We start from the raw sequence: 69,171 nt of genomic DNA on the forward strand, positions 1-69,171 counted from the left end.
TTGGTTACATTTCGGAAACACACGGTTTTTGGATAATGATTGAAGAGAAATGACAAGTAAAGAATGAGTTATCACTGCGTTAAACCCTGCATAGGAAATTAAGAGTTATGGAAATTTCACAGAATTTCGTGAAAATAAAAAGAAAATAATGAGTATGTATGTTGCGATAAAAGCAGCGGCTTATTTGCACCATCAAGGTGAACATAATATGTGTTTCGAAACTCTAATTTTTTGGTATACTTTTCCAATATACCTCAACGGTACGTGTGAGCATGGTAGACACAAAACGAGACGAACTTCTAGATATTCACGATATTAAAGGAAAAAGGTTCAAAACAAAGTGGCGATAATTTATAAAAGTTATGAATATGATACTCAATGAGTAAAGATATTTCTCGAGTCTAGTTTTCTCAAAGCGATCAAAGGGACACTTTTGTAGAATGTAAAGTCAAAGTATTAAGCGCGACAAGGAGGAAAAAGAGAAATTGAGCGTAAAATATCCACCTCGAACCACCAGGACACTCACTAAAATAACGAGGCGTATACATACGTGACTAAACCTTAAAGTCTGAAGCAAAGAACTGTTTATTTTGTTGGAATAGAAAGAATACATGAAGCCGACACAAAAAAAAAAGAAGGCAATTCTAAAAGTATTTATCCCGCTGATAAATGGCGAATTCCATTATATCGCTTCTCTGATGATTTCTATTGATTTAGCATTAAAGACAAGGTACTTCAATTAAACATGGAATGTGTATATATATTTTAGTTATTAATAGAGTATTGACATGACACCCCTCTCACTACTCAAATCAAGAAATTATAATGAATATGCAATCAGATATTCATTTAATAGCAAAAAGAGAGTTAAACAAAAAGCGCCTAACCCCCCCCCCATTCCCGCGCGCCAGCCAGCCATAAGAAAATTTAATTTATTTTATTAAAATTCTCAACGAAACCCCAATGCTAACGTAACTTTTAATTCAAATCAATTCCGTGATTGGAAGCCTTTTAGCATAATTTAATAGAATCACTTCGATTTCAATAAACCATATCACTCAAATCTATTTTAAAATTCGAACAACTCACGATCCTTTATCTTTTTTTTCATTTAATAAATTAAAAGATATTAAATTTTCATAAAAAAAAAAATATTAATTATTCAATCATTTTGCAATTTTCATAGTTTGATAATTTTTGGAAGACTGGACTTTATTAACGTTTGGAAGTCACTTGGCAAATCTAGTCCTGTGTTTTTGCATGGCCAGCAAAACACAGATCTTAGCCTGAGGATTTCTGACTGCTAATATAGGCAGAAGGCAAATAAATATTACTAACATCTCATAAGTATTTCAACTTACTGCAACGCGTGAGCAGCCAAGTTAGTAATAATTATGACTGATTGTTGGTCTTATTCTTTAGCCGAGTTGAATAATAGTCCAGTGAACCGCAGTTAAAGAAAAATTAATTTCATTGGAAACATAATTAGAGAAAAAGATAGTAATTAGCAAAGCAGATTTTGTAATCTTGAGATTTTTGAGCATAGCATGACATAAGTGACAGAGACAGAGAAAAAGAAATAGACACGCGGCGGCGGCGGTGGCGTTGGTTATTTAACATAATAGAAAATTGTTCCCGGTCAGGCATGCAACAGCATTGTACGCAGAGTGTAGCAAACATAAAACATTTTCGTGACATTATACAAAAATTTCACCACACATTTCTAATAAACTTCAAGAGTACAAAATATTTTTTTTCTCAGAAAAAAAGGGTATCAACTTTGTCAATACTTGTAAATATAAACATTAGTCTCGACAATTACTACAAGAAAAAGGCGTGCATCTCCCCTCCGCCCTGTTCAGTTCTAATTATTTTTCTTTTCAGTTTAATTTCGTATTCTTTTCAGATTTTTGAAATGCTCATGTTAAAGCAATAAGGTAGAGAATTAATTTTGAATAGACTTGAGTTTAAAGAGTTTTGAGAGTTGAATTGATTTAAGAAATAAATTAAAAAGCTAGATTATTGTAAATAAGATAACAAGTTGAATTAATAATTTCGAAATACTGAGCATTTCCAACGATAATTTAAATTTTACCTAAGAGTATAACAATGGCACAGATATTAAAGTTATTTATCTTTTGAAAAAAAACAGATGTTTAATATTTAAAATATAATATCAAATTGATTAATTTCCATTAATGAGTTATTTTTATTAATTACAAAATAGAAGATTTGATTAAATTTTGAGTAAATACCAGCAATGAAATTGAACAAAACTAATATACTTTGTAAAATTTACAGCAGCCCAACGATGTTTCCAGTAATTGTATATTGACTACATTAGACTTGCTTCCCATCAAGAAAAAAAAATCAGATCACGGTTAACGGCAGCTTATAATTCGAGCTCAACAAATTTGAGTCTCTCAAACAGATATCTACCTTTTTTGCTCTTTTCTACGAATGTTGTTTCAAAGTATATCCAAAAACAATTAAATTCAACAACTAGGTGAGCGTAAATAAAAACCAATTCAGACTGTAAAAAATGGATTCTAAATTTTTTTTGGCATAATTGAATATATTATCCCATATCATACTGATCATACACAATCAAATTAAGTTGGCAACATTAAGTTTAATTGGAATGATTTCGTTTGCATTTTCATTATACCACATTTTAAGAATAACATCATTTTTCACATTGTGCAATAAACCTATTGAATTCAGCCATTATAGCAATCCCGCCGGTACGACAAATAATAGACTCAACATAATAGAAACACTCAAAAAGAAGACATTTCCACAAACATAATACACCACAGTTGTGCCTGAAACGTAAATACAACACACTGACACAAAAAAAACCAACACGTGAGAAAACCGACATATTAATATGAAATTAAATTCACACACACTTGAGCAATAATACAAAAAATCACCACTAAAATCACAAATAAATTTCGTTCTTTTTTTTAATTCACGGAGGTCAAAGAATTAATACACCTTCATAATTAAATAAATTGCGTATCAACAAATTCTCACTTAATATCTTTCAACAAAACCAAATATTACGGTATTTTTAATAACAAAATAAATTCATGAGCCCACCACTTATATGTTACACTGTTCAATTGGACGGAATGATCATTTCAAAACAGTACACACACACTCTCATTGCTTAACATCTATGCCACATTTTTTCTCCGAATTCAGCAATTCTACTCGAGAACACATTAGAACACCCTCGTCAACACAAAAATACTAATCTAGCCAAAAAGCAGCAAAACAAGAAATAAGAGAGAAAAATGGAATTAATGGATTTAGCAGTAAATTAATGTATTTTTCAACATTTTCAAGAATATTCATATATGCTATATATAGCTGCTCAAATTAAGTTACAAAGTTTATGGATATAAAGAATATAAACGCTTAGAAAAAGAGTATATCGTTGAGCTTTATAAAATAATAATTCATATTCAAGACAAATTATTTAGTTTGGATACAACAGTAAAATTTGATAGACATTGATTTTGCACTATAATCATTTTATGCAAGCATTTAATTTTTTTTCCTTTTGTTTTATTTTCCGATTTGTTTATAATATAATTTTTCATCTTATTCTCACGATGGAATTGAAATTTTGAATTTTAAGGCACCAGCAGTAAGAAGTTTTTTTTTAAGTTCACAGACAAACAAAGTAACGTACATTTAGTGCCATTTCCTGTAAATACTTTCCACTGTACCTATATATTCCACTTATGGGCACATAACCCGAAGAAGCAGTCACAGAGAGTAACTCCTAAACGACACTCTGAAATTGACCATAAGTGTGTGGCACACGAAAAAGCAGACCCCTGGAAAATCAAAGAAGCCACAACTTTAACAAGCGCGCCCGGTCCGTTTTGAAGTGGTACCTGAAACAGATGACCCCTGGAAAATCAAGAAGCCTTCCAGCCAAAGACTATTGTGACTCTGCCATTCCACAACAAATGGACCCAGACAGTACGACATTTTCGAAAAGATGACAAACAAGTGTTGTGCAGTGCTATAACCAAAACAATGACATTTACTCATAGTGCAACGGACGCGAGTGTTATATTATTATGTTCGGTATATTTCACTAATTTAACGACGAAGAATTGTATTCATTTTCATTCTATCTCAGCAAACGGTTGTCCAAATTAGATATAAGCAATTTTTTTTTCACTTTCCAAGGTAACAAAACGGACAGCCTTTCAAACGTGTTCAAGAAGTTTTCTTTGTTTTGTTCAGATTAGGCAATCAAGGGACACAACGCGAATATCGTTTCCTTATTAATTTTACTTAAATTTAAGATAGATATTCATTTGCCAGATCTTAGCATACTTTAATTTATTAAGTTACATTATATCACATTAAGCGTTAAATTTATTCCACATTAACATTTTGCTATCGGAGTATTTTCTTTTCTTCTTTATTTCAAATCGCGATTCATTAACAAGAAAAAAAAAGAAACCATCCAACCAATTCATTACTTTAAACATTTATAGTGGTAATTTGATTTGTGAAGAATTGCTCTCTATTTGACTCAGAACGAGGAAGTTTGGGTAAAATCCTGGAAAAAACTTCGTCAACTGATTACAGCAGCGTGTGTGATTACACACATGGAACATCACACCAATCATCATTCATTCCTCAGGGCTTGGAAGATCCGGCCGCCGTTATAATATATCACTCACGACCACAGAATCATCTAGCATCGCCCCAAGATTTGCTTGCAACCAACAACTATGCTCCTACATGCAGCTGTCTTAAACGTTCAAGACCGATAATTCCCACTTACCTCACTTGGTTGAGAGCAAATAATTTACCTGTCACTTTTCCTCTAGAATTTTTTCATCTTTTCATGCGCTCCACATTTTATTTAAATTGTTTTGTAAATTTCGAACTCTAATTTGCCAATTTTTTTCTTTGCTGGTTGGAGGTGTAGAAGGTGTTCTACCATTTAATTACAATTAACGTTTAATATAAATCTCCGAAAGTGAAAGTTAGACACCTAAGACACACACATACACACATCTACACATTGATACATACTTAGTTAAGATTTGAAAGAAAAATTAGATTAAACTGAAGTAATGAGGGCACACAAACAACACAAACACATGAATACACAATTATGTCCGAAATAAAAATGTAAACACGGGAAATAAATCAAATGTTAGAATTAAGAAAAAAAGAAAACAAAAAACCAAACCCCAATGAGATGTCAGGGTTTTACCTGACGATATTACGATCGCATTAATAATTGTTCAGCACCGATATGCATTTACGTTAACTTTCGGGCACCCACAAGGGAGAGCGGAGGGAGAGACTCAGGTATCAATAAAGGCAACGCAAGAACCTCCCCCTCACGAGCACACGACCCGCTCGCACCAACGCACTCGCTCTCCTGACGGCACACGAGCAAGAGGGTAACTCTCTCGCTCCCCCGCTCGTCCCTCTGGGTAGCCACGCTGTGTACTGTCGCTGCTATCTACAATAAACTGGTATGGTATAGTAACTGGGCATTTTCCCTTCTTATCCACCCTGCACCCTTTAAAGTCTACTTTGGCCACAGAAGAAAAGACTCTGACCTCGTGATAGGGAGAAGGCGCGCCGGCAGGGCCGACTGCGCCCATTCGGCGGCCCTGCCCCGCGTCGCTGACAGAAACGCACATTTCACTCTCTGTGCTCTCCCCACCCTTATAGAAGGATTAATATTCACTGAAATGCCACGAAATTAAGAAAAATTCCAAACCATGATGGTCCTGTCCCTGTCCTGAGTGTTGAATTCGCACTCCATCACCAGATTATCAGAAGCTACCTGTATCCTCCGCTTTGGGTCCAGATATAAAATTCCCTGGTTTTCGCTCTGATAACCAAACTCCTGAAAAAAATGACAAAAATGAAACAGCTAATCGTTTAACAATTTATTAGTTGCCTACTATCGCAATCGGAGTCAATTCATCCGCCTCCTGAAGATGCCGCAGGACAACCTTTTTTAAAGCGGAATGCCCGTAAAGAAGCACAGAAACCAGTGTGATTGCTTTGCCCTGAGCTGGCTGTAAAAACTTAAATTTAAATTTAATGATTTAAAAGAGCAGTGAAAATTAAAAAAATCTACTTTTTGTAAGCATTGTTGGAAGCACCAGCCGCGCACGATGGTGGACGGCTGCCGAGGGGGCAGAACTAGGAGTGCGTCAGGGTCCAATCCGACCTGCAAAATCGACGCCTGGTGTTTAGGCTTTTTGCTCGACAGCAAAACCCGCAAGCCAGAACTGTCGACAACCACCTCTGAACAAACAGAGAGACTGTTATTGAAAGAAAATGATACAAAATGACTTTGAAATTACCAGACGAGTCGGTCAGAGCAAAAAACACCTGCAGAAGATAGTAATCTGTTCCGCCAGCATTGAGTCCAACAGGGATGCCCACGTCCCTCGGAAACATGATGACTGCTCAGAATTCAAGCAGTAAATATGAGAGTAAATCTTTCGTGCCTTTTATTCATTACTAAATTGATGCAAAAAGGATTATTTTTTCTTAAAATTTATTTAAAACAAAATCTGTGTAGTTTTGATTAGCTCCAACCCGCATAGCATCGCTTATAAAATAAAAATGTTTTCAAAATATTTTTGGCGATTCCATTTTGGTAATAATTAGGTGTTAGTCTAAAAAACAGCTTTTAATTGTCATTTTTCCTACCTTCATTGCCAGGGGTCCAGACCAAAGCTACAGTCTTGCACACATTTGGAACAGCCTCCTTGGAATTGCAGGGTCGACCTGCCTGTCCAGGTGCGAGCTGTCCTGGTTCTGCAGTTTCACTTCTGCACTCGAGCAAAATTATTTTCTTCACCTTCTCGGGATGGTTCACCTCTGGTTTTGCCTTTCAGTGAATATTTTATTTATTTTTAACTCCAATTAGAAACATTTAAAGAGTATGTTGGTGACGAAAAAGTATAATTTGATATGTTCAGCAAATAATCAGGAATTTTTGGAATCGTTCTCTGCGTTAGCAAACAAGTGCTGGACAAAGAGAGTGGCCATATTATGACGTCTTCACATCCTAGGGTGGCAAAGTGTTAATTTTCACTGCGATTGTAAGATCTTCCTTTGTTTCCCAAGCTTTTTAAACCTAACAATCAGCAGGGAACAACAATCAGGGCGCGTCCTGAACATCAACGGCCCTGACACTGATGACGTTACTATAATGGCCGCTCTTTTTTCCAATGATTGACAGCCAACGCGGCTGTCGATTCCTAAAATTCCAACGGCACTCTGATTTCCGGAATTTTTAGCTTCACACGTAAAATTGAAATTTTTGACACCCAATTATCCTTTAAATAAAATTTACTCCAACTATCCAATGCTTGTCTTTGGTTTCCGGCGCGTGGAACATGGTGCACCAACGCAGATAGCTCGAGTTGCTCGACACGTGGACCTATTAATGCGCTTAAGTGAGTTAGTTTCGTCGATTTGTATGCACATTATTTACAGACTTTGGGAAGCATGACGGGCCACACTCGCAAACCCGAGGTGGGAGGCAGCGGCGGAGGCGGCGCTTTGAAAATAACGACCTGCGAACCGTGTCTCTCGCCTTCCTCCAACCTTGCGAATTCCTCCAGATTCTCCGGCGCCCTCGGAAAGATCGCCCAACTCACCAAAACGCTGCCCGCCTAAATCAGAACAGAGGAAAGTGAGAAAAAATAAGTTTCACACACGAATTTTACATTTCTCAAAAAAGGGCGGACAGTAACAATAAATAATAATAATAATAAGTGAGAATGTCCTGCTTTTTGCCAGAAATTTACGGAAATATTATTAGCATGGCTTTTTTAAGCAATCAACTACAATAAACAGTGGTTTTCAGATGTAAATTTTTCAACCAGTGCTTTCCAGCTAAAGTATTTTTGATGCACAATTAAAGTCCTTTTAAATATGCCATTTAAATTAATCTTAAAACGTCCCACATTACATTTTAACCATCAAATCATTTTTCAGTGACTCAAACGAGTCATTTCCGTGTCTGGAAAAGGAATAAATATTAATTTTGTGGAAACTTGGTTAACCTACAATTTTCTGCTAAATTTTAATATTTAATTTATTGATTTATTTATATTTTTATTTGAAAATCGGAGGGAGAAATATGCGAACCCTATGATATTTATTCTTACTCGTACAGAGATAAATTTTGATGAGCTTATATGCTATTCTTACAGGCACAAGATTAATTGTGACCATTTTTCAATCAATGTTCTCTCTGGAAAGTGTCATAATTCTTTTGCTCCTCCGCAAACGTTGAGTGTAACAATGGATGAGCGCGCTGTTGGAGATTTGCATAGCAGGAGTGTAAATAAAATTACACAATCGCCTCCTGTAAATCATGTCTGGAAATTAAAAGCTAATCTTCTTACACGGATCTGAATAATTATGCACTCTAGGGAGTGAATATGAATAATATGACTCCGCGCGGTTGCGAATTTTCGTTGTTTTTCTTTGCGTGAGTCACCCACGTCGATAAAATTATTGATGGTGCGTACCATGCACGGCTGTTTATGATCCAATATGCAAATATGTATTCTTTCCAGCTTGCCTCAAAATTTTAGCTTGAATTTGTATATAATTACACTCCAGCAGGCAAAATCTGCTTTGTTGATTTATTCCAAGGAAGCACTCTAGCTGATTAAATTTTGACTTGTTTTGTTATAGGCGACACAAAACGTGTTATGCGCGCTCAGCACCCAACTGTGAGCCTCAAATTGGGGCAATAAAATGTGCTAGCTGGCTACATTGTTTGAATTATAAAGCTGTGCCAAGTACGCAAGTTCGAATAATATACCGTGTTACACTCACACGGAACAGCAGACACACAGAAACAAAGATAATTACGTAAATTAAATTCTATTGTAGCTTGATTTTTGTAGAAATAATCTAAGTCAGCGTGTGAAAGAGGCCAGACACGACGACAGATCTGTTTATACTAGGAGATTACACGAAAAAAACGATATGAAGTTTAAAAATAGATTTTCTGCTCCACACCGTAACATTCAAATGACTGAAAATGAGAAAATGTTTTAAGGACAATTTTTAAAAGTTGTCAGGATATAGAGATGATACCTTGACAAAGCACAAAATTTTATTCATTTTGAAATTATCGAATGGCTCATCTCTATGCAAAATAATGCAGGAGTTAATTTTTTTATGGAAAAAACAGTAAATTAGTACGAAATTGTGTTACTGAATTTTTCATTTCAAATTTTAAATAATAGCTATCCATCCTGAATTAATCCACGCAGAGCTGAGCCTAGCTTGAAAAGTTTTGGTGAAACAAGGACAAAATTTGATAAAAAAATTAATTGACAACTATACGCTGGTATTAATTTGTAGTGCATTATAGTTATATGTATATAAAAAAGATTTGTTAAAATGAAGCTAAAAATCCATTTTGAATTGGAATTGATGAAATGAAAACTATAATATCACAATTTAAATTGTTAATTTAAAGGATACCTTTTTAGATGGAATTAGAAATTTTCAAATATTGCAAGGTCATTATTGAAAAACAAATGTGTTTAATAATTTACTAGAAAACGATCCATTTCATAAAATAAGGACAAAAATATTTTACAGTGCCTAAGAGTGGAGATTTTTAAATATTTATATGTTTAAATGCATTTTGTAAAGCAAATGAAGAATTAAAGTACATATCAAAGTTTTGAATTTCTAAGTAGCATATCCACCGTACATTTACAAACAAAAAATGTTTTAGAAGAACATTTTTAAAACAACGACGTTAATGTTCTAGTTTTTACTCAAAATACATGTTAAATATTTTTCTCGTCAAAAAACATCCTGCAAAAAAATGAGCAGCAAAATAGGAAGGTTCAGGTTGTTTGAGACTTAATTATTTTACCGAAACAGTTGGGGAGTCAAAGTGAACGTTATCAACGCGTGTGCACTGTTGCAGTAAATTGCACCTGTCGCATGCATTTTATATTTTTTTCCTTTATTCAAACGAGAAGAGCTCACCCCCAGAGGCATGTCCTCGAGTTGGTCGCAGGTGCTCCACCGGCGCTGCACGGTCACGCTCAAAAAGTCAGACTCGTTTCTCGCGCCTTCCAACAGCTCGTAGTCGTTGGTTTTGTCCGCGATGAGAGAGCCGTCTCGCCGCACCACCGCGTCCTGAGGATTAAATTTATTATTATCCCAAGCTCATTTGCATTCGAGGTTTTTGCGCACGAAAACGGCAGATGCAGCCCGAAAATTGTTTGGTTTACAACGCAAGCGGAGAGGGCCATATGGGAAGTGCGCGCAGGGCCAGCGAAAGGGGTCAGAAAATGAGCTCTCACGCTCTTTTCTCGCGCCGGAATAATAAATGTTATTAACAGAAACACGTCGGAAAGAACGGCCCAACGACATCTGCTGCATTTTGTCTGATTAGCGGCGGCTACGTTTTATGCTAATCAATCGTGCACAAAAGTTCATGAAAAATAAATTTCTGTTGATTATTGAAATTTTGAATGGAAAATTGATTGCAGTAGCAAAATATTTTTACTTCAAATGCCCAGGTGAATTGATTAATTCACTGAAAACTATCTCATTTTGTTAAGATGAGAAAATTCTGAGAAAAATCATTTAATGGAACTGTATTATAAGGTATCTCAAAAATTAATTGTATAATATAGGGGTGTGCATTCAGTTGTTTTCCTCTAATTTTCTTTTACATGCCCCTAAGAAATTGATTTTGCGATGAGCACGACTCATTGAATTTCAGGCAATTTAAGCTTATGTCAAAATCATTTCATCTGCTCAAAACCAACAAAACTTCTCTAAAATCAAATAAAATTAAAAAAGTATTTTTTGACTATATAATTAACCTGTTTTTTTTTAATTTATCGCATTTTTACCAACATCATGCATTTAGGAAGGCAAAACTGATGTGGGCCCAGACCAGTAAAATGCAAAATCTGTCCCAAATTGTCAGAATTAATGTTATTTAGTTTTCACATATCTGGATAAATTTTTTCAATGCATTGGAAAATTTGTAAAAACAGCAATAATTGCGTTTTAAAATACCACGCAAGTTTTCACCTTAAAATAATGTCATTCTCTAAGTAAATTAAAAAAAACAGGAAATTCAAACAAAAATTTAATCTGTATTTCCTTATTTATTCACAATATAACAATTGATTAGATGATTGATTAAGTACTCATTTATATTTTATGTAATTGTTGTAAGGTATTTATAATAGCGTGTGTGAAAAATCATTCATATATGAGGTTGCATTTAGTTGTCAGAGTTTATATTATGAAAAATAGAACACTACTTAAACAACCTGAAGTAGAACTTCCGAGTCATCAGTCCATGCGAGCAGTGCGTCCTGGGTGTCGTTGGGGTCGCCGTGCACGCTGCCGAAGGTGAGGGCGAAGTAGCCCTGCGTCCTCACCTCCACCCTGAGCATGAGATACTCCTGACCCGGCGTCCACAGCAGTTGCAGGTGTCCAGGACTGAGAACTATCCTTCGGGGAAATGCCATGTCTGCCAGGACCACTTTAAAAAGCGCCAAGGCGATCAGGAGCATTTTTATCCCCGTCATTTCGAAAGCACGTTTGCTGCTCTTTTGTCCGCTCGCCGCACTATTAATCGCGTTTATATGTATATATTTCTCTCAGTGCGTACCAGTCGCAGTCAAGAGCTAAACAGAGCCATGACAACCGCGTCTTTTTGCCCTAAAACGCGTGATCGTGAACCAGATTCACAGACGCGTTTGTATTTTCATATAATCTATTGAATTTTGGGTGTTTTTTTATACCTGCGCTTGCCTCATAAAAATTTTATGACTCCTTCCACAGGTTTTACTGTCGCATGTTGTGTGTTTGTGTAAAGCGGTGACTTTGTGTAATTTGGAAATGTGTATTTGTTTCTAATAGCTTTATTGCTTTAATTAAGTGATAGCCCAGGGCTGTGAACTTAAGACGTTTTTGTTTGAAAAATTGCCGGCTATTTATATGTATATAGATGGTTAATTGGAATCAAACAGTCGGTTCCTGTGTTTATTTTTTGTATAATTTTGTCTGGATGAGGAATTAAAAATAAAAATTGTTTTTCCCTGTACCAAATCACCAAAATAGGCATGTCCTCGCGAGACATCTTTCATTAAAAAAGTCAGCTAATTTTGTTAAACTATTTCAAATAAATTTTGGATCTTAATAATGGTTTATACTTTCTATAATATTTAAAAACGGCTGGATTTGTTTTCAACAAGAAATGAATGTTATAATAAATTGTACTCGGTTTTCATTGCTGAATAATTGTATCCGATTGTATCAATGAATTAAATGCCTAACTATTATATGCATTAAGATTGAATTTTATTGATTTTATCGCTGTAAATATAAAGTTTTGACCAGTGCAGACTGAAAATACTTTTTCGTTTGGAAAGTCTCAACTTTAATGCTGCAGTGACCTGATTTCGGTCAACAAACCAAAAGTGCCGGGATTAGGACGATTTGATGTATAGTCCTACAACGATATGAAGTTTAGAATAATTTAACAGTCTAAATTGATAGCTAAAAATAATTAGAAAAAATGGTCCTGCTGTTTGTTCATATGTCGGTAAAATAAAATCACCTCGTCATGAATTTGTCTGAATGACCAAATAAACGAAAAGGCCGGTCTGCTTCAGGGTGGCTCCCAGTTCGTGTTTGGTAGATACGATCTCCTCACCCACGACCGCATAATTATGCTGTCCACATGTCTAATTTAATTATTTCAAGACGAGCGGAGACCCTCCTTCCCGCATGTATGGAGATAATAATCGCTCAAGGATCATGGGAACCTCATTCCCGAATATTCTTAATTAAAATTAGGAAGACCAAATAATGAGACTACTTCCGCCGTAATTGCGTTAGAAATGGACTCGTCACCAGACGCATTGGAACCTTGTCGAAATTCCTATTTCACCATCTGATGTGGGACAAACAACCCTCATTCATGTGTCGCCCCATTGACGGAGGCACGTATCCCATAAAAAAGGCGACCTTAAAAAGGAAGCACGATCCTAAGAGGGGCCAGGTGGTGTTGATGTGTGCTGCAGGTATAGGCAGCTAGGCGGCGTTGCCACTGCGCACAGGGTCCTCTCACCTGCGGGCCTTCTACGCTATCTTATTTATTTTAACAAATTCATATTTAATATTTACACTTCTCATTCTTCACATTAGTGTTTTTAATAATTAATTTTGTAAAACAAAGCCGAATCAAACTAATTTTTTTAATTATGAAACTGCGACCATGTAGAGCTCAAAAAATAAGTTTAGAAACGTAAAAAAAGGAATGGCGCTTTTGCCTTATTTTTTATTATTAAAAACCAAGAACTACAAAACTATGCTTTTTCGGAATTTTGAAAACTGATCTCACACTTAAATCTGAGCTTCTATAGATTTTCAAAACCCGCACACCATAGACGAGTCTTTATTTCTCCTAGACAGCCAAAGTGTAAGTAAGGTTGCCACCCAATAGCTTCTTTTTTAAACCTAAAAACGTGATTTTTTTTTTATTGTTTGCACCGTACTGCGCAACAGAGTTGAGTGTTTATCGACCTGAAACCTGTTCAGCACAACATGGGACGTGAAGACAAGTCGAACACGGTGTTAAATTTGTGTAAATTTGACTTTTAGAACCCGAGATCTATAGTTGACACCCTTCTTTTTAGTTCTAGACGACCTCAGAATACTACTGTTTCTCTAAAAAATAAGAAAATTTACTAATTCTAAGCTTGTTCAGGGGGGTCATGTTCATCTTGATAATATTTTGCATTTTAATATTTATTAGAATCTTTGTTTGCCACTCAAATCTTAGTTAATTTTTTTCCTGGTCGTTTTCCACTTGGACCAACGCATCAACGAACAATTCAAACACATGTATAACACACAGTATATAATTTAGATTTCGGCCAAAATAAAATAATAAATTTGTTTATACGGGTAATCTCTTAGTGAAAGAATAACTTTCCCACCATCCATGTAACTATAGGACATATAAATTGATGTTGAGCGCTGATCCAATCAAATGTTATTCCTACAGCTTGAAAAATATCAAAAATATAATGCGTGTGATTTCCCTCTGAAATACGCAACAAAAAAATCCAGTTTGAAAGCGAATGTGTCAGGCCCGCCTGAAGCAGACGGCCCCGGTCGCGACCAACAAGTTGCAGATGTTTGTATCGCGGGGCGTTCGCGGCTGGCGTTCGTTTCGTTCGACAGTCAGTATGAAGCGAACCGCGATGAGGAACGGAGTGAGACTGTTGCTGCTGGTCGCAGCCATGTGTCTGGGGGCCGGTGTCGGGGCGACGCAGTGGACCCACGCGGTCCAACTGTCGCCCAACTACACGCTGCACTGGCGGCCCAACGAATCTAGCGTGTCTTTCAAAATCGAGGCCCGCACCCTCGGCTTCGTCGGTCTGGGCTTCTCGCCAAAGGGCGGCATGGCCAACGCCGACATTATCCTCCTCTGGGTTGACGACTACACCGGAGAAGCCCACGTGGGGGTGAGTAGCGTCTGTTTGTTTTCTTTATGTTTGGAAAATCTTCTTGCTATTTATTTTGCTGTGACAGCGGCGCGCATTTGCCAGTAACTTCCGACAAAGGGTTGAATTTCAATTGTTGTTGGAATTGTAGAGCGATTTTTGTTACACTCGAATTTGTGTTTAGATTCGAAATGACTGTATCGAGCTATTGGCCTTGAAAGAAAATTACAAAATATTTCAATGGATCGATTAAAAAACAGATTTTGCTTGATTTAGATGACATTTTGGTTCATAGACAATGTTTGATGAGTCAAATCAATCGGTGGGGCTTTTCTTACATTCCGAGAAAAACTCAAAGGTTTGTCCCGGGGTTTGTAGGTTTTTAATGGTTTACCGTTTCGCAAAGAACTTAACGTATTCTGTAAGCTGATCAAAACTTTCTTCTGGAACTTTTAATTTTTTGCTTCATTAAACTTGATATATTTTAATAATAATTGTTACGAATGAAGATGATTACAATATTATTTTAGTGTTTCAAACGTTAAAATTGGTTCATTTTGGTGGTTTTGGATAAATCCCATCAACAAATCTATAATTATACTGGCCCCCTTGTTGCGAGGGAATGAATTTCCGATCGAGTGGCTGCTGCTTTTACAGCTCTGATTGCTCTTTATGCATTGTAATTCGAAGTACGAAGAGAAATGACTCTCTCTCAGTACAGTTAGTGTGTTCTCTAGGCAAAAAGCAAGCAAATTTAAGCGTAACTGTTTCCTATTGGATGCATTTTGCCCAAAATCGATTGTTGAAAGAACAAAAATAACTCCAGCTTACATAGTTTCACGTTTGGGCACACTCCCCGGCGTTTGAAACCAGTTGGACAGCGAAAAATTATGCCCTTGCGATTTTCCACGAAACCTTTCTTCTGCACCGGCTTGGTCCATTCATTTCCATTCATTCAAGTCTCCGAGCGGCGTCTCTCGAGCCCGATTTTTTGCACTGCGGCTCGCTCAAACGCTCACTCGCTCGCTCTCGAACACGAAATAAACCTGTTCCTGCAATTCAGATGAGAATGAATTATAATTTGGAAAATGAAAAAAAGCGTTCCAACCGCTCTCCGTGAAGATCGACGCGTTCAATGGATAAGCGTGTCCGAGGCACGATAAACCAATAAACGCCGCGATTGTGCACGCAAATCGCCCTGCCTCTGCCTTATTATTCCGTGCTAATAAAATTCATGCTCGTCTGCACGCGGCGGCGTCTGCTCGCCTTTGTTTACCCAAATTATGCACACACGAAGGAGGAAGTTGGCTCTCTTCGCTAGAGTCAAGGAGCGACGCTATTAAAAGCCTATTCCTGCAAGCCGGCCACTTATTCACCGTAATCAAACTGGCGCCTCTGCTCCTCTGTGTGTTGTGTTTTTAGAGGATGCTGAAGTTTAGGAACTTTTATGTTTCTTGAGTCAATATGTAGACCAGTTGGATATAATTTAATTTAAAGAGTTCTAATGATTCATGTGGTAACCAGGGTTTTTAGATTTTTTTCACAGCCGTTTATTACAAAAATAATCCAAAAATTTGTTTTGAAAAATAAAAGTGTAGATTTTTCTACACCTTTTGGAAATCCGTGTATTTTTCCATAGTAAATAAAAAATTTACATCCATAATTAAGACATAAAAATATTTTATCTTCACTGTCCGTTGCACAAATAATATTAAGTATGTAGTATGCATTAAATCTGCGGAAAATCTTACAATTTGAAGATTTAACTCAGATTTTCAGCAAAGAACCTGATTATATTTTCGATTTTAATTGTAGAAATTACAAAAATTAATAAATACATACTCTGTGCTCATTTTATGGCCCAAACATCATATTATTAGTGGCCATAGAAAAAAAATTGATAATCGGTTTTGCACATCCCTATAGTCAAGAGAAGACATCATCAAAACTTAAAATTAATTATAAATAAAAATTCAAGTTGCTTTGGGAGTAAAAGTGTCTCAAGATCGCTGCTAAGAAGTAGAGATAGTGACATTTGAATAAATCAGCAGAGGGTCTCCGCTGAGGTGCTTGCGTGAGTGTACAATAATTTGAAGGCGTTGGTCAAGTTTAGAGTTACAAGCGAGTTATGAAACGCGAAGTGCCCGCAGGTGTGGTGCGAGTCTCAAATCTCAAAGAAAAGCATTTAAATGGCTACTCTGCTTACCCGTTGACAGTAATTTACTCACTTAAATGCTGCTGTGGGAAAATAATTGTATTTAAATGCAGCTTGTTCACTTCAGAAGGCAAGAATAATCGAATCAAAGGTAAATAAACACATCTGTCAGTGGAGAACAGTTGGCTTCTTTTGAAGAAGTCACGTTAGAGAGCGAGGTAAATCGGATCTCATGTAGCTCCGATTGTGAGGTACAAAAGGACAAAGACAATCTTCAGAACGCTGACGCGTCATGGGTGATGTCATTATTTCTTGCATTTTTATTGTTCTCTAGTGAAGTATCGAGTTTCATTTAGCAACAAGAATGTTAATAGACAAAATTATGTTGTCAAAAAGTTCGAATTTATTTTCTGACGATTGACATTTGATTTGATTTTCTTTATACTGGCGTCAATTTCATTAATTATCACAGGAAAACCGTAATTTTCGAGTAATGTTTATTTCATTATTTTAGATACAAATTTCTGTCACAGGTACTCTATTCGTGAATTGAAAATAATTAAAATTGTTTGATTTCCAGAAAAATAAGGATTTGTACTTTCCCTAACCAAAATACCAAATGGAGCAGATGGAAAGCATTTCCAAAAAAAAAATGTCCTTTTTCAAAAATATTTTGAAAACCATTCTGCTCATTTTCTAAAATTTTAAATCTATTAATTTTCTGACCATGTCAGATATTTTTAATTTTTCTTTATTTTATAACGTGAAGAAATGGCTTGATTTTTTTTATTTCAAAACAAAATGCTAGCAACTTATAAGGTTATCTTTTGGAATTGAAAAGAACAATATCAACTCATTTTTATAATTTCAAAAAGGAGAATCATAATTATTGTGGCCCGCTGAGGATCACTTATTCCTACAGATTTTATCAATCCATTATTATTTTAATAAATTTCGCTGGGTACGTCCTAGGTAGGAATCCCTTGATATCCAAATAGAAGTTAATACAAAATTAGGTGAAAATGTTTTGCATTGGAATACCCGCGTTGAAGTGCACTTATTTTTTGTGCCTCCGTCTCGTCGCTCCTGATCTCTCGTCTGCCAGAAATTTCCCACAGGAATAAACTTACTTTCGAGCGCGCACCCTTTTGTGTTTTTTTTTTATACTGGCCGCCCTCCATAGCAGAAGCATTGCGTGTGAGCCATGAAGATCTGGTCGTGTATTATTGCCACGGTTGCTCGCCGTTATTGTCGTCAAACGTGCCGAGCTCTTATTTCTTTGTCACACCGGCTGGAAACCTCTCCAAAGGATGCTTTGATGCTCACGGGACCTCTTCCAGGGTCACTGAGTTTGAGCTTGACAGGCGCAAATGGTAGGTCAGGAATTGCTTTAATTTAAATAAACATTATTAATCATTTCTGAAAACATAATAAGGGGATTAAGAAATAAAATTAAACATGAAAGCTTAGCAGCCGATTTTATCAGGGATTTCAACGGTGACATGGGGACAATTTAGCTCTTTCCCAATTTTCAGATAACATTTAGGGTGGTGGTAAAAATGTTCTGAATTTTGTGATTTTTAATCTGTCCAAATAACATCCGAATGTGACGATGAACAAGCGCCTTAAGTAAATTTAAAAAATCGTCGCCGTGTTTTCAATTTTTCTTCAATGTACAGTTCATTCGCAATCCAAGTTTACAGGACTTTATTTTAGAAGTGTTTTATGCACTAATTAAAACGGTCCCTTCACGTCGATTCAGGGCCTAAAAACATTAAATTCAGTAGAGCTGCACACCTTTCCTTTGGAAGCTATTTCCGCTTGTAATAAATAAAACAAAAAGTCAGTCGGGCGCCATTCGTTGTATCTGTGGTTCTTTTATTTATTATCGCCGCCGCCGCCGTCGAGCTGAAATTTCGAAGCGTCGCCTCTCTAGCTTGATCGTTACTTTTTCTGCATGTGCGAATGTCTGTCGATGTGCAGCAAAGCAGCTTTTTTACACACGAGCATCTCAAGGTTGGACATGTACTCGCGGGCCAAGGGCTTTTGCACCGAGTTATGATTTCTCTCATACGCTTTGCGTGTATTTATCGAGAGGGAAATATGCACATAAAGCAGTTTTCATTGCGCTCCGGTATCATTTTTAGCCGCGCGGCTAGTGGCCCAACTGGTTTTGTTCTTCAAAGAGAGTACAACCAACCGCTTTTTAAAGACAGGATATTGTGTTTCTTCGTCTTGACTTGCGAGGCAGATGAGCATTTTGGTGCTCGGATAATACTGCTTAATGCTTAACACTGTAGCTTGATTCGCAGCTCTGATGACAGGTTAAAACGATAATTCACCGTTTACCAATGTCTTACAGGTAGTTGATTTGTGGTTTTCAAGTTAATTCGGTGCTATTGTCAGTTTAGGATTTTATTTCTTGACTGGTTGGTCGTAAAAATTGTGAGTAAGGTGTGGAACTTAAATTTAAAGATCCTTTGAATTTACTTTCATCCCAAAATATCAAACAAAAAACCTGCAATAATCAGTAAAAATTTGACTTTATTAATTTTATTAATCATTTCATTTCTTTATACAAAAATCCAGCAATTAAACAGGTTCAAAACTATATAAAAAACGTTTTTGAAAATAAAGAAGTCTGTAGATCTGAATTTCACTATCAAGAGCATTGAATTTTCTGAAATTTATAGTTTTAGACAATTTATTTATGTACAACTGTTGGACTTGTCAGCTGAATTTTTAAAAAGCTGAAATTTAATGCCTCAACAAGACATAGAGAGCGTGTTGCCTGCTTGCTCGACGTCTGATAATTTTAAGAAATTTCAAATTCGCTGAACTTATATACACTGCGAGACGTGTCAAGTCTCGTTCATTTACGTTCCCTTTTTACAGCGATCGTGTAAGCACATGCGAAATTAACGAGCCCAATAAATTCACCTGTCGACTCCCAAAACAGCAGTTTGTTTCCATAGGCACGGTGTATAAAGCCAAGCTCAATTTATACTCTCCGCGAATCCATGCGGCCAGCCATCTTTTTGCACCTTTTCTGCGATCAACGCGGCTGCGATTTACGATCAATTAGCGCCATTGTGTTTAATAATTGTGTTTAATATTAATAATTTTTAACAGTAAATAAAAAGCATAACGCTTAAAATATTTTTACAACCAAAATCATTCAACAATAAATATGTATTTGTTTAACATTTTAAGAAGAAAGTAATATTTTTCATTAAAATATATAATAAAAATTGAATTAAACAAACGGATCTATATTTTAAATTAAAAGTTTATTGTTATATTTTATTTAACTTAATTTATTATTTTTAAAAAGAAATATATATAAGTTTCCACCCTTCAACCACGTATTAAAGCTCAAATTGAATTTTAATAGAATTTTCGTAGTGAATAATTATAATTATACTGTCCTACTATATATTAAAAAAACAAGGAAATCTCGGAAATCGAACTCGGGATGACGACGGGGCGAGGTCGGGGAGGTCGCGGCGAGCCTTTTCTCAAATGGGCGCGGGGGCGCCGGACGCCCCCGAGGGGGCGGAAACCGCCCCCGAAGAAACTTTCGTCTACCGATCCGGACGAAATTCGGCACGCGGGTCCGGGGCACGCCCCGGAGGCCGCCGCGCGGGCGCGTTCGCCCCGCAAAAGTCCGCGGGGCGCCCGGGAGCCCCGCGAAGGAGGCGCACCCGCGGGGCGGGTCGGCGGATCGGCGCGAGATTCGCGGGGGCGACGGAGGCGGCCGAGGCGAGCCGGACGAGCACGGGGACCCGGGGTCGCCGGGCGCGGGATGGGGGCGCGGCGGGGCCCCGAAGTCGCCGCTCCCGGGGGCGGCCGCGGAACGGCCTCGCCGATCGGGCCGCGATTCGGCGGGCGGCACCGGCGGCGACCCGGGAGGCCGCCGCGCGGGCGCGTTCGCCCCGCGAAAGTCCGCGGGGCGCCCGGGAGCCCCGCGAACGAGGGGCGCCCGCGGGGAGGGTCGGCGGATCGGCGCGAGATTCGCGGGGGCGCAGGAGGCGGCCGAGGCGAGCCGGACGAGCACGGGGAACCGGGGTCAGTAATCGCGTGAAGGGGTCGTGGCGGGGCCCCGAAGTCGCCGCCCCCGGAGGCGGCTTCGGAACGGCCGCGCCGATCGGGCCGAAATTCGCGCGGGCCATGGCGCGCGGGTCGTGGAGTTAGGCGCCGTCGTCGCGGGAGCCCGCGAGAGCACGAGGGGCACTCGGGAGCCCCGCGAACGAGGGGCACCCGCGGGGCGATTCATAGGATCGGCGCGAGATTCGCGAAGGCGCGGGAGGCGGCCGAGGCGAGCACGGAGAACCGGAGTCGGAAATTGCGGGAAAGGGGCGCGGCGGGGCCCCGAAGTCGCCGCTCCCGGGGGTGGCTTCGGGAACGGCCGCGCCGATAGGGTTGCCATAACCCCAGAGTTTGCCAATAAGTTTTGTCTGGCACCCGAGTCGGGCGGCCGCATCCTCGTAGCTACCCCCAACTGGAGTCAGTTGCCCCCCTAGGGTTGCCACTCTCCCATCAGACGCCTAACACTTAAGTCTGCCACGCCTCCTAGGGTTGCCACATGTCATAGAGGTTGCCAAAACTCAATGTGGCCGCCAACCCTAGGGTTGCCACACGCCGTAGAGACTGCCCGAACTCAAGGCGGCCGACCACTATAGGGTTGCCACACGCTGTAGGGACTCCCAAAAATCAAGGCGGCCGCCCACCCTAGGGTTGCCACTCTCCCGTCAGACGCCTAACACTTAAGTCTTCCACGCCTCTTAGGGTTGCCGGACACCATCGGGACGGCCAAAACTAAAGGCGGTCGCGCACTCTAGGGTTGCCAGACACCACAGGACCGGCCACAACTTAAGTCGGCCGCGCTTCATAGGGTTGCCACACGCTATAGTGACGGCCAAACTCAATGCGGCAACGACTCCTAGGGTTGCCACACGCCGTAGAGACTGCCCTAACTAAAAGCGGCCGCGCACTCTAGGGTTGCCAGACACCACACGACCGGCCCCAACTTTAGTCAGCCGCGCTTCCTAGGGATGCCGCACGCCGTAGTGATGGCAAAAACTCAAGGCGGCCGCGCACTCTAGGGTTGCCAGACACCACACGACCGGAAACAACTTAAGTCAGCCGCGCTCCCAAAGGTTGCCGCACGCCACGGGGACGCCCCGAACTCGAGGCGGCCTCGCTCCCTAGGGTTGCCGCACGTCACGGGGACGAACGCAACTCGAGGCGTCCGTGCACCCCGGTGTTGCCGGGGGGCGAATCCTCGGTCGCGCGGAAAAAGTCGAGTCGAATAGGGGGGGGGTGAAATTACCATATTCTAGTTAACAATGATTAAATTGTTAAGAAATTTTGAAACTTAGAAAGTACGAAAAATTGTATGTAAGGAACCAATTTGAAGGCGTCATTTCGCAACTGAGAATTAAATAAAATTTTCTCGTTATTTGTTCCTCAGAGATTAGATACTTCGATCCAAAAGGCGGCGAACACTTCTCTTCAAAGGCACTATTATTCGCCACTTAATTCAACCGGCTGGAAACGTTAAAAGAGCGATATTTGTGCCGCGGTGAGAAACGAGCTGCTGACATTTCTGCCCTGGATAATAAAGGCAGCGAGCTCGGCTCTTATCCAAATATTTGTGTGAAATTCCTCGCCGGATTTTTACTGCCCGCGCGCCGTGAGATCAGGGATTTTTGTTGTCAAAAGAATATATAGAAAACCCTCTCGCTCTCAAAAATAAAAAAAAATCGTCCCGACCACGCACCAATTAATTTCAAACAAATCGCTCCGAATGATAGCAGCTCAGGAAACTGGCTTTTGTAATTGCTTTCTTTAAACACATACATCAAGGCAGTACAAATTGAAAAAAAAAATGTGCGGAGATGGAGCGTTAAAGGCAAAGAGAAAAATGCGCGCACTTAGCACTCGCGGTTCAAAAGACTCGTGGGAACTGAAATGTACGGACTGCAAATTATTTGCTGCATACTTTGGCACCTTTGAAAAGAAATGTCATTATTTTTTAATCAATGCTGAAAAAAGGCACAGACTAACAGATCTTGAATTTAGTTTGATTAAAAGTCATATAAATATGTAAAAAAATGGAAAATAATTAAAAAGGAAAAGAAAAATAAATTTTAAACACACAACTATTGCTTGGTTAGATCTAAATTGGAGAGTGTTAGACTGCATTAAAAATGCTAAAAAATATCCAAAACGTTTAGGACTCACAATCAGCGCAAAAATGCTCAAATATCTCCCATTGCCTTTACACTGGTGGACACAGGATGCGACAATCGACTTGGATCCTAATAATACTCTGCTAATGTTTGCAAATGGCGAGTAACTGTAATTTAAGTCGACTGTCGTATCCTCTGTCTACCATCCTTACTACCAACAATGCGTTAACAAAGCAAGCCAACAGGTTGGTTAGCAAAAATGAAAATGTTTTCTAAAGATCCTGTTTGATGGGCCACAACGTCGATATTCTCCCTGAATTTAAGCCTCCATAAAAAGCATTCAGTTCTAAAAACGGAAATATCGCGAACAGCTTGAATATTTTTCAAATCCATATTCTTTTAATATTCGATCTGCTACGCTCCAGCACCAGTGAGAAGCAACAAAAGATCGAACCAGGCAACAAAATGCGATGTTTCTGGCTGCCCTTGAATAACAAAACACACTCTGTTAAGCATCTTAAAAGATCAAATTCATCTCTTTTGCAATTTAAATTAAAATGGAATAAACATCAGAGCAAGATTTCCATGCTTTTCCCCGCATGAAAATTCTGTCCGTCAATGGAGTGCGGCAAAAGGAAGGCGCCAATCAGGGTCTCGCGGGTGTGCAAAGTGGCAAAAAGCACGCGAGGATGAGGAGACTGCTGCTTGATAATGTAAGTGCGTATGTATTCCGTCATTTCCACCTGTTGGAGGCAAAAAGCTGCAGGCAGCACCTGCCCTCGGAGTCACGTCTCCGTCCGCGCACCGAGCAGGAGCGGCCGACCAGGGCGTGACCTGACTCTCTGTAGCTCCTTGCATTTCGTATGCAGCACACCGACGCTTATAAATATTTGTCCGCCGCCGCTGCCGCTGCCACTGCCACTGCGGCCACTTTATTCACACCGAATGGAAAGAAAACGGCTGATCCTGTGCCAGTATTGTTCACTGTCCCGTCTCCTCCGATTAAAATCTGACGTTCTCACGAGGAAATATTATTATTTAATCGATTCTAATCGGGGGGAACGGTATTTTTACGGTCTGGTTAAACGAATAATTAATTATAAAATTGCACACACATTTATTCATATTGAATCAAAAAAGTTATCAATGAAAAAATTGAGAATGATTTAAGTAAAATATGCAAATTTAGTTACGCGTGTCTCGAGAACAGGTGCCTGGTACCTGTTTAAAGCAAAGATTTCCAGGAGTTAATTGTTGTAAAATGATTTAATATATATAAATGATCTATTGACAATTTTGCATATTTTTTAAATTTCAAATAATCGAAAAACACGTCCACCGGATTCTTTGTGCTGATCAGCAATCGCTGGAAGATGGCAACACTCGCGGGAATTTAAAAATGGGGGCGAGTTTCCCCAGAAAATTTAAAGGAGGCGTGACACACGGTTAAAATTTGGCCTTTTCACTGAGATTTGCAGCTAAATCCCGATTAAATTATTTATTTACTCTTTTTCATAAATGATAAAGAAATTGAATGTTAAAACCCAAAATTAAATTTCATAGAGCAAGGCCAAAATATGAAAAGATTAAATTATGATAAATTCAAGTGCATTCATAATTTACATACACTTCTGAGTTTATGCATTATTTCTGTTACATATATTTACATTTCACTTCTTCAATTTCCATCATGCGCGACACGCCTCTGTGTTCTGTGTTGGCTCAAAAGAGTAACTCGAACTGGGCAGTGTCCAATTGCCGAGTGGCATTCCCTTTGTCTGACTCACAGCCTTTGCTTCTTCACAGTTCCCATCTGAGAATATCGCGCTTTTGCGAGGAAACGACCGCGATTTGAATTCCACTCGCGTAACACGCCGGACAAATGGCCGGCCGGCCGAGGCTTTAAGGAGAGGAAAACGCGAATTTATGGCTGAATTTGGTCGTCCAGAATAAAGCTTTTACATATTAGGATCTTCTTCGTTCGTTCGGTCGCGCCGGGATTGTTACAATTGCTTAATAATCCTTTTCCTGCGGCTGCACACTACTTCTAAATGAGGCAAAGAGGTTTATTAACCCAGCTTTCGGAATCTGCAGGCAAAAAGTAACAATTTGAACACTTCCGCTGTGTTCTGCGCAAACATATATTGGTTTGAGAGAAATTAAACAGTTATTTCGCACTCGTAAAGAGGCAGAAACACCTCGTTATGAAGTTATTTGGCCATAAAAATTGGAGTGAAACTTAAACTCCGTTCCACCAGCCACCAGCGGCCCCGATTCTTGATCACGTTAATTTATCATTTCATTTTAGTTAAACCGCAAATTGATTTATTGATTTTATTTCTGTATCAGTTTTTTAACGTGGATCTTTACTGGGCAGCGATGAGCAACACTTGATCAGCATGCAAACTTTAAAGCTGATTTTTTCGAAAATTTAAACTGCGAACCTTGGAAAATAATAGTTTTCACCAAATTGAGAGGGTCATCTTAACAGAAAAAAATTGAAACCATTCACTGAAAATGAGCCAAATCTGGATTTATTTTTTTAAATGAAAGTTTTAAAACTTATATAAAAATCTCTTTGAGGTGTGCTTACTAAAAATTAAGATTTACGGATGTTTTGCCAAATAATATAATAATTGCTAAAATTGACTCGTAAGGGTATTGATTTACTTAAGGTTCAACCGGTATCAAAATTTTAATTCCTTATGCACATTTTCATCTATAATATTTAAATTCTAGCTAAGGTAAAAACTATCGTAATATCTCAGGATTGATTTATCTATTAGACATTTTTAAAATAATAATTATTATTGCAACAAGTAGAAATCCCAGCAATTTTATGTATTTAGGAAAAAAATTAAAAAAGAAACAAACTCGCAATAGCAACAGCCAATTGAGCACTTTTCTTTCTTCTTTTATCACTCCTGCGCTCGAAAAGGGGTTGGCTTTTCGCATGGTGTCAAAGGGGACGGGGCGCAGCTGCCACCGGAGATTGAATGTGTGTGCCGGCACTCGGCCGCGAGGTGTATATTTGCAGAGGAAAAGCTGCCTTTTGTGCGGATGGGATCCGAGTGGAGAATTCTGTTCCTTCCTGTGCTCGGTGCGGCCTTGCCAGCCAGCCAGCAGCCGCGAGCATTGAGAACGAAAACTCTTCCTCTTTCTCATCGGTAAAGAAATATACATGCACACGTTGGCGGTCGGATGCAGCAGAGACCGGCTCATTTTATTTTTGTTCATCTCAGAGGCAGCAAAGGAAACGTTTTGTTTTTGCCCCCTGAAAGTTCCTCGCAGTGAGAAGGCGCGGTTTATTTTATTCAATCCATTGTTCCGTCTTGCGCGCATTTCGCGAAGGCTGAGCGTGGTTCCTTTTTCGTTTCGCCAAAGCTGAAGACGACGACAATGAGTGCTGCTTGATCTTTGTTCAGCTGCTTCTGAATTCTTATCAAAAGAGGAGGCTCTTCGCTGCCTCGGTGATATTAACAGGAAGTTTTCGAGTTAAAAGCGTTGCGAATCCCGGCCCCGACATTTGCAGATAACACTCGAAAGTTCATGGGATTAAATATTAATGAAGGGTCGCTAATCTAATTATGGTTTTTGGACCGTTTAAAAAAAGTGAAACCGTCTTAGATGAGAGTTTCCCTCGATTATTTTTGTCTAAGATTTTTTGCTTCAAGGCTGAACTCTGCTGTAAGTATTTCAACTCTCAACATAATTTTTGCTTTGATTAAACAGTTTAGGGATACAAATTTTCGACCCTTTTTTCAAATTTTGTAGGTTTTGATTGAAATTATCAAGACAATGATGAAATGAATGAAACGTTTAATATGTTTGGCGAAATAGCCGCTTGTTTCTTTCAAATAAAAGTCAAATAAACTAAAAGCAATTTCCATGAACTTTTAAACTAACCATTTACATTCATTCAAGCCCTTAAATTCCTCTAGACGTAAATGATAATTATATTTAAACCACCGCGCAGTTATATTCTACAGGATATTTATTTCAATATTTATGGTACTATGGTACTACATTATGCTTATTTGCTTTCTCCTTGATTTTGTTTATTTTAATTCGGTTAATATTCAACTAAAATGAGCAAATAAACTTTTCATAACTCTTTTTACATCAAGAAAATACAGCATGTCCACAACATGCTTTAAAATTAATTTAATACCTCACAATATATTATTTAAAAAAATTTCAGCGCAACATTTTTATGGTTTGGTTGGTGCGGATATTTTTAAAGCGTAATTTATAGAGAAGTTTCTTAATTTCGAGCTGTTTAAAACAAGTCGGCGCGTATTTATAGGAGTAGTCAGTAAATCCACTTCCTCCGAAACACGAGACTGAAGAAGACGCTTGTACATATATATACGCATAATATTCACCGCAGCAGATGTTTTCGAGCGGAACAACCACGCGCCAAGCAGCCACCCTCCTTGCACCCTCCTGCTGGTCCTCGAGCGGGGATTTTAATGCGCAGTTCTGCATGCACTCCCCCATCAAAGACGCTGAAAACCGAGGAGAGGATGCGTGTATTTCCCTCGAATCCGGTTCTGCCAGAATTTAAAATCCGAGATGAAAATCAAAAGGAGGAACTGCATCCGCCTGAGTGAAGCAGGAAAGGGGCCGGCTCACAGAGAAAGAGAATGAATGAAAATAATGCAGTAGTTCAAATTATAATTATATTCCGCGGGCTAAATAAATCAGCGGCTTCCTGCGCGACTTCTGCTCTTTCATTTCGAATAAATTACTACGACTCTGCTTTGTTTTTCCTCTTTCGTGTGCTCATTGTTTGGAAAAATGAAGACGGCGTGCTTAGTGCAGCGTGCATGCGCCGGCCGCCGAGAAAAATGGAAATTACCATTCATTTCACAGGATGTGAGTGCTGAAATTGCCGACGGCAGACCAACACGACCATTCATATTTTTTTATTTAATTTCTGATGCCGCACGCACTGTTACTGACGAAGCGTGTGTATAATCTATTCAAAAACTAGCTGCTCTACTTCAAAGTGATAATTTCCAAGTTGACTTGATCCGCCGCGTTTTAGGCAGAATTATATAAAAATAATGATGAATCTTGAAGCTTTACTATGTATTACTAGCTATAATTAAAAAAATCTCTTTAAAATTAGATCAAATCATTCGGTAAAATTTGCTTCGTTTGGAAAATATCTCAATCCATCTTTAGATTTAATATTTCCTACAACCTGGAAGACCAAAAAACATGCTGCAAATATTTCAATGAGATTTGACAATTTTGTTCAACGCCTACAACGCAAATTTTTATTAATTTTTTTACTGACGTTGCGGAATCAGTTAATTAACATTTTGTCTAACGTGTTTACGGGTGTCTAAAAATTGTGGTATATATTAGCATTCCCACCTCGAAAAGAAGCGTCACGCTATGATAAACTGCAAATAAAAGAGCAGAAACACGTCCAGCAGGTCCACTGTTATTATTATTAATTCTGTTGTCGAAAACACAAGGTGTGCTACGATTTTGGCGTGCGTTTCGCGTTCTGGGGGCCCCGGGGGTGCGTGTGTATGTGCAGCAGCAGGGCCAGGTGCGAGCCACTCACATTTTTCTGTTGAATCTAACAGCAGCGCCGACAGCTGCCTCTCTCCTTTTTTCCTGCGCGCCTGCTCGATTTTTGACTACAAGAACTTATTTAAGTAAGTAAGTCGGGGGATTTTTGCATCACCTGCGGACTACTGGGCCGCCGTTAGATTAACGAGAATTCTCCGAGTAGGAGTAACAGCAGGCACGCGACTGGCGGCAGATAATTCTTTATCTCCAGAGGGATGCAATGTGGGGTAGGTCGGCCTGCTGCCGCGCTTCAATCACGGCATAAATAAACGCTGCGTCACGGGGTGGAAGCTTCAAGAATGATTTAGTGCCTGGGGAATCAGACAGCATACATTGGAGCTTTGTTTGTTTTTCCACAGTTTTTCAGAAGTAAAGCAAAGCAATAAAAAGAAAAAGAAAATAGGATCTCACACGAAGAAGGTTCTGTTTGTTGAAATGAAAATGGGACATTGTGTTTCCTAGTTGCTTTGTCCGATTAGTTACGGTTTGACAACTAAAACATGGTTATTTCAGTAATTCCCGGCTTAAGATTAAAATGGAATGCGGTGAAAAACTACATTTTTGCCGTTTATTTTACTCTCAGGAGATTAGACAGTTCCCATGAAGAAGGATGTCAAGCCGAAACAAATCGGAATATAAATCAACGCCCTTGGAAACGAGAAAAGACAATGTCACAATGTTTGGTTTAAACTCTAAAATTGGAAACATTCCTAAAATAGAAAAACTGCGTTCCTTTTGGCTAACAGAAGAGCTTCAAAACCTGTAAACTTGTCGATGCTGTCCGATTCTATGGAAACTAAAATTCAGTTATTTTATTTAGAAGCTTGCACCCTGTAATAAGATTTATAACTCCTGTAAATGTATAAGATGGGTAGAAACAGTCAAAACCCTGTTTTCTTCGTTTATAAGCTTTGTAAATTTTAAGCAACAAACTTACAATGATTTTCCTGAAGTCAGTGAGCTGTGCCACTGTTTCAAAACCTGGCCTAGACACGAATGGCCAAATTTTGTAAATGCTCCAATTATAGAAAAATGTACGTCTAATTACATAATGACAAATTGCAGAAAAAAATTAAATAATTAATTTAATTAAGACGTATAATTGTTCGAATCCGTTTGTGCACATTGCACGCAGCCTCAGGTATTTGAAGTAGATGGTGTTGCGTCTTCCAGTTCATATCCTGTGCATTTTTTCATCACGAGCGAGTCCTTGATGTCGCGACTTCCTCTGCCAGCTCAACCTGTATATTTTACATAGCTCTCGTTTTCTGCGTGGTTAATAGACGCCTTCTGTGCACCAGTGGAAAACACACACACTGTGTTCGTGTCCACATTATCAAAAAAGCAACAGGTGCAGGCGTAAAAGCACCTCCGCTCCACTGCAAACGAAATTCATCGGCGTAAAAAAGCCGGCGTGCCGCGAGGAAACCTTTTTGCTGTTTGTTCGGGCGAAAAGTATCATAAAAAGTAAAAAATTATCCGGGAAATGGCAACAAAATTCAAAACGTTGTCCCGAAGAGAAATTGAAGTTATTTTTTTATATTTATTTTATCTTGAAAAATTGTAGCAAAGACTGTACTATTTTAGCAGGTACACAAAAAATCGCAATTTATAATGGAATGGATAGGTAATTAAATTGATTAGAAGACAACAATGAGAAACAAAACTCAATTCTTGTGCAATGATCAATGAACATCCATGGTGACCATAAAATAACACAACCTTGGTCAGCCAGAAGAAAAAAATATTTTTGAAATGTGAAAGAACGTGATAAAATGTCAAACGACCATTTCTAGACGGTAATCCCTTAAGAAAGATCTATAATACATATGTACTGTGTTTAGAACAGCGGGGATGTGCATTGTTAAATTTCAAAAGAACAGAATCCGACGCACACATACATATGATTGTTTATAAACACAACAATTACAAATTTGCGTCATGCCATCGAAATAAACAAAGCATGAGTTTTTCCATGTTGGATAGAGATGTGAATTATTTATTATTATTCTTCACAAAATATGCCTTAAAATATTAATAAAACCACCTTTCGCTTGTGAAATTGACTGGAAAATTGATTTCGGGCTAAAAGATTCCACCAAAATCAAATCGAAAGGTAAATTTCTTAACTCAAAACATAATCATGAAAACGATTTTTCTGTGTATTTAGATAGAAATTCGGGAAATGCGTGTGAATTAGAGACGATTTTCTTGGAGAGAAACATGATTCGGCATGAATTGGCGTTGCATTTTTACACTTTATCGGTGGCGTGTGTGGGAACTCAAAGCGATATTGGCAGATGATGCGAAATTCCTCGCCCTTTTATCTGCCTCTGCGGCGGTTTTACTGCTCGCCGAGACTCGTACATTATCCGCCTCTTTTATTCCACGCGCGCACAATGCAATCTCGCATATTGTCTGAAAAATAAATATATCCCCTTTTTGGCAAACGCTCCACCGCGTGCGAATCGGAAAAATAAGATGATTTGTCTCGTGAATCGTGGACCGCTTTTCAGAATTCAATTCGACGAGAGCCGGCAATTTTATTCTTTATGCATGAGAACTCTAACGATCCGAGCTGACAAGGATGCTTTTGAATTTGTTAGCGAGAAAATTCACACCTGCAACGCATCTCAATGCTCTAGAGAGGGAAAATTAATCGAAAATACTCCTACCTGGAAGGACTGCTTGCTCAGGATCAATCGACAGTTTAGTTAAATTTAGTAGGAAACTACATTATTTATTATGTTTATATTTAAAAATGTTGATATACAAATATTATAGAGTTAAAACCATTATTTTTGTATTATATTTATTTTAAAATTTAGTCAATTATTAAGTTTTTTTTATTTTATATAAAATGCAATTTGTAAAGTATCAAAAATACTCATTCATGGCAATCTAAAAATAAATTGTTATATAATTATTGACAGATAAAGTAAAAATTTAAAAATTAAATACACAATGGAGCCTCATATTATTATTGAATATTAAAATATTTAAACTGCATACTCACTTCTGAGCGTTTTATATTAAACAATATGAAAAATATTGAAATAAACGTAAAATTGGTTAAATTGTACTAATATGTATATCGTGGTGAATACGCTGTAGACAAAACATATTATCACACAAAATATTATTTTAAATATTATTAATATGCAAAAAACACTGAATAATTAGGAACGAAGTACTTATGACGTCATTGCTCTCTTCGCAACAAATTGTTAGCCCGCAAGATATTGGTATGGAGAAGGCAAGCAGCGTGGAAAAGGTGTGCATTTTTTATTTTTTACACGTCTCCGAAGCGCTTGGTGGGTTTCCAATCGTCTGCTGCCTCTGCTCTTTCCATGCATGCCGTTCATTTTTTCCCTTTTCCCTACACGCCGCGCGATTCTGTCTTGTCATTTGAAAATAAATGATGCAAACGATGCCTCTAGTGTGACTGAATTTTCAAAGAACGCAATTTTTCGGGGTCTGCGTTTTCGGTCGGACCATACGGTGATAAATCGGTGCTGTTATTTACCGTCCTAATTGGCTCGAGAAAGCCAAATAGCCTTCGATTTAACGATGAGCGCAGGGAATCCCGCCACTGTGTCTTATTGTTTGCGAATATAGCCACAATTTTTTAAAACGAAAACCAAACGCGGCCATTCTTGCACGTGCTCAGTCTTTTCAGAGGTTCTTGTCTTTTTTTAAATCTGAAAAAATAAGTTTTTCGTGAAAAGAATAGAGGGAACAGTAATTATGATTGCTGCAAATGTTGAGCGATTAAGTTACCCTACTGATCCGCAATGAATCTAAAAAAAGGATCCGAAAACTTCGTTATCCAAGAGAAATAAGACAAATATCGAAATTTTGGTTCCCTTTCCACCTTCACCAGCGCTGGAAAATAGTAAAGATGGTAAAAAATATATATAAAAAAAGCGCGTGGAAAGCAAATACAAAATTAATTTTTATATATGTAGGGAGGTTGAGTCAGTGTTAATTATATTTTTGGTCTAAAACTTTGAAGTTCTTGCAAATTATTTAATATACTGGCACACATAAGGTTTTCAACTGCATTTTTAACACATTAATCCTTAAGAAAGGTGGAAATTGCATGAATACATAGTATAATCAGTATAATCAGACAATTTATCCCCTACACTTCCAAACAGTTGAAAAAACAACCTTCATTGTCACATTGTAACCTTATAAAAATGAAATTGCAGTATCGATCACAACAAAAAAGCCAATTATCTTGCAATACAGGTTCAGTTTCCAATAAGCTGCTGATAATAGCTTTCGGGTCGTGTTGCAAGTCGAAACAACATTCCAGATTAAAAGGGGAATAAATATGCGCGCGTCCGTCGTCCCACCACTGGCACGCGAAATTCCGCATGCAAAACACGATTGTCCCGAGCAAAGGTCCAGCCGTACCTTAATTGAGGCGCTCGAGATAAAGTGTACGCACGCAAAACACGCCGTGCGTCGGCCGCGCACTAAAAAATGCAGGTGGGCGGTCGAGCGCGGGCAATTAAGGAGGCGACTCTGACACACACTCATTATTTGCTTATTTTTCGGCTAAATAGACACCAGTGGGCGCAAGGTCACGCGCCAAAGGTGACACTCCCGCCCGCTTGCCCGCCCCGACGTCGTCTCTATACACCTTTTCCTTTCTGCAAAACAGTTTTTCATTGGTGATGTCTAATATTTTTCTGTATTTTTATTTATTTGTTACTGGTTATTTTATATTTTATTTATTTGTTACTGGTTATTTTATATTTTTTTACCAAACAATTGTATTTTTCATCGAACAGTCAATTTGTATCAATTTTCGTGTTCCCCAAATATTTTAAAAATATTTGATTTTTGATCCTGTTGGGGCTGAAATACGTTGAACGGTGTACGCGTGGGAAATTCGGCAAGGCTGGGAAAAGTCTGAGAGCAAAAATGCACCTGCCGTTTGTTTTTGCTGGCTGCTTTTGTGCTCCTTCCGCGCGCGCTGCTAGTTGTAATGATGATGAATAATATGCTTATGCGATCATGGGGCCTCAACGTAGGTGTTTTGTTCGGCCTGTCTGCGCCTCTCTTTTTTATTATTTTCTGCTTGACGAGCTCGGCAGTCTGCTGGCGGAATGCCACCTTGCGAAAAAGAGCACCACCGTGAAATTCGTGTAGGAGAATTTGCCAAAAACCGCAACGTGAAAGTCATTCGCACTCTTTTTAAAAATAACATATGCTTTTTCGTAAATTAAGAGATGCTTAAAAAGTATTAGTTTTGCTGTACTGAAGAAAACTAATGTGAAAATGTCCAAGGCCTGCTCCTTGTCTTTGCATCTTTTACCTAGCTAACTTAAAAAAATTTACACAATTATTAAATTATCTTTTATGTATTTTTTAGGACTACTATGCAACAGGTAATGCAAAACCCCGAAGAGACGAGGTCCAGAACGTGGAGCTTCTTGGAGGCGAGCAAAATGGCACTCATACAATCGTCAAATTTAGAAGAGAGTGGGAAACCTGCGACCAGCTCCACGACATGGCACTAGGGGTAAGCCAACTCAATTTGCAAATAAAAAATATCAATATATTAGCAAAAAAATAGAGTATAGAATTATTTGTGGTAACAATAGATTAATTTAGAGGAAATTTTAAAAATAGGAAAATCAATCTCTAAATAGAATGAAAAAATATTTTTCTATTTTACAATAAAAGGCACAATTTAAAATTTTACCCTTCTCGGTTTGAAGGAGGAAACAGTCCGTCTGATTTGGGCGCTCGGCCAGAAGGACCCTGCGAACGGCAACGATCCATCCGTGTGGCACGGCAAACAGATGAGGGGCGCGAAGAGCGTGTACCTGAAAACGGCGAGTCTGCAGAAGAAGAAGAAGCGGGCGAACCACCAAAAGCCCGTGCGCTTCTGGGACGTCAAAATGAGCAACGTAAGACGCAGAGTTTGGTTGGTTCTGTAGAGATAATATATTTTGATTCTACAGCTCTTGATTCCTGACAACATGGACACGAGGTACTGGTGCAAAATCTTCAAGCTGCCCTATTTGGAAAAGAAGCACCACATGATTGGGGTGAGTTTCCGGCTAAAATGCAAACTTAAATTCAAAATCAATACACTCAAATAATTCATGGGTGAACAAGTAAAGAGCCTGAAGAACCACAACAGAAAAAATGTCATTTATTTTTTAAATTAGATATCTTTTCCAGGGGTTTGAAGAGTTAATTTTAAATAAAGTCCTTTTCAATTTTTCGTTTATCGTATATTTTATTTCATTAGCATTATTTTTTCCAAAGAAGTTGATTAATTTATCCAAAATTAAACATTTTAGTACTCGCCACTGATCGATCCGAGGAACAAGGAGGCTGTGCACCACATGATTCTGTACGAGTGCGTTCACTCGCGGGCACACTCCATGTTTGCGCGCTACATTGCCCACGAAGGCGCCGCTTGCTACTCGCCCAAAATGCCTAGCGACTGGGAACACTGCCTCACGCCTATCGTTACGTGGGCCATTGGATCCGAGGGTAATCGCACTTTATTCTGAAAACGAGAGCAGCTGTCTTCAATCTGCCATTTTTTTCTGCAGGAGAACTTCTTCCGGAGCACGTCGGCCTGCCTTTGTCTAACACCGATTACCCCAGTGACACTTACTTCATGCTCGAGGTCCACTACGACAACCCCACCTTCAAAAACGGTAAGAATAGTTTACCTGAAATAATTATTATCAACTAATTTTTTTGTAACTTTGGAAAAGGTGTTAGATATGTAAAATCGTAGAAACAGTTAATAACCTTGGAAAGAAAAAATGTGTATTCGAGAGTGGTTCAATATTATTTATGAAATCAATTTCAATCTAAATAAAATCAGCAAAAATATAGAAACTGCAGCATATTTTTTGACTGTCAGAAGAATTTTGATAGAAAAATAAACAACTGTATACCACTGAGAAAGCTTTATTTAATTTATTTTTTTTTGTCAAAATGACAAAAAAGTCCTAATGTAATTTTAATGATTGTTTTGAATGATTTTATAAACAAAGAAAGCATCTCTACTCTGGTTAAATGATTTGCTGGATAATTTATCCCTTTGAAAAATAGAAAATTGCAAAGAAAAATAAAAAAATATATTTTGCAGCACGAGACAACTCAGGCATTCGAGTGCACTTCACGGAGGAGCTGCGCGAGTACGACGGCGGCGTGATGACGATCGGCACGACGATCACTCCGCTGCACATGATTCCGCCGCGGCAGGAGTCGTACGCCACGGCCGGCTACTGCAGCGACGAGTGCACCTCGCAGGTACGCGCCACCTGCGTTCCGCTCAATCCACACGCGTACTCGGCGTCCAAATTGATTGTTTTTGCCTTCTTTCCTGCCCAACGAGCTGCGCAGTTCCAGCCTCATGCTCATATGCTTTTAAATTATATTGCAGATGCTGCCTGAAACGGGCATCAAAGTGGTGTCTGTGGTGCTGCACGCGCACCTGGCAGGCAGGGCCATGACTTTGCGCCACATCCGAAACGGCAAGGAGCTTGCACCCATCGTTAAGGTGAGTTTTAATTGGGTTATTTTCGCTGCCTCATTTATCTGTTTTCTTGAGCACTACTTTTAATCTCATTTGTAAACTAAAAGATGCATTTTCTGAGAGCATTGAAAGTTGGAAAAAATCAGCCTCTTTCTTTTCTAATTTCCATCAATATTTTTATCTCTTTGTAAATTTAAAAAATGCAATTTGTTAAAATGACAAATCAATCGAGCACCACATTTAAAAAGTCGTGGTTGCCTGCAGCCCTGTTAATGCTAATTTTTTATTTTCAGGATTCGCACTACGATTTTAACTACCAGCAAGCCCGAGTTTTGAGCAACGAAGTGCAGATTGAGCAGGGTGACGAGTTGATCATGGAGTGTGGATACCAAACAATCAACAGGACTGAGCCGACTTTTGTAAGTTTAATTGAAATTTTTACCCAACATTTTGGTGAATATACTTTCTTTGTGTTTAATTTACTCATAAATAATTCGTTAACACGAATAACTCCGTAATAAAAAGGCCTTTGAGTCGTAATACCGTTCAAAATAGTCACTGAAGCTTAAATACGTATTAATCACATTTATTAGCATTTTAAAGTGGATGAACTGCTAAATTCTGAAAAAAATACCTTTTGCCTTTAATATTCATTTCTAAATTGAGAGAGAGCTCAAGGTTGCCGTTAAAATTTCTGAGCAAATCAGCTCCAAAGGTTTTTGTGCTAATCAAAAACAGTCATTGTCTCCTTATTAAAAGTCAAAATTTGTTTCACCAGGAGGAAAATTTGCTTCATATTTCGCAAACCCACACCGTTGATTAGATCGTGATGATTAAAATCGAAATCAAGAGCAAAAAATTCACAATAATCGTTTAAACATTCAATAGATTGATGATATTTGATATTAGCAAAAAATAACTAAACTTAACTGTTAAAATTGGCTCTCAACCCGTGTTTTCTTCTGATTAAAACCTTCTAAAATTTTCAAACCCTAGTAAATAAATCTTGTTCTTACCGAAAACCCATGTATTATAGGGTGGCTATTCAACGAAAGAGGAAATGTGCCTGGCCTTCGTGCTTTACTACCCCCAAACGTCGCTGGCCGGCTGCTACAGCATGACCCCTGTCGAGTCCTTCTTTTCCATCCTGGGAGTGAGTGAGTTCTACGACATGGACATGGCCAAGATCAAGAAAATGCTGCTGCACAACGACAAGGATTCGCGTCCGAAGCCGTCGGTGGACACGCCGCCGGCCCCCGGCACTCCTTTCCCCGACTCCCCCCTTGGAGGGGGTCACATCAACGACGAGGCCAACCAGAAGGCCATCCAGGCCCTTTTGAACATGAAGGAGTTCACCATCGAGCCGGTCGACGGCGCCGTCGACGCGGCCGGCATCCTCGACGGACTCAGGATTCGGCTGCCGTACGAGTTCCAGAACAGAACCATTCTCGACCATTTGCAAGCCCTGTCGTGGACGGACAAACTGCTAGCCAAGAAGGTGGAGGACGCTTTCTACCACGGTCAGCACCTCATCTTCTGTAGGAGAAAGGACGACTCTCTCGCCTTTGTAAGTTGTATTTCATATAAATTCATTTTAATTTTAATTAGGAAAACTGGCGGAAATATTATCAATATGAATATTCTGGATAATCCGAAAATTACGTTTTTTTTGTCGCTGCCATTTGATAATTTTTTGATAAAAGATGATACACTTCTCCGTAATTTAAAAGTTCAAAATATGACAAAATTTCAAACTTCAGCAATTTCTTTGCCACTCCGCTCGAGGGCCTAGAGGTCAATGTGGGACGAAGGGCAAAAACCTTGTTGGAAAAACTTGAAAATAAAATTACGGGCTGAGAAGGAAAAATTTAGTCTTTGAAAATCGGAGTTTTGGAACACCCTGTATGTTCCAGAATATGTTATAATTTCAATTTTGATTTTTACTAGTCTCTTTGTATGTGCTTTTGAAACGCTGCTTTACCTTTAAAAGTCAACCATAATAAACAATTTCTGATTTCAGCTGCCGAAAGTGCAAACGCTGCCGAACATCACGCACCCCCACCAAGCGCTGGAGAAGTCCAACTGTCCAGTTCGCAGAGGAGCCCAACTGGGCATGTACTCGCCCAACAACGCCAACAGTCTGAAAACCACCATCGGTGTCCCGCTCACAATCACAATGATTCACATCCTTTCTAAACTGCACTGAACATCAAAGACTAAATAATCATCGATTGCAACGAAAATGGAGCCATCGTTTTTGGGCCGCAATGAGATGAAGTTCATATATATTTATAGAGGTTGTGATTGTAAAATGAGCTGAGGAAGTAATGATTACAAGTATTTGAAAGGACGAATTGTTACCAGAGTAATGAATGGACGTGTAGCTGATCATAAAAACCATGTGATACGTTTTGTATATCTCCGACCGCATTAATTAATTAATTGAAATTCAAAGCTTAACACGCACATGCTTTCGTAGAGATAGGAAACACTACGTAGATGTAAAAATAAGTAGATAAGGCGTCATCGTTTTCATGTAATCAAAATTTTCCTTTAGTTTGTCATTCGATTCATCCATCTCCTTCCCACGTGTACAAATCATTTATTCATTTTGAATTGTAAGGTAATTAATGTTCCCTAGTCTCACTCAGAAATACGACAAACTATTATGTTACGCCAGGCTGTCGACGCCTGGTTCAAAGGCTTTCGTTTTGATCTTACGTGAAGGAAAATTGTACTTCAGTCTTCGTAATTTATTAATATTGTAATGAATTTTTGCTTAAACTTCCTTTAATATTAATGTACCGTTCCGCTAGTGAAGAGTAAAATCGAATAATCGTAACATGCTCGACTTTTTATTACTTTTTCCTCTAAAATTCAGGGTCCGATTTTATCCAAATCTTTTTCAACAGAGAAAATCAAAACATTTCCGTTTTTTGTAGACGGTATAAATTTTTTCATACATCCAGGAAAAATTGCCAGAAAAGTGCAGGTTTACAACTCAGAGGGTAACAAATATTTTGTTAATTTTATTTTTTTCTGGTGACATGAAAGTGACACCAGCCATTGAAAATTGTGAATTGAGAAGCATTTTAAGTAATATAAATTTCTTATTTGGGAAAATAAATCTTCAGAAGGTAAACATCTGAGAACGCCTCTTTTCAACGTTCAGTTGATTTAAAATAACGAACCTTGAGCAAAATTATGACTAGTTCAAAATATTCTGGGATGGTTTTTTGGAAATTTCGTTTTAGTTTTAGGACTTCTCATGTAGGACACAGGATTTAAATTGGAAGGGTTACATTTCCCTAGGACTTTCGTTGGAAGTCATTTTCTTAATTAGTAAGTAAATGCAAAGCTTCCTTTTCCATAAGCAACAAAATCAATTTTGTAGACAATTTTGGTCTTTGTTATATTTGGAATTTTTACCTTTCAGTTTAAACGTAGCTATTGGAGAAATGAAAAGCGAAATGTAAAGTTATGAATGACCATCACAATTTATTGGTAAATAAATGCTAAACAAGAAATCAACAAATGATATTATATAAGATTCAACAGTAAATTATGGAAAAAGACGGCGAAATCAAAAGGAATGCAGAAAGATTAGTCTAAATATGCACAGAATGATTGGACGAGTTGTAATATTATTCCTATTACTCCGTTAATTTAACTACACTCCTCTCTCTCAAGTATACATAATACTGATTTTTCGTGCAAATTTAATTGCTGTACGTGTGATTTATTTATGTTGTGTGTAAATTTGTGCTTTTTAATTATTTGATTTGAGCTTAGAAGATATCAGCTTCACACAGAAAATGCCACACTGGGCCCCTTCCTGCTGCGTAGGTTGCACCAGCGAAGGGTTTTTACTGCGTGTCGCATTTTTTGCTAGAGTAATTAAGTATGCGTTATCAAGTGACGAGGTACTGTAGTTAAATTTTTTTGGTAAAAGGTAGAGTGCAGTGATTTAAATCCTAAAAAATCAATCTTCTCTATCGATTGAGATATTGAACCCTGTACTTGTACACAAAAATACCAACTGCGTGTGGCGGTGACATTTCAAGATGAAATACAGTTAAATCAACAAGGTGTTATTGATTCGCGTTAAAACATAAATGGTTAAAATACAACTAAATAAGCACCATCACCTCGGAGAAAATGTAATCCGATCATTAAATAATAACAATAGTTTTACTTTAGGACTTTCTTTTCGCACCACAAAACAATGACTCGTAGAATAGCAAATTATTAAAGAGGAATGCACACATTTGTATCCGGAAATTAAACACATCAGTAAAAATATATTATTTTTTCAATTGCACAGAATTTGCTTCGAAGACTAATCTTAAATCGAAACATGTTCAGATTTGTCTCTTGAATCACTTGAAGATTTCTCTCGCGTACGTCAAAATACAAAGGAAAGAGTCTTACTTTTGTATAATATGATATCCTTATTGGTCTAGAAAAAATTCAAAGAACCCGCCTTGCGTGTAACACTTGATCTAGCAATTAGTTTTGATAGTCGAATTTTGTTATCAGATCAAAGTCTCGCGTTTTAAATAAAAACACTCTCTGCTTGCTACTCTTGTGCTGGTGAAACGGAACGATTCGCTGGAAAAGGTGGCATCGTCTGGCAGCCACTGATATGATTAAAATATTAGTGTCCCGAATGTCTCTCTCCGTCTCTGTATATCGACGAAGAGCAGTAGTTTATTGCTTTTTCTTTCAAACGTATTGTGTATATTCACAGCCTCAGGCATTGTATGCCTGCCACTTGAACTTGCTCTCCATCACCCACTGCTGCCCCTCAGAGCCATCGCATGGCCGCAGCAAAGGCTTCGATGAGTCTGTTTGGTCTGGTTTCTGCAAGCAGTGCCCCGTGTTCTTGTGTCGAATCGATCGATCCTGAGACAAAATCACGAGATTTTATTTTAATGTTGACAATACGGACTGATGCTACAAAAAATTGTTTCTACAATGTTAGAGCGAGCCACGCGGACCTTCTAAAATAAACAGGTTAGCAAAAAATCGAAACATGCTTTTTTGTAAAAAAAAAAATCTTAAAAATATTTTATGTGGGATGAACAAAATATGGGGTTTTAAAACAATTCAAATTATAGTGCCTATAATTTCACAAAAATTGATTTTATACAAATTAACAGAAGAGAAAAACGAGACCTTTTCGATGATAAATTGGAAAAAACGCAGTAATAAACCACAAAATTTGAGGTTTTTCAGCCGCTTTTTACGTTGAAATCAAGTGGTTCATATTAGCACATAGCAAAATTGGTGAACCATGTAATTTTTTCAAACGGTCTTTTTCTATCTAGAAATTTTCTTTAGAAAAACGAGAAAAAAACTTTAAGATTAATTGAAATATCCAAATTTTGATAAATCGTTATAATTTTCAGTCCCTTCACAAGTTGAGTTAACTTTTGGTTTTTTTTGGCTGCGAACTAAAATTAGTAATGATGATAATTGCCCATTTTTTAATAAATAACGCGTAAATCAGAACAAACCCTTGTAAGGTTAGGTTCGTTACGCAACTAAGGTGGTAGTTAATATATCGATCATTATCTTTAAATTTCATAATTAAGTCTGAATCATAAAAATTACTTCTAAATTCGGAAAATACATAAGAAATTTTTGTTTCCTACCGATTTGTCGTAGGTCCACTCCTGGTTTCCACCCATTCCGTGGCACCTGACGAGTTTGACTGGTCCATTTTGACTGGACGCGTCCAGGCAGTTGTCATCAGACATCACTTGCTGCCTCTTGGTGTACGCAAACACCTAAAAAATTATACAACTTTAACATGAGGATTCCAAAAATCCAGTTTCAAATACCTGATTGCCTCCGAGGCCGTGGCAGTAGCTGACTCCGAGCAATTCACCGCTCTTCCGACCCATCGTGTCAAGGCAGTTTTGCGTTTCAGCGTTTCGGATCTATAAAAATGGTTTTGAAATGAGAGGTTAGCAATTAATTTAAATTGAATTGCAAACCTCTCCCAAGAAGTAGTAGTCGAGCGGCATTTGCGACTCAGGGTAAACGTTTTCCAGGTACCAACGGAAGCTCTTGCAGCCGAGTTTTTTCCTCAGCTCTCTCCTCTCGGTCACGTTGCCGACTTTAACATTCCTGGCACCTGCAACACCGATAATTTCAGTTTGGTGCCAACAAGGATTTAGAGGAACATGCATTAAATGATTTAAAGTGCGAATGTACCAAAAGACAGTGAGTATTAAAACGGAAAAGAGACAAAGCAAAAGTGTGAGAAGCAATTTAGAGACAGAGATGAGGAAGAAGCTGACCTGGATTAATATTGTAGTAAAAGTCTTTCCACTCATCCATCCAAACCTCAGCCAACCTGGCGTTGTTATGATTTACAATCTTTGAGGTGCCCCCGGGGAAAGTGTACGGCGTCGACTTGCGGAACACATGTCCCACATGACTACACGTGGCAATCTCCACAGAACCACCACACATCCATGTCTAGAATCAACCACCCACCGCACCGATTCAGTTTGGCAATTCATGCGTAGTGTTATGAAACGGGTTAGTAATCTTCAAAAAAAGACCAAAGAGCAGTCACATCGCCAGGTATTCGCAAGGCTCCGAAAAAATCATTAGGTTGACAATTTTACCGTTATGAAATGTAGAAATTTTGACTTCATTGATTTTTGTGTAGTTTTAAAGTTTGTTTCCTGAGAAATTGCAAAGTCGCTTTTCAACGGTTGTAAAAGATTCGGTTTGGAAAAAGATATATGTGATTTAGTTTAAGTAGCACTGGAATTTCATTTTTTACAAAGCCAATCGATTCCTGGGGGGTCGCATTTGGTTAGGCAGCCAAATCTTTAAGTCGATAATTCAACACAACATGCAAAAAATGGATCCTTCGACTGATTCTTTTTTCAGAGCCCTTCGCGAATTATTATGTTGCACTCAATTGATAATAAACGTATGAATAATGAATAACCAGAGAAAATAAGTGTTAGTCGACGCAAACAACCAAAAAATCTCATTCGCTTGCCGGAAAACGCTGAAAATTAGTAACAAACATGCAATTATTTTACACATGCTACCATGACACCCGGAAAATATGCACCAGCCTCCGGTAATGTGAAATCTGAGACTAACAATGCAGAGTTTGTATGTACAAAAAAATCAGCGTTAGTCGATATGAAGGAGGCGAGTTTGTGCGTCGCTCGATGCTCGGGGGCAGGTACCTGGATTCATGGAATAGTAAAACTCGCGCCACTCGTCCATCCAGACTTCAGCAACCCTGGCCGCATTGTGCAGGACAATTTTCGAGACGCCACCGGGGAACGAGTAGGGCGACTTGTCTCGGAACACGTGTCCCACGTGGGAGCACGGAATGATCTCGAGAATGCCTCCGCACTGCCACACCTAATCGACACCGATTCCAAGAGAATGACAACAGCGATTCGTAATTATTTCAACATTTTGAAATTAAAAGTCAAGAAACATCTGGAAAGGTTTTGACGATATCAACTCACCCTGAAGGACATCTCGAGGTTCTCGCCACCCCAAATGTCCATTCCCTCGTCGTAGGAGCCGAGCTCATAAAAGTAGCTCCGGTCGATCGAGAAAAGACCGCCTGCCATGGTCGGCGTCCTCAAAGGTGCTGTTCTGTCTCCTCCTCTGCGCTGCATTTCTCTTTGTGGCACACGATACCTTTAAAAACACAAAGAGGATTTTTTTACATTGCTCAACACGGTTAGCAGTTTTACGCTTCCGGTTAGGCTGTTGAAAAAAGCATGAAAAGTCTGTTTATTTGTAAGCAAACATCGATTTACACAAATTATTCCTAAAACCATTTAAATAGACTTAATATATATTATTTTAATATTTAAAAATTCATATATATCAAATTTTCAGACATGTAAGGTAAAAACTGAAGCTTTAAAAAGCAATTACAAAAAGTTAAGCGGCTAAAATATTCGTCTGTAAACAATTTTTGTTAATTTTCTGAAAACTTCATAAAATTTCAGTTACTAAAAAACGTCTTACTTCCACACCCAACTTAAATTTCTTCTACAAATAAATTTTCATTTTACGCACCATCTAAAGTTGAGCTTCCAGTTGAAGCCTCCCCAAGTCATGTCGGAGGCTGTGATATACTCAAAAGAGTCGTCTGAAATGACATCGATGATTGGACACGCCACCGTCTTCCTGTTTTCGGCGATTCTGGCTAAAAGCGGCTCCAGCCATCCTTCCGTGCACTCGCAGTGAGCGTCCAAAAATGTAATCACCTGAGAAAATATGTTTAACCAATGGAAGATTTTTAGATTTGAGTTGCAAACCTGTCCTTTCACGTGTTTGGCTCCGAGCAGCCTCGCTCTGATCAATCCTGATCTTTGTGGCATTCGAAATACGTGGACAGGCACTGGAAGAGTTTTGCAGTATTCTTCTAGCTGAGATCCCAAATGATCTACAAGAGAAAAATTATTTCCATGACTGAAGACAAAAGATTTACACCAGTAATAACATCAAGGAATCGGTTAAGAATTTTAAATAGCAATCTAATCACAAACCTCTTTCACTTTTGTCATCAACAAGAATGATTTCTTCCAGCAGGGCTTTTGGAGATCTGTTAATGACGCTCCAAACCGTCCGCAGGAGTGTGGTCCACGCTTCATTGTGGAACACGATTACAACACTAGTAGTTGGCAACCTTTCAGGGTAATCTTTATCTTTACACCTAGAGAAAGAATAAATAATAATCAACTCTCGATCACAGCTTTATTTTGGAAAAATTGCCAATTATTTTCTTAGGAAAAAACATTTAACAAAATATTTTAACGAAAAATTATTTAAAAATAATAAACAAACGACTAGTTAAAATATTAACAAAAAATTGTTTGCAAACCACTCACCCACTCAGTCTAACATCAGTCAAAGATCGGTTAAGGGAAATCATGTCAGAGGCGACCAGGTTGAACTGGTTGATTTTGAACTTTTCCTTGGCCTCGGCTTGCCGGCTGTCCGGCACCGTCACCCCCTTGCCCATTTCTCCAGGCCGACCAGGGTGATCCTTCACAACCGGCGCCCGCGACCAGCGTTTGAAATTCCAGCCATACTCGCGCTGGTCGACCACATGCTCCTGGACCTCCTTCAAGCTCTCGGCCACTGGGTGGTCTTCGCTTTTCTTCTCGCCACAACATCTGTAAGAGGATAACAAATTTTGTAGTTGCAATTTTGTCCTGACGGGGAGGTGCTAATGGATTTCTTATGCTTTGTGACTCAAATGTCTGGAATTAATAATAATAATAACAATCTCTTTATTTTAGTTTGAATAGAAAATGTTTTAATTTCTATATAAAAAATAAATTATCGTGATTTAATTTTTTGGCACGGTTTTGAGAAGGCTCTTTAGTGTGGTTCATAAGTCTAAAAAATCGTGATTCGTGCTCATCAAATCAGAAAATGAGAAAAAATATTCAACAATCTTTAGTTCCAAAACCTGTTTTTTGATCAAATTACTAGCAATTTTTATAAAATTTGTATTAACTAATATCTAATAACAGGATTAAGCTAATTTGAATTTCTCAACCCTAGATTTAGTAAATATTTTTTTATTCTCGCAATTTCGCAAATTTCACATGATCATATAAACTGATATTTTTATTTTTTTGCCGTTCAAATGTTTTATTAATTGGCTTTAATAAATTTTCGTTTAATTCTGGATTATTTTAAGACACAGTTTCCTTGCCTCTTTTGGTGAAAACCTAATTTAAAATGGTAGAATTAACTGAACCCCCTACTTTTTAAACTCACCCTGTGCCAACACACTCAGTGTAGTACATGAGAACGAGAACACCGACGAAGAACCACACGAGGGAAGTGAGCAAAATCACTTTGCACGTGTGGATTCTGACTTTGGTCCTGAACATGATGCCGTGCGACCTGAGGAGGACCTGAGGAGAAGAAAAGCAAGTGGCTTGTGCGTTTGGGCTAGCTTTTGGAACACTCTGCTGGCATGTTGCGGCTGGCAAACGGCACAATTGGCTCCACCATCGGTCACTTTGCACCACTAGGTCACGCTGACAACCTGGAAAACAATATCACGATAGTTATTATTATTGAGTCTCCCTTGACAGAGAATAATAACAAAAGATAACGCTCAGAATATTGTTTTAACACCAAAAATATTTTAAAATCTACATTGAAAGAAGCAAAGTTAGCATCTTTGTTTTCACAAAAAAAAATCTGAGTTCAACGATATTATGCATAAAGTCGTGGCAATAAATTATTGTCAACGCAGCAATTTGCGGAGAAACTCTCTCACGTCCTTAATTTCTATTCCCAGCAGTTTTAAGCTTTTCCTAATTCTTTAAAAAATCGTACCGAGCAAATTTCACGATTTATGGGTTACAGCCTCAACCTATCGATAAAAAATGCCCGCAGGTGGGTTGACCTTTTAAAACAAGGTAAGAGAAGGTGCACAATATGAATTCCTCGGGAAGCGATAACAATAATAACATGCACGTTTGCGTTAATTATAAGGCGATTGCGGCGTCGCTCGCCATTCAGACCAATGGAAAAGTGATAAGATAATTGAGAGACACGCGATCCACAGCTGGCCGCGGCGGAATCATGCAAAAATCGCAAAATTACCTGACTATTGACAAAATCCAGCCACCTTCTGTGACCATTATTGCTGGTGCCGCACCTTTCCGCTAGGGGCACCCTCCTCGGCAAACGTGTCACCGGCGCGCCAAATTGGCTATACTTTTGAAACTTTCCAAAGAATTCTTCCACATGAATGACCCTTTTTTGTTATTTATTTCCTTTATTTCACTGACAAATCTATTTCTTTGTGCGATTGTAGTGAACCAACCCCCTTTCAAAGGTTTTTTCATAAATAAATGATTTTTTGCTTTAGAGGTCGTTTACCTGCTTTGTGTCTACCGTGTTCGATTTTAGCTTTGTACCTGACCCCCACCACTTTCCCTCCTCCCAGGTGAATTCTTCCTTTGCCGGCGTGCGGCGTACACAGGACAACAATAAAATGTAGTGTGCAGCAGCAGCAGCCTGTTTTTCAATCTCGCAGTGTGTGCCTTTTTTCTCTCCATAAGAAAAGCTGTCATCGGGCTGTTTTCTATTCTGCGGTAAGCTATTCTATTCTGTCCTTTGAGTGCTTCAGTAAGTGCGAAATAAATCACGAATCGCATTCAGCTATATATAAATGCATGATCCTCTGATGGGAAGTGAAGACATGCACAATTATAAATTTGCCTGCTGGCCTTGCACTGCATGAATGATTTTTGCGCACTGACTGGAGAGCTCCAGCAGCATGAAATCAAATCGCGACTTTATGATGCATATTTGGATGGACCAGGGCTGAATTGAGAGGAATTGAACGTGTGTTTGTTTTTGGTTTGCATCAGCACTAATGCGTCTTAATATCTAGGGCACTAACAATAATTAACATGCTATGAAAAGTGGAGTAAAAATCTCCACTCTTTTTTTTTCAAGACATCCGAAAGTTTTTTTGATGAGTATGAAAAAATCTTGGAATTAAATTTCAACCTATAAAATTATAAAGAAATTCGGATGCCCGTGAAATTCAAATTGTTAAATAATTTCACTTAGAAATCGAAATACCTATATCATCAAAATTTATAAGCGGACTTATCAAGCTCAACTTCACTTTCATTCGCAATATATTTTTATAAAACCGCAAGTGATCTAATTTGACTATTCAGGTCAGTTGTTGTTTCGCACTGATGACCGCATAATGAGCATTTTGAACAAAACCCGGCTCTGCTCGGGGTCATGCGTGCGCAGTAAAATGTCAGATAAAAATCTAGGGTCAAGGGGTCGTTGGAGAGGCCAGCCGAGTGTGACTGGTGGCGAGATCGAAATAAGCGACCAAAGCCTCATGTTCCGTCGACACTGTCGACAGCGTGCAATGGCCATTTAGGCGCGGCAAATTTTGTTAAACTGTACATCCGACTTCCCTTTCCGGACATTATTGCTTTTGTCGTTTTGGATTGTTAATAGTTTTTTACTGACAGGTAAATTTTTTAATTTTATTGCGGGATATTTTTTTCGTGGATTTTAGTGTAAAATAAGGAAATATTATATAGCTATAGTCGTCTGGATAAACCGGACTCTTTGCATTTTCATAAAAAAGGAAAAACTAAAAATCAAGAGCAAAAAAGCAGTTACAATTACAATTATATCTTAACACTAACAATGAAAATAAAGGAATCTCTAGTTTTTTCTTATAAGAGAAAAAATATTAAAGCAATTTAAACAAATTATAAATGTTTTCCTTTTTTTAAATCAAATTAAAAAACTCGGATCTCAGAATTTAAACAGAAGGTCTTCTTACAATAATTAGACTTAAAACATGGTCTTAAGAAAATTATTTCGTTAAAATTATATTTTCATGCCATTTTTCCTTCAACTAAAGAACCGTAATTAATTTCGTTTGCATATGCAATCAAAATAGAGTTGTTGCCAATTGAACTGTCGATTGGCTTCTAACTATAATTAACTTTACTCCCGTGTTCTATGTTTCTAATTAGATTGTTTTCCCCCAGCCCGGCCCAGCAGCGGCAGCGGCAGTGAGTGCGATGCGCGCCCCTTGGGCCTGGATGTTCCGGCGGCGGAGGGCCAGCCTCGTCGGTCTGGTGCTGCTCGCGCTTGCCTTGTTGTTTATCACGACGACCAGTTCCCGGAAATCGAAAAGCAACGACAACAGCAGCCGCCAAGGCGACGCGTGGTCCAACAAGTCAGTGCTATTAGATTATATTATGTATAAGTTAGAGAGTGCACTACTTGCAGCCGACGAACCCTGCTGGGTGGATAAATTACACTCAATGGCTGCTTGCCAAACTACTCTAAAGCAAGGCTGGCACTTTTGAGCCCGTTTGACAAGAATTAGCAAACTAATTCCATGGCAGTGTCTGCTTCCTAAGGAAGGGTTATTATTTGGTATGCAAAGCAGACCGCGGCAAGGAATTTGCATTCGACTGGCAGAAGTCTTTAATTAGAAATAAATAAATTTACTAACAGAAGAAACTCAAATTAATTTCCGTTGCACTTTATAAAATGTGAAAATAAGGAAAATTTAGGGCTACGCGTGCAAGACAAGGAACAAACAGGTCTAGATTTGAGTTCGTGTTTGCGAAAAACATTAACCGACAAAAAAGAACGTCTTGTTTTGAAAAAGATATATTAATCCAAAATAGCCAACCCCGCGGCTCTTTTTTTTACTTTCGACCCACTTTTTTCAACTCTACTTGAGTTCGAATAACTCGAAACATTAAAAAAAACACCATATTTCTTGATAAGTTACTCTCAATTAAATGGTGCATATTTTGGACTTTTAAAAAAATCAAAAAGTTTTGTCCTTCAACATGTGGGGAACGTTTAAACTTTCAAAGCACGTTTTGTGACTGACCTCTGACCTCCATTGTGGTCAATGATCACAAATTGCTCAGCATATTATGTCATAAACTCTATTTTGTAAAAAAAAATTGTATCTCAACCACCACCAAAGTTGCAAGAGCATGAAAAACTTCATTTAAAAAATTCGCAAACTTTGATCCTCTGTAAAATAGGCAATTCAATATAGGCTTTCAATTTTGACCAAATATTCCAGTATTCATCATTGGTCCACTAGGGTAATGCCTCCACAAACGTTCATCAAGATCTGAAGCCCAGTGAAAAGAGGATAAGAGGAACCTATATACCGTTAGTACTTAAAAAAACTAAATGTGCATACAGCGCACAATTAAATTTCTTAACGAATTTTAAATTATTATTTTTCCCCCTTTGTTCTTCATGGTGCAATTAATATATTATTCCAGCAAACAACAATTTTTACTCTTTGAAGATTTTTTCTCATTAAAAGATTTTTTTAAAAAAAAGGGGGGGTGGCGTAATTGCACAAACAGAGAGGAAAGTGTTTGCCGGTGCGCTATATTCTGATTTGATTTCGCTGACAGTTTTCGCGCATACTTCAGCAGAGAACGAAATGCTGCTTTGAGCTTGCGCGTTGTTTGCTCAAAAATGTATATACGTGCTGCTGAGCAGCGAAGATTTGTTTATTTGCCGGGTTATTGGTTTACATTATGCGCCGCCGACTTGCCAAGCCGCACAGACTAAGCAAATCCCAAGTTGCCGCCAGAAAAATGGGGCAAACTCTTTTTCCACCAACGCATGACTGAAATTCAAGTTTCCTGCTTCAGAAAATCGGAAAAATTGTTGTATATATTTTGAGAAATATTTTAATTTTGTACTAAATTTAATAATTATTACTGCATGAATTCTGGTAATTTTAATTTGATTTTGATTGAAAATTTTCTAAATAATGTAAAATTAGCAAAGTTAAAGGTGTTTTGAACCGTTACAAAGCAGGAAAAATGCAAACAAACAAAGTTATCACATGAGCCGTGTCGCGGATGTAAAAAAATCCTGAGATGCAACATATTTCACTGCCGACGCAACTAAGCATGATTTTAATTTTTGCTGACAGATATTTTTTAATAAATATCAAATGAAATTTTCGTTCATTTCTCTTGGTGCAATAAAAACAGACTTAAATATACAAAAACCAACCTTATCTAAAATGCAGTCATGGTGCTGATGACGCTGCTTCCGTCGCAAAAATGCAAACCGATGACCACAGCAGTCGAAAATCCCGTTTGCGACAAACTAAAATAATTCTCGGTTGCGGTGATAATTGTTCATGCCACGGCTAGTGCAGAGGAGACTGGCTGCGAAAAACGACCCAACAGCCCGCGTGTGTTGATAAATTAATTATCTCTTTTTCTTGTGGTGCGCACGCAGCCCGGCGCTGATGGCAGCGGGACAGAGCAACTACGTGGACCGCAAGAGCGGCATGCGAGTCATCGTGGGACACTACATGGGAGACAAATCTGCACTCGACAACCCGCAAGCAAACCTCACAAAAGGTGATTAAAAATCAACACGATTTCGACATTTAAAAGCGTTCCCACAGCTGCCGTGCGTGAAATTTTTTGATATGCTTTAATTGTTTCCATTTCTTTTAAGTCTGTTAGCTTTTCTATTAAATGCTGCAAATTTGCTCAAAAGATCTTTGCAAAAGGGATTAAGTGGGAAATAATAAAAATAATACTTTAGTATACTACATTTAATATTTTTTTAATGATTTTAGCACGATAAATTAACATTAATTGTGTTTTAGGATAGTATTTTGATATTTGAAATAGTGCTACGAGGTAAAAATTAAAATTTTTAGACAACAAGTAGCAGCTGATCAAATTCAGATTTATTTAAGAAATTTGCAAACTTTGTAGCTAATTTTCTCAAAAACTTAAACGGTACCGTGACCAGGGAAATTCTTTTACCAAATTTTCAGAGAACGGTAAAAATAATTGAAATCTGCAGCTAATAGATACCACTTTGAAAATTTACGACACTAAAATTTTTAAACTTTGATTTAAAACACTTAACCCAATAATTTTTTCATTTAAGAAATAAGTTTATGTCGTGTCACAGAAATTTTGGACACCAACATGTTCGCCCCACGCCCGAACGAGGGCAAGGACGGCTCTCCGGTGGCGCTGGCGCCCTTCGAGCTGCACAAGATGCACCAATTGTTCAAGATTAACAGGTTCAATCTGCTCGCCAGCGACAGGATTCCGCTCAACAGAACTCTGCCCGACGTCCGAAAGAAAATGTAAAGAACACTTTTGTTTAGAATTTCCCCCAATTAGAAATCAATTTACCTTCGCGAGAAATTTTAAATTTAATTATTTTTATTCAAGAGTTTGGAATTTCCAAAGTCTCAGAGTCATGGGGGCTTTTCTCCCATCATCAATTTTAACAGAGTTATTGTTAATTTGGCTGGTTTAAATAGACAGATATTAAATTTTATCTATTGATCACATGTTCTGGGCGGCGTCAGCATCATGTGTGGTACCCCATGCGTAAAAAGTATAGAATGGCCAAAATGCCAAATTTCCGCAGCGTCAACGGTTATGGCACACGGCACACGTTCATTATTTTTCCGTTTTTGAAGGTGTGCTTCTCGCTACGCACCAACTCCCGGCTTACCGAAGGCTTCAATCATAATTGTCTTCCATAACGAGGCGTGGTCGACTCTGCTGAGGACGGTGCACAGCGTCATCAACAGGTCGCCGTCAAGCGTCTTGAAGGAAATAATTCTAGTTGACGACGCCAGCGAAAGAGGTGAAAACTCTTTATCTCTGTTATGCACGGTACGATAAATTTATTTTCTGTTAAAGCTTTCTTGAAATATCCTCTGGAGAAGCATGTTTCGGAACTGCCAGTGGCGGTGCGAATCTTTCGACAACGCGAGAGGGCAGGGCTGGTGAAAGCGAGACTGCGAGGAGCAAGGCAGGCCAGGGGTGACGTCCTCGTATTTTTGGACGCCCACTGCGAGGTCACCAAAGGCAAGTGTTCTGTTTTGACCATCGTTTAAAGATTTATAAATTATAAACAATCAAAAGATAACTACATCACGCACTGGTCTGAAATTCATGGCAAGACTGCTTCATATTTTACAAATCAAGAGAACAAACTTGTTATCACAATTTCAAAAAGGTGGAAATTTAATTTAAAACATATTTGAACTACTTAATTAGTTATAAAATATTCCAGTGCCCACCATTGAAAGGTGAGACGACGATTTTTTTAAATGCAATTTTAAGGGTAACAAAAACAACTAAATATTTTCTTGAAAACCCCCGAGTAAAATTCGCAGCCCCTTAAGTTTCTAATGGTTAATAAAATAATTTTTGGTCGGACAGGATGGCTGGAGAGCTTGGTGGTGCCGATCAGCGAGGACCGGAAGAGGGTGGTTTGCCCCATTATCGACATTCTGTCAGACGATACTTTTGCTTACATTAGAAGTTTTGAGTTACACTGGGGCGCCTTCAATTGGCAAATGCACTTTAGGTGGTACTCACTCGGCAGCTCGGAAGTTTCCCACCGCAGAAAAGATATCATTGCTCCTTTCAAGTAACCGTGCAAAAAAAATCAGCCAAAAAGACACTATAACATTTCTCTTCCAGAACGCCAGTGATGGCTGGCGGGCTGTTCGCCATCGACAAAGAATACTTTTTCGAAATCGGATCGTATGACGAGGGAATGCAAATCTGGGGAGGAGAGAATCTGGAGCTATCGTTCAGGGTGTGGCTCTGCGGCGGCCAGGTTCTCATTGCGCCCTGCTCGCATGTTGGCCACCTCTTTCGCAAATCGTCGCCCTACACGTTTCCCACGCAGGGCGGAGTTGCCAACACCCTGTTCGCGAATTTGGCACGCGCTGCCAAGGTCTGGATGGACGACTGGGCAGACTTTTACTTCCGATTTAACCCACGTAAGTTAATGACCAAGCTTATCGGCTCCAACATTAAATTAAATTAAAAAGGTCGTCTTTCTGACGAAAAAACTGTTTTAAAATACCAACACTACAAACCACCAAACCATGCAAATGAATTCACTTTATATAACCATTTTTCTAATTAATCTAATGCAGTAGCAGCCCAATTAAAAGACAACCAACAGCTGAGATCTCGGGTCGAGTTGCGAGAAAGACTTCAGTGCAAAAGCTTCGCCTGGTATCTGGAAAACATTTGGCCCGAAAACTTTTTGCCAGGCCCTGGAAGATTTTTCGGCAGGGTAACAATACCGAATAAATCTGCTTAAAACCACGTTAACTAATATTAATAATATTTAAGATTGTGCACAAGCTGAGCGGAAGGTGTTTGAAGCGACCACAGAATCAAAACGCGGTCCTTGGAGCTGCCAGCGTGATAAACTGCATCAGCACAAACCCACCGAGTCTGTACCAAATGTTTGTGGTGGTTCCCAACGGGCCCGTGATGACTGACGAAAGCGTATGTCTCGACGTGCGCGAGAGCAGTGAAGGTTCTATCCAGGGCACAACGGCCAGACTCTCCGCGTGTTCCCAGCTCGAGCGGCAAAAGTGGATTTACCACAAAGAGGTGAGGCTTCACCGAAATCCACTAATTGGGAGAGCCCTTTATAGTGTTCCATCCCTCCAACAGTGAGCGCCACCATTCATTAACAGTTCTTGCGATTTCAGATTTAAACTTACTATTGTGCATTCTTGGCGAAAATATTTTATTTGATGTACATATAGCAAACTCAAATCAATTCAGCCAATCACGGTTGGAACAAGATATTATTCAAGGCAAAAATCTAATTTTTCGTTTCTTACGCGATTGGATAAGCAGAGTTTGGTTTTCATCATGTCACATAATGCAAAATATTTACGCCAAGAATGCATATTAGCAGGATTGAATCTGAAATCATTGTTCGTGAACCAGAATACTTTAAATGAACGGTGGCGCCATCTGTTGGTGGCTCCAACACAACGGACTTCCCTAATTTGTCAATATATGTGAAAAATTTAAAAAATATTCATTTTCGCGAACAGAACCGGACGTTGGTCCACAAAGCGTCTGGACTGTGCCTCACAGGGCCGGAGAATAATCAAAACAACGACGTTACGATCGACGAATGTGCCAAATACTTGGCACAGCAGCAGTGGAAGCTGGAAGAGCATCCGTGGAGGTGAAGAGATTAACTCGCGCATTTTATGAGATTAACAACTGTGATACTAAGTTTTATTAAGATGCTTTTTGACTGAGTGCTATGAGATTTAAATAAAAGCCTTTTGTTCTCAAAGTATCACAAATAGTTTATAATGTGATCCGGAGATACAACACGGTTAGTACCTTTCAGGACGGGATCAGCCCCTGTCTCAGTTTCCTTTCCGCGCCGGCTCTTCTGTTGTGGTTCCCTCTGCTTGACTTGCTTGCGTCCTTGCGTCTCCTGTTCAGCTGCGTATTTGCATCTTGGCCTTGGCCCTTTGGTTTGCCTAAAAAAAGGACAATACTTTTTTAATTGCTTGTTTTAGTGAGATAGTTAAGTTTGGTCAAAATGCTTAAAACAGCAATATTTTTTAATAACAATAACTTGTTTTAATACAAAAAAACGAATTCTTCAAAAAAAGGTCAGGACTTATTTATTTTAAATCAAGTTTTGTCTATGTCCCGTTTTGAAATCTCTGTAAATTCACCAGTTGCGGAAGTCATTAGTATTCGAAGCCCTCATTATATGGCGCCAGAGGTTACTTTCTCTTTTTAAGGCCAAAAGTCAAGGCAATCGCTGTAGAATCATCAGGAACGATTTATTTATTAGTAAAAATGGGTTTTCACTTTTCTATGGCGATTGGCTGGACCGATTTTTGTTTAAGGCAAATCAAAAGTAACCATTTTGGGCGAAGATTACACAGCCGCAGGATTGAGTCTTACTTAATTAAATCGCAGCAGAAGTACTGCAAATTCGAAAGTAACCACTGGCGCCATCTATTGGTGGCTTCAAACACTAAGGGCCTTCGCACATGGTGAATTGTATAAATAATTAATCTTAACAAACCAAACAATTTCGTACTGCGTATTTGGTTTTCATCAAGAATGGCTACACGAAACCAGCGATTTTAATTCTTTCCCAATCAAATTCTTACCAACAACATCTCCGCGAGGACCCTTCGGAGGCCCGTATTTTGCCTCCCTTCTTTGCTGCGCCTGTTCCCTAAGCAGCGCTGGATCCTGCACAAAGCTGTCCGTATTTTGTGCACTTGTGTCTTCTTCATCCTCCTCTTCTTCCTCCTCCTCTGCAACAAAATCCTCCTTTTTCCGCAATACTCTAGGAGTGACAAAAGGCCTCCTAGCGAAGAACATTTCATTTAGTTCGCATTTTAAATAATAATTAATAAGATTTACCTCTCCAAGTCTTCATTTGCGTCGTCAATCTTGAACTCCTTAAACTCGTCATAAGTGTCGTCATATTCGTCGTCATAAACAACGTCGGCCACTGTCCCAAACTTCTTGTAAAAATCTTTCACTTCAGCCAGCTCACTTTTATCGTCAAGCAGCTGCGATAAATTTTTGTGCTTGCTTTTCCTACAGTTTAATTGCTATTAGCAACAGGAAAATTATCTAAATTAATGAATCTACCGCTTGCCCTGGTGAATTCTGGAAGTGTCGATGTGGTTGCGACTCATGATGTCAAATTCGTCGTTGTCAAATACATTCAGTCTTAGCGGCAAAACAGGGACACTGCTACCAGCCTCAATCTGATGGAGATTCAAATAAGATAAAATGATAACAAATTTGACTTAGTTACTTCAGAAGACAGCAATGGTTGGGTTCGGTCGAGTTCCTTTAAACCTGAAGGTAGGCTCTCTTCCAGGACAGCATTCACGACAGCCTCTTTGTCCAAGTTGTAATGTTTCAAGCATTTCTAAAAGGGCAAAAATATATCTCTAACTGAGTCAAATCGAATTATTTGAAAGTTTTGGTCCTTTTCAGAGCGGATAGAAATTAAAATAATACCTTCAAAAATCCAGCGCCAAGTTCCGGGAGCATTTCCTGGATGTTGCTGATCAAAGACTCGATTAGGATGTCCTCAGCCAAGATATTATCCTCCTTTGCTGGCAATTTCGGTGCCAGCGGGGCGGGCGTCGGCTCTTTGGAAGGAAAGCTCCTCGTGCTGGAGGATTCTGATGGAGAAGGAGACTTCCGCCCACTTTCCTGGCTGCTCGACTCGATGCAGAGGATGAACGAGTCGCTCAAATAGTTACACTTTGATTCATCTCTACATAGTAAGAGTAATTAGAGACTGATCCTTCTGGGAATTTAACTAGATTACAAAATGTCTGGTCTATTTTCGTGAAGTCTCCTCAGTTCACAGCTGATTTGGAAGAAGGAATGGAGGTCGCGGACAAATTTCGGATAAGCCAGAAACTCGGAGAGCACGGTCAAGTACTCTTCCATCTGTTCCATAGCTCGACTGAAAACCCTGCAGTATGGAGATGTTAATTCAAATTTAAACTTCAGGATGAGGAAACTCACGACTCTGATATAATGGAATTGCATCTGTGCACTAGGGTGATTTTGGCTATGTTCAAAAGATTGACGCGAGCTACATTGATTTTCAAGGCCAGAGATTTGCTTTCTTCCTCATTGGCCACTTGCAGCAGACTTTGATGCATCGCTGGTAGCGTTTGGTCGTAAAATTGGGATATCCTGAAACGCATAGTTAAAATTTACTTTAGATTTAATTTTCAATTACAGTAGTTTGGAACTACAAAAAATATGCAAGAAAATTTTAGTCCACACGTCAAAAATAGTAAATTTTATCAGCTTTCAAACTGTGTTTAGTTTTTGCTTAACGATGATCTATTCAAAATTTTCAAAGCGTGGAACAAACCCAAGTGAGGGTCTTTTGCAACCCTAAAAATTATAAGATGAAATTTAGATTTTTTATGTGTATAGAATTACAGGAAGTTACGTGAAAAAAAACTTTATCATGTCATAAAAGCTTTGAAAAAATATATTTAAAACACTGCAAAAGTGTATCATTAATTTTTCCATGCAGTTCTCTTCGTAAAAATAAAAATAATCATTGATTTTGAAAATAGGAATACTCATACTCAATTTCTGGAATAGCTCCGATGAAGGATGAAATCACAATAGGCAGCAGATCAAGCAGCATCGCGACCGAAGAGACGATGTCGACTAAAAACACCACATAGTCTTGCAACTGCTCATGCTTGATCATTCCCCTGCTGGCAGGACAGATGTTGGATAGCTTCAACGGCTCCGAGCTCCCAGACCCGACTCCGCCAACAAAATACTGCTCCAGATCTTTTAATGCCTTGAAAACGGATTATAATTAAAAAAATACATAAAAAACAAGAACTTTAACCCACTTTGACAAACATTTCAGCTGTTGACTGCAAATCACTGGAATACTTTGGTTGCGACTTTGTGATGCTTTGCAGCAATTTTGTCAGGCTCCGCTTTTCTGACGACCCGAAAAGTAGACAAAGGTCTAGCATGGCAGGCACGTCAAGCAGGTAGTTGTCGTAAATTAGCGAGCCGTGCACATCTTTGCTGATGAAACAAGTCTGTAAACAAATTTTTAGAACTTGGATTATTGTGGGAGAACAAATGTTTTTTTTACGTATTTCTATTTACATTTGGGATGAAAGACACCACATTTTGATGGTTTAGAATACAATTTCCAATTTAATTTAAAAAAATTGTATGGTTTTACGGAAAGCAAAAAATTACTCACCATACTATTTGTCTGAACAAGGGAATTAAAAAATAATCTCGGTTAATCACAAATTTGATTTTAGTAACCTGTGTAACTCGAAAATGAAGCGAGATACAACGCAAGTGTATACAGTATATGAAAAAATCGATTTTGGGTTAAATTTAGCAAAGGTTTCCTTGAGAGAATTGACAAAATAAAACACTGATACATCCATCTCAGATTGTGTGCTAAAAATCCCGAGTGACATTTATGATTGTAAAAATAATTTAACAACCGCACAATGTTTCATGTAAGTTCCTAACCTCAGACTCTTTAGTTGTGATCAAACGAGAGTAGATCTTGAACACCAAATTGTGCACCCTAGTGAGAATTTCCTTCTGCACAGGGGCCAGATCAACAAGTTCTCTATCGTAGCTTCGTGGGGCTTTCTGCAGGTACGAAACCAGGGCACTTCGAGCACCAGGATCAAACACCAGCTGAGACCAAAATCTGACAGTAAAATATTATTTATTTTTAATATAATAACAGAAATTATTTAAGCACGCACTTGTTGTGAGGGAGTGAGAGAAGCCACATCATGTCATCCTCAAACTCAGAAGCTGCCTCAAACCAGTCGTCGGAAAAATATACAGGTGGAAAGTGCATCCACTGTCTCTCCTCACACCAATCTTTGCTCTGTGAAATAATCTGAAATAATTCTGGTTGGTCGGAAATGAAGAAAACTGTTCATACAAATGCTAATTTTTTGCAGTCTTTTCCGTCAGGATCCTTGACGTTGATTAACATCTTCTCCAGGGATTGAGGCTTCTTGACAACACCCTGAAAATTGTAATGTATATTTAACGTAGTTCTGTGCAAAACACGATAGTATATGATAAGATTTTAAATAATTGCACCTCATCCGGCGAAGGTTCTTTCGCAGAATTGCGTGAACAAAAATTCGATTGTCTGCTGATTGAGATGCTTACCGTCATTTTTAGGATATCAATGCAATATTCTGGGGGTTACTAGACAAATTCAGTAATACAATGTAAATATTATGTACAGTGAAAAATAATAAATCACAGGTTGGCGAGCGAGTGCTGTGTTGGTGTTTTTACAGTCATGTGTTTGAGTTTTGAAAGATTCATTGGAAAGTAGGAGAAATAATCAAATGAACCTCTGTATTGCTCTCAGACAAGGGCGCGAAAAATGTTAGTTAGATAGTTAGTAACCCACTCCACTCATTGGTGGCGCGTTCTCCTAGAGTAGTGTGGCGGTCAGGTGGCGGTGGAGGCAAACTTTGGTGCTTACGGCCATTGATTGGCTTGAAAAGGGCTTAACGCGCCATCAACGAGTGGTTTGGAACTACTTTGATTGTTGACTACCGCGCAATGAGGAGAATTCTTCCCCACTACTATTTGCCATGCGCTTTTCATCGTTTCAAAGATTTAATATTACATATTACCTCCCAACAAAAAATAATAAAAATCAAAAATCACATTCTATAATCAACTTACAGTATAAAAAAGCACAATTCTAATTAAAAAAATCCCTGCCTTTTCAATAAAAAAGATTCAGCATGATGTGAATTTCAAATTCAGCGCCAATTTGCTGCTGAAGGGCTAATGGGTATATCGATCAGCTGTGTGCGTTGGCTCAGTTGGCTGGCTGCCTGGTGTCTGACTGTCTGTCTCAGTCAGCAGTCCTTTGTCCAAATACTGGGCCGCCGTGGGTGGAGGAGGCCTCAGCAGCGCGGTGCCTGTCCCAGTGATGGCCAGTGCGTCGAACGAGTCGAGGATCAGCGCGGTGCTGCCGAAGCAGGGTCTTTTGCACTCGGAAGACGTGTCCAGCCTGGTCCTGTGCAAGCCCAAGTTGATGCCCCTGAAGACAGTGACGCTTGAGAAGCTGGAGCAGATGCAACGCCAGGCCCAACTAAGGGCCCAAGAGGAACAGCAGCCGAAGAACTCGTCGGACGAGCAGTAAGACTGTCCACACATGGCGCTCGGGCCGCTCCTGGCAGAGGTGGTCGTCACCTTTGTGCTTGCAGCTTGCCTTTTATTCCGGTATAATGTCTTTAAAGGAAGATTTTGTCCAGGTTCTTACCGTTCTGTTCGACAGCTATGGTAACTGGTTCAAACACCACGTGATAGTAACCGCGTCGGTTCTGGTCGCCTGGTACTTTTCGTTTCTCATCATCTTCGTGCTGCCCTTGGACGTGTCATCCGTGAGTTTGTTATTCTCAGGTTCTTTCTGAGGAATATTTAACATTGTATTTGCAGACCGTCTACCGACAATGCATGCAAAGCCTCAACGCGACGTCCGAGCAGGCAGCTGTGACGAACGGTTCTGATGGTCGTTCTTGTCAGGTTCCCTGGAGCTACGTGCCTGATGAGGTGTTCCCTGATCTCTGGCGCGTCGTCTACTGGACTTCGCAGTGCCTCACTTGGTAAATGAGCCGTGGAGGAAATCCTTAAAAATATATTATTTAAAAAAACCACACATCTCAGTCTCAATATAAACAAAAACGGGATAGATGCTTGTAACATAAATCATAAATCATAATCCATTAACAGGAGGATTTTGTGTATGTTTATTATGTAATGTTGATATGTGTACTGGATTTTTTTTTAAATTACTTAAACCTATAAATTAATATTAATGTTATCTAAACATTGGAAAATATATTGGAAAACCAGGCTTCGTCCTCGTTGCAAAATTGTCGTTTTAATTTCAGTTGGTCTTTGGAGCTAGCCTAAACTGCCTCATGAATAGGACATACTGGATGACTTTGAAACAATAATCGAGAAATTAAAACGACAATTTTGCAACGAGGATGAAGTTTGGTTTAATATTTCTAATATGAACACAACCTCAAGTGGTCGCCTATTTAAAAAATTGGATATACAAATTTTGGAGGCTGCCGTTTCAATTTCTGAGGAAATCGGCTCCAAAGTTTGCATGCTAATCAAGTGGTGAGCATAGTTTCTATATTGAAAATCATGATTTGTTTCGGCAGGAGGGAAAATTTCGCACTTAGTTGAATAGATCGCGAGGAGAGGAATCAAAATCGAGCGAAAATCATTGACAAACCGTTTTGATTTATCAATAATTTTTCCAAATTATGAAATTTAACAACAACTGTTACTTGGTCCTAATCAATGTAATTTTTATTTGATTTTAATCAGACAACTGGTTTTGTCATTAGGCTGATTTTGCCGTTGATGCAGTCTTACACTAAAGCTGGCGACTTCTCTGTCAAGGGGAAATTGCGTTCGGCGCTGATCGACAACGCTATTTACTACAGCACATACCTTTTCATTTGCTGCGTGCTGTTTGTCTACATTATTTTAAAACCAGGCCTTGACGTTGACGGGTGAGTGCTGAAAATTCAATTCTAACGCTTAAATGATCTTTCAGAAATTTATTATTTAATTTCAGATAAAAATCAAAGCCAATTTGCACGATTGCTGCAAAAAATTGTGATCCAAATGTTTTTAAATTTTGTTAATTTATTATCCATTCAAAAATGTGAATAGAATCGCAATTTATTATAATAAAAAAATACATTTTTTTCAATTAGTGGCAAGCTTAAAGCCATAGCCTCGAGCGCGAGCAACACGTGGGGTCTGTTCCTTCTGGTGCTGCTGCTGGGACATGCCCTGGTCGAGGTGCCTCGCTCTCTTTGGCGCGCCAGCTCATACAACTATTCTCTCAACAAGGCGTATTTCCGCACAGCCAAGCTCAGCTCTGAACGCAGTGAGGCTGAAGAGGCTGTTGACGATGTGCTTGAGGTATCTCACTGTTTTAATTGAAGCGCTCACTTTTTCTATTTGAAAATTTAAAATCATCTTCCTTAATTTTCCTATTTTATATATGACTTAAAATTCTTCCAGCACTTGCAGTCAGTCACGCTGTCCATTGGGCCAGGACACTACCTGCACAGACACCTAGAGACGATAATGCAGAAAATCCCGGCCGACATCAGGGACAGGATGGGTCGGCGTCCGCTGGCCGACGGATCAGTGCCAGATGAGCCAACGGAGAAATCTCTCGTCAGGCTCCACAAGCAGGTAAGAAGCGGAACGATTAAAGATGATGTGTACAGAATGATAATTTTATTCTTCAGGTAAAAAAGGCCCTGCAGATGCAGCACCGCACGGAGGCTCAGTGGGTCATCCTGATGGACGAGGTGATTGCTTTGGAGGACGCGTCGCGCTTCTTCAGCAACCACAACAGGCCCAACGCTTGGTGGCCACCTAGTCAATGTAATTTTTAATCTAATATAGATCTTTCAGGCTGTTTTAATTATGCCAGGATAGTTTTGATAATTTTATGCGGCTTGTAACACTTTAAATTAATTCGGAGAAAATCCCTTGAGTTAATTTAGTTTATGAGGGGTAAAACTTCCTGACGAATGAACAATTGACTACCCAGATTTTTTAGGATTAATCTTTAATTTAAATTATTTTAAAATAGAGCTATGCCATGGTCTTGGAAAAATTTTAGTTAAATTTGACATTCATGCAGATATGAAACACTCCAGAATTGTTTATTTTTTACATGAACACATGCATTTTTGAATTAATGGATGATTTTGCGTGCAAATTTGTTTGAAGTTAAAATGTATTTTAAATTTGGCTTAACATTTTTACCGGCAGTATTTACAGCACATTAGCTCTCATCAGCCTTGATTTTTATTTTAAAATTGTTTAAAATTAAAAACATCAAGTCAAGAAAAATAGTAACATATGGACAAGGAATTTTTGCACAGCTAATATATATTTTGTTCCATTTTTATTCTAAAGTCCCATAATTTAAATATTAAATTAAATTGTTTTGTTTTATTGAGCGGCTTATATACAATTTTTGAGAACTGCGACACATTAAACTGAAGCGCTTACCTGTCTAGTGTCTGATTCTTAATTAAACTGCTGTATTCAATATACTTGATTTGCATATTTCCAGATTGGTACTTCCGTGGCAAGGAGTACCTGCTGAAGACGGCGGCCGTGTGCGCGGGCACCCTGTCAGCCGCCATCATTTGGTCCGAGTTGACTTTCTTCGTCAAAGACCCCGTACTTTCTATATTCGCTAGAATAGTCAACTTAGCCAAGTCCAACTACGACTATTTCACCATAGAGGTGCTTCATCTCCCAATTGAAAAATATACTTGTATTAATTTTGATTCATTGCAGCTAATCTCGACGCTAGTGATCGCCTATCTCTGCTTCTGCGCTTACTCGACCGTCTTCAAAGTGCGAGTGCTGAACTTCTACTACTTGGCCGGCCACCATGGCACGGACGAGTACAGTCTCATCTTTTCTGGAATGTGAGTAACAATTATTATTTTGTATTTTCTATGAACGCTTTTAAATTTTCAAAACTGTAAATTAAAACCATAATGAGTTCGGAACCGTTTGGTACGCATAGTCGCATACTTTATTAGTACAGGAAATTTATGTTTAACTAATTAATGAAGATAGGGGCTTAATTTTAACTCTTGGACAAGTAAGGAAATTTAAATTCAGGACCAGAGAAATCTTCTTAATATTGTAAATATTTAATTTCAAACATAACTTGACACTTATTTAATCCAAAAACTATAGTGGTTTTTCGCTACAATTTGATAAATTTGCCTCAGGAATAATTCCTGCTATTTATGGTCCGCCAGATCGACGCATTCGAAATTTAAAAATTAATAACAAACCTGATGCAGAAGGCTGAAGTACTGGGAACTGCCAACATCGTGAGGAAGAATCTCGCGCTTTAGTTATCCACCGATTGTTTGGCCTCAGTTCGCAGGTCCGTCGGGTTTTGCGTATTACTGTTAATTCAGAATAAATACCGAATAATAATAATTATATATTTATTGGCTTTTGGCAAGGTATTTGTTGGTTTTGGTATTATAATAAATATAAACAAAATTATCCACTTTTCCATGGAATGTAGCTAATTTAGACGGTTTAAGACTTTTCGACTGCCAGACTTTTAGACGGTTTCGGTAGTTACATATTATGGTTTTAGACGGTTTATAAACTGTGATTGAAATGGCTTTATACTGCATTTGATGGTCCCGCAAAGATTGGGAGCTCCGTAAAAAATAATCACTCGTTTAAATTTCACAGCCCAACGAATGCATATTTTTATTTCAGGATGTTGTGTCGTCTGACGCCGCCAATGTGCTTAAACTTCCTGGGCTTGATCCACATGGACAGCCACGTGATCAAGACCCACATTCTGGAGACGCACTACACGCAGGTGATGGGTCACATGGACGTGATTGGCATCATCTCGGATGGCTTCAATATTTACTTCCCGACGGTGCTGCTGCTTCTGAGCGCTGCCACCTATTTCAGCCTCGGCTCCAGACTGCTTTCGGCACTGGGCTTCCACCAGTTCATCGGCGGCGAGGACGACATGACCGCCGACCTGATCGACGAGGGCAGGGATCTGGTCAAGAGAGGTAATAGCCATTTTGTATGTGAGCATTTTGTATTTAGATTTATTTCAAAAATTTGTAGAAAAGAGACGGAGACAGCGCAGTGAGGAAACCTCGACCCGCCGAAGAGACTTTCACGAGCGCTTTGGCACTTCACTTGGAATTCGAAGGATGAGAAACGATGACAGAGGTTGGTATAACGAACAAATTTTTTGTTTTGGTTAAAAATCATATTAGAAGTCCGTGAACATTTGTGTTCTATTGTTCTTTTGCCTATAACAGGCTTCTTAAGCGTTCTAGTTTTGATTTTCCAACTCCGAAACTATAATTATGTTATATTTGTTTATGTCTATTTCATTTTGGGATAAAAATTATAATTCTAGGAAACAAAATTCGGCCCAATTGCCACTTATTTCCTTGATACTTGAATAAGGCAATGAAAATGTTTCAAAAACTGGATTGTATTATCAACCTTTGCTTCTTTTAATATTATTTATGGAAATAAAAAAATTCAGTCGATTCTACACATTCTAGAATAAACAACAAAACTAAAGAGGTCAAAACGGTCACAAAAATCGTTGAATTTTTTTTTAAAAAATGACGTGTGTGTTTCAAACTATTTTTAAGAACAATTGTCATCTTTGAAAAGTTTCTATCTGTTTCATTTTGGTAATTATTTGGTGCAGTAATGTTGATTCACCTTCTTCAAATATCCAGACAAAATAAATCCATTTATTGATGATTTAGTAGATTATGTCTTGAAATTTAAAAAAATGCATCCTTTAACCAACGTACTCTTAAAAATTGGCCTTTGTTAAACTATTGAGTTTTTGCAAAAAAAAAATACTATTTTATGCAAGAAATGCCATAATACACATAAGAGTCAATTAATTGCTAATAATGCAGACAGTAGGCTGCCTGAAAAACGTTCAAAATCAGCTTAAAACTATTTCACTAAAAAATAAATGAACAAGCCCTAAATAATTACTGACGATAGTTTTAGAATTTTCAAATAAATTATCGTGCATAATAATTTGAAGAATTAAATATTTTTGTTTCATTCCAACTAACTTTTATTTATTATTTAATCTAGGAGAAGACGCTTCTGGAACTGAAGGTTGAATCTTGAGGCAAGGTAATTTCGTGAAACATTTTCTCTACTGTTTTAGTTCGGCGTGGCGAGGAGGGGGAAGGCCAAGAGTCGGCGCGGACTGTGCTTTTGCGTGACGTAGAGCCGCTGGACTATAACTCTGCCGAGCTGCACCCAAGTCAGGATGACGACACGTTCCGGCTGCCAGAAAGGACCCGATTTAACCAGCTGCCCCGGGGACTCTTTGATGACGTCTAACTAAAGACTTGTATTTTGCCCATTACTAACGCTCTAGATTAACTATTGCTGTTTTAGCACCAAAAGCGAGTCTCTTTTTTTGTGGTGTACCTGTCTTAAGTAACATTCCAATGTACTGTGCAATTTTTTGTTAATGAAAGAAATTAAAAAATCAGGGGTTTGTCTCATATTAAAACTCGGGTTTAATTTTTACTTTGACATTATTATTTTTTATCAATCGTGTTTACAGTATAATATCTTAATGTATTCACTGAAAATTTCAAGTATTTTTTACAATTTCTGGTTGTCCTTCCATGCATGAGGCGTCTTATCATACTACCATAGCTGCCTTCACAAAAGCACTACTAATTTCTTTCTCTTTACCTCGAGAGTCTGTGTGTTCATATAAAACTTCCAGCTAAATAAATTAAATAAATTCCGGAAATAAAGCAAGATTCTCGCAAAGAGCCATTTTTCGTTCATTTGTACTTTGAAATGCTTAATACTGAATTTATAATACACAAATGCATTTTCACGATTAGAATTCATTATGTTATACCCTCTCTTTCTTGAAACAGTCAAGTTAGATGCGCGAGTGAGTTTTTCCGAACGCACTCATGATGGAAGAATAATGAAAATTCAATTTCTTAAAAACTTAAAACCAATCAACCGTTTAGTGTGTGTTTTTAATTTTTATTTTTTTAACAATACGACAACACAGAAGAAGAAAATCCTACGTTTACATTTAAAGGAGGAAAGAAAGGATTGATTTTCACCTTTATTCGCGTGTGTGTTTGTGTATAAATGGTTGGTTGTTGGTATTTTCGTCCCTCTCAAGGTCTATGTTGCTCACGGCACTCGACCCCAGAAAAGAAAAAAAAATGCGGCCGATGAACCACACACACTCGGCCCCCCTGGGAGCCACCAGAAGCAACTCGACCTTTCGAGGCCCTTTTTATTGTTCTAAAACGAGTTATTTTTAGCACGGACTCGGCTGAGGTGCGGTTCACAAATTTCGAAAAGGTTTAAAATTTGAGCACCTGTCCGTCGCTCGTTTGAAACAATAAATCAATAAAACCTCTCAAAATAAACATCATTTAAAATCTGTTTGTCACAAACAAAAATAGGAATTGTCCTTAGAAAACTCAAATTCTGCCGCCGCCGCACAGTTGAAGAAACTTTCTTTGATTCTGCGTGTTATTTGGGGAAGGCTGGGAGGGAGGGGGCTCACGAGGACGTGATAAAACGTGGTAGTAAAAACCATGGCCCACTCATGATGGAAGCCTCAAAAGAGTAAAAAAAACTGTTTGAAAACGTAAAACTGCACTGAGGAAGGGTTAAAACAACAACTTCTTCCGGCTCTCAGGGTTTGTCTGTCAAACAACTGCACTGGGTTGTAAATGTATGTATTTTCGCGGGTTTTTTGCAGATACGGAAAAAATCCCTTATTTTAAGTCCATAAAATATTTATTTCCTGAATTTATTTTCTACTAAATTTGTTGGTTTTAAAATGCGTAATTTATTTTGTCTGATGCAGCATTTCGATCCACTTCAAAATGTTTAAAAGCAGTTAAAAATCAACTATATTTCAAAAGTTGGTTCAACTATTTGTAAATATTAACATTTTTCATAAAAATAACATCATTCCCTGCACCAGAAAAAAATTTCATAATTTTTAATGCCAATTTTAGGGTTGAATCAGTATTCACTGACATTTCAAGTGTCTGAATTGTAAAAAATATGAACAACTGAGTAAAAAGTTGTTTTTAAATACAAGAATTAAAAGAATTTTTAGTTTTTTCCAAATTTTCAAATATTTATAAATACTCCTTAGCCATTCAAATTTTTCGAAAAAAAATAAGGTAAACTTTTTAAGGAAATATTCGAAGTCATAAAACAACATTCCAGTTAGGAGTAATTGGTAATATTACTGTCAGGAAATAAGAAAAAACGGAGTTGCAATACAGTAGAGGATTTCATATCATTACAATTTTTCTTGTTCAGTAAAACCTCAGAGACAATAGTTTAAATAGTGTAATCGGGGGAAATATTTTCCAAACAAAATGTCGTTTTCATATTTAAGTTAAATTTTAAACTGAATATAGTAACAAAATAAGAAGAGTCCAACGCAAGGAATTTTCTTACTGCAAAAAACCCTAAATAAAAACACCAATCTGCAAAATTGTGCAAACCCAGCCGATTCATGTGGCTCATTTCGAAAAACCGTAAGCGACTCCAGCAAAAAACCGGCTAGAAACAAACTAGAAACACAGGTTTGACTCTATTACATAGAGAACCAAGAGGATTACAAAAGTTGCAAGTTGGTTTTTTAATTGAAAGCCAAGCCTAAAAAATGTATGACATTCTAAAATTGAGATCATCAAAGCTCCCATGAGAATAAAAGTGATTACTTTGAGGATCCAAAGAGGAGGAGGGGGAGGAGTAGGGGGTCCGAGGTGGCGATTAAAGAGCGGTTGAAACGGTGGCTCACTAAAACTGTACACCGTCTTGAATTTTTCCGTTCGTCCGTCTGTACGTCCAACGAGGAAGAAGTGTCCACACGCACACACAATACAATCGACGATCGATCAAGGACAGTCTTGGCTGCTGCTGCTGCTAAAGTAACTAACTGCGATTTTTGTTTCAATTAAATACTGTGTGTCCTGTCTCTCCGACCGCATGGCAAGAATTGCTTTCATTATTACTGTTTAGTTAAAAGTGTCCCCGCGCCGAGTGAGAGAGTGATTGGTTGATATGCTGCACTCAATTTTTCGAGCTCCCAAGTAAGTACTCGAGTCCCAACTGCTCGGGCAAAAATGCAAATGCGAAACGGGTGAACGGAAATAAAATGTTAAACTAACTGGTCTCAGTTCGTTCACTGGCTCACTGCGGGCGACTTCTTCTCAGAATCCTGACTCGACGGCGTGTTGCCCGGCCCAGGCGGCTGGCCCCGCGAATCCGGCCCCCCTGGCACCGGCCCACCAGGGCCCCCACCGCCCCAGCTGTTGGGCCCGCCCGGCAGCGGCGAGTCCGAGAAGTTGTTGTCGTCCAGCGAGTTGGCTGCGTCGTACTGCGTGTTCTCCAGACGCGTGATCAGTCGCTCGTCCTCATCGCCAAACTCGCCGCCCATCAACGACGGCTCGCCCACAACCATTACATCCTGAAAATGAAAATTAACTTTAGTCCAGGCCAAATGAACACAGAATAATGCGTTTTATTCCAAGACAACGTAAAAAAATTGGAAAACTCAATGGTTTGAACTGGTGTAAACAATTTTTTCTCAATA

At 38.7% G+C, this 69,171-nt stretch overlaps 7 protein-coding genes across 13 annotated transcripts in view; 3 read left to right on the forward strand and 4 right to left on the reverse strand.

Annotated features, from left to right (window-relative positions):
* Window positions 1-4,926: 4,926 nt before the first annotated feature.
* LOC135938335 (DBH-like monooxygenase protein 1) lies at window positions 4,927-11,636 on the reverse strand. Its single transcript, XM_065481949.1, has 11 exons — window positions 11,355-11,636; window positions 10,048-10,200; window positions 7,518-7,694; window positions 7,373-7,459; window positions 6,724-6,904; window positions 6,372-6,473; window positions 6,143-6,312; window positions 5,964-6,089; window positions 5,777-5,905; window positions 5,613-5,720; window positions 4,927-4,974 (listed from the first exon to the last, which is right to left on the reverse strand). The coding sequence occupies exons 1-11, from the start codon at window positions 11,613-11,615 to the stop codon at window positions 4,927-4,929; spliced, it is 1,542 nt and encodes a 513-aa protein (XP_065338021.1). The 5' UTR covers window positions 11,616-11,636.
* Window positions 11,637-14,283: 2,647 nt separating this feature from the next.
* On the forward strand, window positions 14,284-38,845 carry LOC135939511 (MOXD1 homolog 1-like). Its single transcript, XM_065483958.1, has 11 exons — window positions 14,284-14,564; window positions 33,868-34,017; window positions 34,217-34,408; window positions 34,463-34,549; window positions 34,808-35,003; window positions 35,066-35,173; window positions 35,614-35,777; window positions 35,911-36,027; window positions 36,297-36,422; window positions 37,040-37,570; window positions 38,024-38,845. The coding sequence occupies exons 1-11, from the start codon at window positions 14,286-14,288 to the stop codon at window positions 38,207-38,209; spliced, it is 2,136 nt and encodes a 711-aa protein (XP_065340030.1). The 5' UTR covers window positions 14,284-14,285; the 3' UTR covers window positions 38,210-38,845.
* A 631-nt stretch (window positions 38,846-39,476) lies between these two features.
* Window positions 39,477-50,752, reverse strand: Pgant5 (polypeptide N-acetylgalactosaminyltransferase 5). Of its 3 annotated transcripts, none has more exons than XM_065483966.1 (12): window positions 50,596-50,752; window positions 45,799-46,072; window positions 44,898-45,185; window positions 44,556-44,722; window positions 44,325-44,452; window positions 44,083-44,273; window positions 43,518-43,695; window positions 43,227-43,407; window positions 42,006-42,145; window positions 41,850-41,948; window positions 41,661-41,795; window positions 39,477-40,908 (listed from the first exon to the last, which is right to left on the reverse strand). In XM_065483966.1, exons 2-12 carry the CDS (start codon window positions 45,912-45,914, stop codon window positions 40,756-40,758), a joined length of 1,776 nt encoding a protein of 591 aa, XP_065340038.1. In that variant the 5' UTR covers window positions 45,915-46,072; window positions 50,596-50,752; the 3' UTR covers window positions 39,477-40,755. The 3 variants fall into 3 exon arrangements, with proteins under 3 accessions (XP_065340038.1, XP_065340039.1, XP_065340037.1); XM_065483967.1 differs by lacking the exons at window positions 43,227-43,407; window positions 50,596-50,752 and adding exons at window positions 42,312-42,492; window positions 46,639-46,774; XM_065483965.1 differs by lacking the exon at window positions 50,596-50,752 and adding an exon at window positions 46,639-46,774.
* On the forward strand, window positions 46,994-54,706 carry LOC135939514 (polypeptide N-acetylgalactosaminyltransferase 3-like). 3 transcript variants are annotated; one of them, XM_065483962.1, is made up of 11 exons: window positions 46,994-47,132; window positions 48,573-48,763; window positions 50,827-50,951; window positions 51,520-51,700; window positions 52,043-52,212; window positions 52,269-52,436; window positions 52,794-53,004; window positions 53,058-53,362; window positions 53,522-53,664; window positions 53,724-53,990; window positions 54,446-54,706. In XM_065483962.1, exons 2-11 carry the CDS (start codon window positions 48,606-48,608, stop codon window positions 54,584-54,586), a joined length of 1,869 nt encoding a protein of 622 aa, XP_065340034.1. In that variant the 5' UTR covers window positions 46,994-47,132; window positions 48,573-48,605; the 3' UTR covers window positions 54,587-54,706. The 3 variants fall into 3 exon arrangements, with proteins under 3 accessions (XP_065340034.1, XP_065340036.1, XP_065340035.1); XM_065483964.1 differs by having other exon boundaries at window positions 47,014-47,132; window positions 48,583-48,763; XM_065483963.1 differs by lacking the exon at window positions 46,994-47,132 and adding an exon at window positions 47,913-48,041.
* On the reverse strand, window positions 54,684-59,280 carry LOC135939510 (activating signal cointegrator 1 complex subunit 2). The gene is made up of 14 exons (XM_065483957.1): window positions 59,106-59,280; window positions 58,870-58,956; window positions 58,685-58,812; window positions 58,440-58,626; window positions 57,788-57,985; window positions 57,509-57,732; window positions 56,928-57,101; window positions 56,725-56,874; window positions 56,409-56,670; window positions 56,200-56,316; window positions 56,031-56,149; window positions 55,797-55,976; window positions 55,538-55,740; window positions 54,684-54,889 (listed from the first exon to the last, which is right to left on the reverse strand). The coding sequence occupies exons 1-14, from the start codon at window positions 59,109-59,111 to the stop codon at window positions 54,750-54,752; spliced, it is 2,175 nt and encodes a 724-aa protein (XP_065340029.1). The 5' UTR covers window positions 59,112-59,280; the 3' UTR covers window positions 54,684-54,749.
* A 694-nt stretch (window positions 59,281-59,974) lies between these two features.
* On the forward strand, window positions 59,975-66,081 carry LOC135938296 (LMBR1 domain-containing protein 2 homolog). Of its 2 annotated transcripts, XM_065481898.1 has the most exons (13): window positions 59,975-60,182; window positions 60,238-60,343; window positions 60,399-60,565; window positions 61,325-61,492; window positions 61,700-61,910; window positions 62,013-62,189; window positions 62,246-62,384; window positions 63,085-63,260; window positions 63,315-63,448; window positions 64,272-64,582; window positions 64,641-64,748; window positions 65,652-65,675; window positions 65,728-66,081. In XM_065481898.1, the coding sequence occupies exons 1-13, from the start codon at window positions 60,115-60,117 to the stop codon at window positions 65,904-65,906; spliced, it is 1,968 nt and encodes a 655-aa protein (XP_065337970.1). In that variant the 5' UTR covers window positions 59,975-60,114; the 3' UTR covers window positions 65,907-66,081. The 2 variants fall into 2 exon arrangements, with proteins under 2 accessions (XP_065337970.1, XP_065337971.1); XM_065481899.1 differs by lacking the exon at window positions 65,652-65,675.
* A 589-nt stretch (window positions 66,082-66,670) lies between these two features.
* Chi (LIM domain-binding protein 2 Chi) overlaps window positions 66,671-69,171 on the reverse strand; it is a 16,868-nt gene continuing 14,367 nt past the window's right edge. For both annotated transcript variants that reach the window (XM_065481901.1, XM_065481900.1), the window contains exon 10: window positions 66,671-69,045. In XM_065481901.1, coding sequence (XP_065337973.1) covers window positions 68,761-69,045 — 285 coding nt within the window. In that variant the 3' untranslated portion in view covers window positions 66,671-68,760. The remainder of the gene's footprint in view (window positions 69,046-69,171) is intronic.

The sequence above is a fragment of the Cloeon dipterum genome, chromosome 3 (genome assembly GCF_949628265.1).
Source record: "Cloeon dipterum chromosome 3, ieCloDipt1.1, whole genome shotgun sequence".
Classification (NCBI taxonomy): Eukaryota; Metazoa; Arthropoda; class Insecta; order Ephemeroptera; family Baetidae; genus Cloeon; species Cloeon dipterum.

Bases quoted from the DNA above. Each gene is read 5' to 3' on its own strand.
- LOC135939510 (XM_065483957.1), bottom strand. The intron at 58,627-58,684 runs GTGCGTGCTTAA...TTTTACTGTCAG, and splicing joins CTCTCACTCCCTCACAACAA to ATTTTGGTCTCAGCTGGTGT. The intron at 55,741-55,796 runs GTAAATCTTATT...GTTCTTCGCTAG, and splicing joins GCAAATGAAGACTTGGAGAG to GAGGCCTTTTGTCACTCCTA.
- LOC135939511 (XM_065483958.1), top strand. From the start codon at position 14,286: ATGAAGCGAACCGCGATGAGGAACGGAGTGAGACTGTTGCTGCTGGTC. The intron at 36,423-37,039 runs GTAAGTTTAATT...CATGTATTATAG, and splicing joins ACAGGACTGAGCCGACTTTT to GGTGGCTATTCAACGAAAGA. The intron at 37,571-38,023 runs GTAAGTTGTATT...TTCTGATTTCAG, and splicing joins AGGACGACTCTCTCGCCTTT to CTGCCGAAAGTGCAAACGCT.
- LOC135938296 (XM_065481898.1), top strand. From the start codon at position 60,115: ATGGCGCTCGGGCCGCTCCTGGCAGAGGTGGTCGTCACCTTTGTGCTT. The intron at 60,566-61,324 runs GTAAATGAGCCG...TTTTGTCATTAG, and splicing joins ACTTCGCAGTGCCTCACTTG to GCTGATTTTGCCGTTGATGC. The intron at 63,261-63,314 runs GTGCTTCATCTC...GATTCATTGCAG, and splicing joins ACGACTATTTCACCATAGAG to CTAATCTCGACGCTAGTGAT.
- Pgant5 (XM_065483966.1), bottom strand. From the start codon at position 45,914: ATGTTCAGGACCAAAGTCAGAATCCACACGTGCAAAGTGATTTTGCTC. The intron at 45,186-45,798 runs GTGAGTTTAAAA...ATCCTCTTACAG, and splicing joins ACTGAGTGTGTTGGCACAGG to ATGTTGTGGCGAGAAGAAAA. The intron at 43,408-43,517 runs GTGAGTTGATAT...GGTGTCGATTAG, and splicing joins ACCTCGAGATGTCCTTCAGG to GTGTGGCAGTGCGGAGGCAT.
- LOC135938335 (XM_065481949.1), bottom strand. From the start codon at position 11,615: ATGACGGGGATAAAAATGCTCCTGATCGCCTTGGCGCTTTTTAAAGTG. The intron at 7,460-7,517 runs GTCTGTAAATAA...GCGCATTAATAG, and splicing joins GGCCCGTCATGCTTCCCAAA to GTCCACGTGTCGAGCAACTC. The intron at 6,090-6,142 runs GTAGATTTTTTT...TTTAAATTTAAG, and splicing joins TCCAACAATGCTTACAAAAA to TTTTTACAGCCAGCTCAGGG.
- LOC135939514 (XM_065483962.1), top strand. From the start codon at position 48,606: ATGCGCGCCCCTTGGGCCTGGATGTTCCGGCGGCGGAGGGCCAGCCTC. The intron at 52,213-52,268 runs GTGAAAACTCTT...TTTCTGTTAAAG, and splicing joins TGACGACGCCAGCGAAAGAG to CTTTCTTGAAATATCCTCTG. The intron at 53,363-53,521 runs GTAAGTTAATGA...AATCTAATGCAG, and splicing joins TTACTTCCGATTTAACCCAC to TAGCAGCCCAATTAAAAGAC.